This window comes from Schistosoma haematobium, chromosome 3, assembly GCF_000699445.3.
Source record: "Schistosoma haematobium chromosome 3, whole genome shotgun sequence".
Lineage (NCBI taxonomy): Eukaryota > Metazoa > Platyhelminthes > Trematoda > Strigeidida > Schistosomatidae > Schistosoma > Schistosoma haematobium.
The window spans coordinates 47,865,502-47,926,449 of NC_067198.1; the positions used below are offsets into that span (position 1 = coordinate 47,865,502).

A 60,948-nucleotide genomic window follows, 5' to 3' on the forward strand; every position below is an offset into this window, starting at 1 on the left:
TTTTCTTTTCCATACTGTATGTTTCATATATAACTGACGGGAACTTTTTATCACTGTACATATTTGTATGATACAGTGGACAGCTAGAATGCAGTTGGACGATCTAGACTTCGCAGATGATCTAGCTCTTCTATCGCACACGCAATAACAAATGCAGGAGAAGAAGACCAGTGTAGTAGTAGTCTCAGCAGCAGTAGGTCTCATTATACACAAAGGAAAAAGCAAGATTCTTCGTTACACCACAGCATACACCAATTCAATCACAATTGATGGAGAAGATTCGGAAGATATAAAAACCTTTACTTATATGGGCAGCATCATTGATGAACAGGGTGGATCTGATGCAAGTGTGAGAGCGCGGATCGGTAAAGCAAGAGCAACCTATCTACAATTAAAGAAGATCTGGAACTCAAAACAACTTTCAACCAACACCAAGGTCAGGATTTTCAATACAAATGTCAAGACAGTTCTACTGTATGTGGTGGAAACCTGGAGAACTGCGAAAGTCATCATCCAGAAAATACAGGTGTTTATTAACAATTGTCTACACAAAATACTTCGGATCCGTTGGCCGGATACTATTAGCAACAACGTACTGTGGGAGAGGACAAACCAGATCCCAGTGGAGGAAGAAATCAGGAAGAAGTGTTGGAAGTGGATAGGACACAAATTGAGGAAAGCACCCAACTGCGTGACAAGACAACCCCTCACATGGAATCCTTAAGCCAAAAGGAGAAGAAGAAGACCAAAGAACACATTACGCAGGGAAGTGGAGATAGACATGAGAAGAATGAACAACAATTGAATAGAACTAGAAAGGAAACCCCAGAACAGAGTAGGTTGTCGAATGCTGATCGGTGGCCTATGCTCCATTGGGAGTAACAAGCGTAAGTAAGTAAGTATGTAAGTAAGTAAGTAAGTAAGTAAGTAAGTAAGTAAGTAAGTAAGTAAGTAAGTAAGTAAGTAAGTAAGTAAGTAAGTAAGTAAGTAAGTAAGTAAGTAAGTAAGTAAGTAAGTAAGCTCAGATAAAACAAAACTCCGTCAAAATCATCCACCTGAGCCACAAATCTTCTCCACCACCTCAAAATCATATAAGCGTAATACGCTTCTTATTGTTCGAAAATGGGAGAATTTCGCCAAAAGGCAGGCTTCCACTCGAGAACAACTATATTTTCTCCATGAGTGTCTTCGCCAGCATGTTCTACCAACAAGTGTAAGATATAGACCTCCAATCAACTGCCCATTCGGATGGAGAATTGCCGAGCAAAGTGGAAGAAAAATGGTACACCTAATGATAACGGATGCACACTACAGGATCTGCAAATACCAACACGTCATAGAAGACCAAAAGATAAAGCTACAAAGGATGCTCACATCAGAACATTTGGAAATCGTGACAACAGCCATCGAGATATCATGCAAACGACATAGAGAACAAAGAAGAAACACCTTAAAGAAAAAACTAATCAAGATCTCAAAACCACCCATGGAAGAAAACACAAACAACTGCGTGATCAATCTGTCAAAACAACCACTGACAAATACAGAAGAACACCTGCTCCAAAAAGGATTAAACTACAATACAAGCGACGCCTCAAAACTACAGTTCTTCGCAGCACTAGAGTCATCACTCAAAACTTCCGGAATCAGTGAAGAAACACAACAGGAAATAAGGCAAACTATAGTACCGATAACTCAACAGGTGAAAGAAAACAACCAACTGACTCCACAAGAACAAAAGGCCTTGAAAGAACTCAGAAATAGAAAAGATATTATCATAATACCAGCGGACAAGGGACGCACCACAGTAATCATGGACAAAGAAGAATACATCAACAAAGCCGAAGAACTACTCGAAGATAAGAGCACATACAAACTGACGGACACAAATCCCGTCAAAAAATTAGACAATCAAATCTCAAAGACTTTAAACAAGCTAGTCAAAGCAGGAGAAATAACAAAACAAGACCAATGGAGAATGAAATCCAGTGGACCAGTACTCCCTCGATTCTACGGTAGACCCAAAATACACAAACCAAACATTCCACTACGTCCAATAGTAGCACTCCCCGGAACGCCAACATACAATTTGTCAAAAGAAATTTCACGAATACTGAGACATCTAGTAGATTCAGCCAAACACTCCATCAAATCCCCAACACAATTCCTGGACCAAATTAAGGATATTCAAATCAACAACGACGAACTCATGATATCCTTCGACGTAACAGCACTGTTCACCTCAATTGAACCACAGCTAGCAAAAGAAACTATATCCCTGCTACTCAACAACGACACAAATCTCACCAAATACACGACACTTCAAATTAAAAGTCTACTGGAACTCATCGATTTATGCCTAACAACATATTTTCAATTCAACAACAAAATCTACGAACAAACAAAAGGGACACCAATGGGATCACCAATATCAGGACTGATCGCAGAAGCAGTGATGCAAAGACTAGAAGCCACGATATTACCAGTGATCAAGCCAAAAGTTTGGATTCGCTACGTAGACGACACCTTTGTCATCGTCAAAAAGGATGAACTGGAAAACACATACAAACTGATCAACAACGTTTTCAACGACATCAAGTTTACAATGGAACAGGAGTCAAACAACCAACTAGCATTCTTGGATATATTGATCACTAGAACCGATACAGGAAAACTGGAAACTCAAGTATATAGGAAACCGACCCATACAGATCAAATCCTCAATTACAACAGCAACAACCCAAGAGCTCACAAAATCAACCGCGTACACACATTGTTCAAGAGGGCGAGGACACACTGCAGCACACTGGCAGCACGAAAAAATGAAGAGAAATACCTGAAGGACATATTTCAAAAGAACGGCTACCCAATCAACTTCATCAAAAAGCACCAACGGCACACAGCATCAGAACCCAAATCAAGCACAAAAATCAACAAAAGGATCACCCTACCGTACATACAAGGAATATCAGAAACCGCAACGAGACTGCTGAAAACCTTCGGGATAGGTGTGGCACACAAACCAACAAAATCATTACAATCAATCCTATGCAAACCAAAAGATGAAATAACAAAGGAAAACAAATCAAACATCATCTACAAAATAAATTGTACCAACTGCGACAAACACTACATCGGACAAAGCGGACGCCCCCTCCACCTACGCCTACATGAACATCAATTGGCAGTCAAACGCCATGATATCTCTTCACTTATATCAATACACGTGGATAACTACGGACATTCATTCGATTGGGAAAATGTAGAAATCTTAGACAGAGGAAACTCTAAAAACACCAGAGAATTTTTAGAAGCTTGGCACTCAGGTCAATCAGCAATCAACAAACATATTGAAATCAATCCAATTTATCAACCAATCAGGAAAATCATGCATAAATATAGGAACAAAAATCGAACCAATGGGAGACATAACCAAAACAAAGAAGTAAACAATGATAAATTTAAGGTCAACAAGAACCAATCAACATCGAGGTGCACAGAACAAGCTGTGAAACACATATGGAGAAATTCGAACACTTCACTTCTATCTGAAGTTTGTGCTGATGATGTCGTTCAGAAGAACGATGAAAGCTCCACGACCAAACCATCCAGCTCAGAGAACAAAACTCCACCAAAATCATCCACCTGAGCTACAAATCTTCTCCACCATCTCGATAACGGGAAAAGCTAAACATTGAGAATACAGTACGAAAAAAACCGAATCCAAGAGTATGTATGAAAGAATACAGAAACTCATCATGTAGGAAAAGATAAAAAGTGGATACGTCTGTGTCACTGTGATTGATTCTGAATGCAGTGAAATAACTTAAAGAATAAGGTAAAATGTAACTGTTAACCCCACAATGTATAAACGAATTATATAGTGGAATCTTATTTAAAAGATGATTTATTGCTCATTTTCCCATCACGAGATGGGTTTTTTTGTTTCATGCACTATGTTTGATGAATAAGCTGCTATAAAAATTACTTATCCAGAAGTATGACTGATCATGTTATGCAGAACAAAATGCTCCCGTAAACAAACAAAACTTCACAAGTCCTCTTTTCTTAGTACGTCAAACTGTATCTGCCAATTTACAAGTAAGTCTCCAAGGATATACACTGAAAGAACAGAGAGGAGATTACACGTTCACACCTCCGAGTATGTTCCAATGAAAGACTGAAACGGGAAGAATACTATTTACAGAAAATGAATAACACATTGCTAACAAATGAATGGTAATCAAGGGACCTATTTAAAATAAGAAGTAAAATTAACGTCTTTAGTGAATATCAGTATGATTTTTTGTCTTCAGTTGTTTACGAAATTGAGAGGACAAAAAGCGAATATTCAACGATTTATCCGGGTCATTAGATACAGAGGACCCACCTAGGGTTGTTGGAAAACTGTGATTATAAACCAATGGTGTACATAGGCTCCAGGATCCTGATGGAACAAATGTCGTATGAACCAATGGTTGGTCACCGGCTACCATGGGACTGCATCTCCTTACGATGCTCCACTGCTTTGTGGATTAGAACCTTAGGTCAAAGAATTCTGGTGTGGCCCCCTAAGAAAACCACCTGTTTTGGCTTGAGTACCTCGTCAGTATCCCAGTCCTTACACAAGTCGAATGATTTCTGTGGTACATATCTATTTGACGCCTCCTTGTACCAATGTTTATATGTTTAAATAATTAAATAAATCTTAAGTCTTAGACCACATTAAAGAGATAATGTAACTGATGAACGTTAAGTGTATTTGTCTTATAACGGGAATGATAGGTGTGCCACACGATTTTTTGTATACAAAGCTCAGATCAACTGAGCTTGATGCCAATGGACTCTTGAAAATGGAGCAAAAGTGATGTTTGCTGCACATACATCCACTTTTTGTTCACCACCCATTAAATATTTAATAATCGCACATGTGAAAACTTAATTTCTTCTCAGTCACAAAATAAGGGGATTACTACTCATTTTTTTAACACTCATTTGTAATTCATTGTCTTTTTATTATCACTTACAACTTTACCCTCTTCTTCCCCATTTTCATGATTTCATCTTCAATGTATAAATACGAAACAATTTTAACTGTTATGTTAAGTATATTGTTCCCTCTTGTCGTTTGCAATTGATGATAAGTCTTGGAATATAATTAACTCATTCCATTCTGCAAATAGTATTCTTCTCGCTTTATTTAGATTTTAATGTTTGAATTGATGAGTTAGATCACCATTGAAAACCTGGAAGCACTAGACGGCCATTTCGTCCTAGTATGGGACTCCTCAGCAGCTCATATCCACGATCCCGCCTTGCGATATTCGAAGCCAGGACCTATCAATCTTGCACGCGTGCGCCTAACGTCTAGACCACTGAGTCGGTAGCCAGTGGTGTCAAAGTCTAACTTCAATCGATTCATGATCTTAGGGTCGTGGATACGCACTGCTGAGGAGTCCCATACTGGAACGAAACGGTCATCCGGTGCTTCCAGGTCTTCAATGGTGGTCTAGCTTACATAGACTCATGAATTCAACCACTAAAATTTTTACAGTCTCCACAGACCATCACTCTGATTATTTAAATTGATCAAGGGATCAGGATGTATGAAAGAGACTGATATATTTATCCTTACCTTGTTATGTTCTTAATTTTTATCAATATCACGTGCTGTTAATATTATAATTTCAATAGTTGGGATCACTAGTCAATTGAAGCTAGACAACCAAGGAAAACCTGGAAGCGCTGGACGGGGCTTGAACCCAGAACTTATCAGTCTTGCGCCAGGTGCTTAACCTCTAGACCACAGAGCCGGTATCCAACGGTGTTAATGTCTAACTTCAACTAATCCACGAAATTGAGCGACACATCCACCATTGTCATCAGTGAGTTACTACCTCACAACTGACCTGTTTGAACACAATAGGACGAAACGGCCGTCCAGTGCTTCCAGGTTTTCCATGGTGGTCTAGCTTCAATTGACTCATGATCTCAACTATTGAAATTATTACAATGTCCACAAAACCCCTTCTAATATTATAATTATCATCATTTTATTACTATTTATTTTTTGTGTACTAAAACCATCCTTTCATTCTTTTCTTTTCTTTAACTCACTCAGTTATCTATACCTAAATAAACTCTTCAAATCGTATATGATTATTACATAACTCATCACCACCTTATTGTTTCGTGTCTTCTATGTCAATATGCAAGTGATCTAAAACATATTTAAACCTCTCAAATCATTTACAATTATCACACTTACTTACTTGCTTACGCCTGTTACTCCCAATGGAGCATAGGCCGCTGACCAGCATTCTCCAACCCAATTATCACACTATTCATCTAATAAGTCTCCAAATTCTATCATATCTCAATGCTATACTCTAATACGAATACGGTTGTAAGCAGTTGATGAGAAACCATGAAATATGATGAATTCATATCATTGTCTGAAATGTTTTTGATTTCTAGCAATATGCAAATTTATAAAAAGGAACCAGTTGTATAGAATAAGCTTCACTCTACGTAACATCAATATTTTTTTAGCGAATCATTTGTCTTTCTTAAGTTAAACAGTTCCACTAATCAGTTTTGACTGTTAGTGGTATACAATAGGCATTTTTCTGTTTGGTAAAGAGCTCATTAGTTCAAAACATTAGGAATCATATGCCTTAAATCATTTCTAACACACCTTAAAATAGATTTTTTCGGGTTATATGAAACGGCTACTACACTATATACCATGTAATAATGTCTAAATTTCACTAATCACGGTTGTTTAGTGACATATGTGAACTATAAACATTCTGAGTATTACCGAATTTACTTATATGAAACATTAACTTATGGATTAAATTCACTTGGTATTGCTTTACTTGTATCTTCCCATTGTTATTTAGGACTGCAATTGATCAGTCTCATGTTGGCATATGTGCATCCTGTGTGGATTGCCTCGATATAGCCTTAAGTCATAAGCTTTTTAAGCAAAGATGGATAGTGGCTAGAAGTGGAATCCAGCTTAACGCGCGTTTCGTCCGATTCGACTCCTGGAGTGAACATCAACTCTGAGATGCAGGTAAATCCAGCTGGCAAGTCCCAAATAGGACGAAAAGCGCGTCCTGCATTCCACTACTAGCTACTATCCATCTTTGATTAATTTATGGATTAGTTTTATTCAATGAATAAATTCATCGTTTCAACAAATTGATTTCTAAGCTTTACTTAATTGTGTATACTAATTAATTGGTCTATCCTAGAAACAATCTATTTGTCTGAAAAAAACACACCAATACATTCGAAATGTGAGTAAAAAAAACACGTTGATTCAAGGGAGTCTAATGAAACGTGGAGAAATTTATTTATTTAGTATGGTAAGATAGATAAAAAGAATAACCAACTATATTAGTATAAATATTTCGTTGTCATAAATTCAGTGATCAACTATGGTGTTGCGACCACACTGGTTGATGAAACCTATACAGGATCTTCTGGAATGCAGTCCATGTTTTCAAGGCTAATAAACCCACCGCATGGATGTGATTTTGTGAGGAATCGCGGCCTCTCAGGTCTTTATGTGTATCTCTATATAGTAAGAAGAGCAAGTAAAGGATTTTTGAAGTTTTTATTTATCCTGGTTAGGTTTAGTCTACATATATACTAGGTAACACAAGGACTTTCATCTGAGTATTTCTGGGTGAACATAGAGGTATACCTATCCTGTGAGCAAATATACGTTACATGCACACCAGTAACATACAGATTTTATCTTATGCATCCCATAACCTACATATAGGTATATTCACCCATTTGGAAAGGTAGATATTCACCACTTCTTTAGATTTATTTGCTACACCAGACTGTCTCCTACACATTACATGTATATCATTCAGATCATAGCTGCCGACCCAGTAGTTCCTTACAGACGCATAAACATAAGCGTTCTTTCGGGGGAGGTTGTTCGTTGCCACTTCCTGGTATTCGCTGCAATATCTTTTTATTATGTATTTGACCTGGTAGATTAGGCTGCTGATTTTATTAGACATAGGGTGAAATAAAATCAGTAGATTGGTCATAGATTCATCACAAACACTTTTTACAATTGAAATTGATAATATACTGTTCACTACTACATTTATGTTGACCATAACAGTGAATAGATAAACTATGTGGCCTAATCCCTAATAGTATCGTTACTCAATAAAATAAAGAAATGATAGGATGGTTGATCAGATGATTGAGAGAAAAAAACTTTGTTCCAAAACTTCTTGTTCAGTGTCTCTATTCAGTAAACATAAAACACATGTAAGTCTATTGGCTTAGACTAAGCCTCGCATCGCAACCAAAATAAAAAATAAGTCAGATTATTTTAAATGATTAAAGAAAACAAGTTTAGCTACTACTTAGTAGTCAACTAGCATGTTTCAGTGTACTAAATTATGTTAATTTATTCTAATCCTGTTGATGTTCAAAATCCCGACCGTTGTTGCTACCTTGATGTGGTGGTTGGGCTTACCCATCGTGATGAGCCAATCGAGCTATACTGGATGGAACAACTGTTCCTCAACGTCCTACTATGTCAGACAGGTCGGTTGAAGAACAGTAAAACTAAAAGCAACAAACCCAATGTCCGAAGACGAAGTCGTACTGCTTAATGTAGAGAGGTGTGACAGCAGTAAGGTGTCTCCTTCAGGCATCCAGCAATGCTGCCTTCCCACAAGGAGAGGTGGGGTTAGAAAAGGTCGACCCTGAAAATGCACACCTCGCCTTATCCCACGGATATCCGTCTCCGGCGGTAAGGTTTCAACAAAAATTACCCATTAAAAGGTCGTGTGTGACCGACCTCAAGCAGTTGTCCTTTGGGCACTGCGGTCACACTCTCGGGTCACTAAGACCACCTCTAATGCAATTTCCTTTTCAGGTACCTCCAGAACAACCCTTCCACGTTGTGGGCAACCGGGAAGTGAAAACCGCCCTCATACCTCTATACCTCTACCTCTGATGCCCAAAATGTGAATAACTTTGAGATGACTCCTAGATGGGAATGGAACTTATTTTTATCTCCTAGATATCTAAAGGGATTTCTAAAAACTAGTCACCCAAGTTGAGATATCATTCTGGGAATGAAAAGTCTAGAACTTGATATAATAGGCATCCATCAGTCAAAAATTTTCAAAAACAACAAACACTAATCAAACGTGGCTCCCAATGCATATTATTAAACTCAAGGGACAGTATTTAGAAAATCGTTTGTTAAATTCATGAGTTAACTGTGAATTTTATGTTAAGATGGTAAACACAAATTTATTGAAAACTTTACAAATTATTTTCAATAAAGATAAGTAAGTATATTGATAAGCCTTTATTGAAGTTAGAAATGTGAGGTATGAGATTCCAACTCAGTAGTCTGAAGATTAAAAGCTCACTATGGAGACCTGAAGGTTGTGGGTGAAGTGAATGAGCACAACTCAGGAGTCATATACTAGAACGAAAAATCCAATCAGTGCTTCCTAAATTTCAATGATTATTTAACAAAATCTAATTCGCAGTATAGTAAGCGACAAAGTTGGTAAACAATAATTTTGCTGTTGGCTTGTGAGATAGAATGTCTTCTTCTGTAGGTGCGATTCATGGTTCGGAAATGGCTTAGCTAATTATATTGAATAATTCATCTTACTGTTGAAACAGTCAATATAAAACCCAAATTTTTACTTTGTTATATATAGCGGGCTTGAAATGTACTGAGAAATGTTATTCTTTGCTGAATAGCAATTAATCAGGTTTTGTCTTTTGAACAGCCGAATTTTAAGGATGTTAGAATCTGTAAGGAGTAAGTAAGAGTAACAAAGCTCGCGACGACAATCCAGTTATTTCTGTCATTATGAAACTCATACAGTGTGCGAAATATATGTACTAGTATGTTACATTATTACAAAGACATGTCTCGATCAAAGAGAACATCATGTAAAATATAGGACTCAAATGGCTGAGATCACGGTCAAGGCCGCTATAAGGTTAGACCACTGAACGACCTTTATTGTTATTATCGTTAGTTGATGCCTTCCAATGCCTCAAGTCCAAAAACCGGTTTCAATCACTAGTTATAATACTTAAACATATATTTCTGAATCGATAGCGTTTTAAGTTAGTTAACACAAAACACAGTGGAGGAGTGTTTTACATACACTTCATGACTTCATTCTATGACACAAAGAACTAGTAATTACATATATATACACATTCATTAACATGAATTAAGGAAAAAACGAATCGTCGAATATCTCGTAAACAGTTGTCCCTCTGTATTTTTTCTGCATTGTTTGAGTGGGCATAAAAGACATAAAATTGTAGTGAGAGCTAAAGTTATTACGATTCATTGATTTACGTAATCAATATCATACAGAACAATGTCGTTGGGCATTGACAAGTTAAGAATATATTTTTTATAACTGATTAATACCGTTCATTATTTAAATAACTCAACCTGTAGCTGTTCTAGGGTTACGGCCGGTCACAAGACCGGGTGAAGAAGGAGGGTTAGGCGTGGATTCGGCAACCCCATCCCATAGAAAAAAACCTTGCTAAAAAACATTAACCAAAATAAACAAATTAAACCATTTAAACTCTGTCCCCCAGGTTGAAGGAAGATTTATGACTCCTTGTGGTGAAAGTCGATATTCTTCGGCAGTCACGAAACCAATGCTCCTTCTAACAGCCAGAACAACAATTAATATAAGTACATAGAAACGAGCATGGGGAAGGATTTTCAAATCTATATGTATTCAACAAAATGGTTTTAGGTGGCACAATATTCTCACACAAAGCTACATGGATCTCACCGGACCACATGACAGAGAACCAGATTGATCATATTTGTATCACTAAAAAAATTCAGAAGGTCAGTGAAAGACGTGAGAACCAGGAGAGTAGCTGACATAGCTTCGGATCACCATTTGGTGGTGGTGAAGATGAAACTAACGCTAGAGAACCACTGGACAACTGGGGAAATAGTATTACGAAGGTTCATTGCAGCTTCCCTTCGAGATACTATCAAACCCAGCAAATCCAAGATAACTCTCAACAACAGGTCCCAAGCCTTACGAGATCTACTGGAAGAAGAAACCACTATGGGTGACGACTGGAATGGGGTCAAAGATGCAATAACTTCAAAGTTTCAGGAGGTTCCGGGTCGCAACAAGCATCATAATAAGCAATGGATCTCTGTGGAGACCCTGGAAAAGATTCAAGAAATGAAGAGAAAGAAGACAGTAATTAACAGCAGTCAAACAAGAACAGAGAAAGTCAAGGCCCAAGCTGAATATATAGGAGCAAACAAGCAAGTAAAGAAGAGCGTTAGAGTCGACCATCAGAAATATGTGAATGACCTAGCAACGATGTTGGAAAAAGCTGCAAGAGAAGGAAATATGAGACGGCTATATGACACAACGAAGAAACTGGTATGAAAATATATTAAACCAGCGAGACCAGTCAAGGACAAAGAAGAAAAGCCAATCACTGAAACTCAAGAATAGAGAAACAGATGGGTGGAACACTGAGGAACTGTTGAATAGACCAGCCCCTTTAAGTCCGCCGGATATCGAAGCAGCGGACATAAACCTTCCTCTAAATGTCACTCCACCAACGATCGAAGAAGATAGGATGGCCTTCAGCCAAATAAAGTGTGAGAAAGCAACATAACCTGACAATATATATAATAGCCAATGCACTATGGTTAGACATAGAAGTAGCTGCAGACATGCTCTACATTCTATTCACTAAAATTTTAGAGGAGGAACAAGTACCACCGGCAGACTGGAAAGAAAGATACCCTATCAAGATACCAAAGAAAGAAGATCTGAACAAATGTGTGAACCACAGAAGCATCACACTACCGTCAGTACTATGAAAGGTTTTGAACAGAGTGTTGCTGAACCAGATGAAAGATTCAGTAGACGCCCAAATTCGAGTTCAACAGAACAGATAACGTAAGGATCAACAGTGTAGATAGGGGAACTTCATAGAAACTTCTTCGACACCACGATGTACCTGAGAAGATCAATAGCTTACGTAATTCATACAACGGACTACACTGCAAAGTCGTGCACGGAGAACAGTTGATAGATGCGATCCAAGTGGTGACTGGAGTCAGACAAGACTGCTTACTCTCTTACTTCCTCGACTGGAATTTGAAAACCTCGACATCTGAATGAAAGCATGGAATACAATGGACAGCTCGGAATCAGCTAGAAGATTTGGACTTCGTAGATAACCTGGTTCTTCTATCCCATAGACATGAACGAATGCAGATGAGGACAACTAGTGTAGTAACAGTCTCTGCATCAGTAGGCCTCAACATACACAAGGGTAAATCAACATCAACAACATGGAGAACACCAACCCAATCACACTTTATAGAGAAACTCTGAAAGAAGTAGAATCTCTCATGTACCTGGAAAGCATCATCGATGAACAACGAGGATCGGATGCAAACGTAAACGCAAGCATTGAAAAAGGAATGAAAGCATTCCTAAAGTTGAAGGATATATAGAACTCAAAACGACTGTCAACCAACATCAAGTTAGAATCTTCAATACGAACGTCAAGACAGTCCTACTGTACGGTGCTGAAACTTGGAAAATTACCACAACCATCATTATAAAGGTACAAGTATTTATAAACAATTGTCTACTTAAGATACTGAATGTCGATTGACCGGATACCATCAACGAAAGCCCACTGCGGGAGAGAACAAGCCAGCTTCCAGTAGAGGAGGAAATCATGAAAAGATGTTGGAACTGGATAGGACATACATAGAAGAAATCATCAAACTGTATCATGAAGCAAGCGCCAACTTGGAATGCTGATGGGAAACGGAAAATTGGAAGGCCAAAGAACACACTACGTCGGGGATTGGAAGCAGACATGAAAAGGTTGAAGAGCAATTGGAAACAACTAGAAAGGAGAATACATGATAGAATCCGTTGTTGATTACCAGTCGGTGGCCTATTCATTAGAAGGGTTAACAGGAGTAAGTAAGTAATAGCACATAACTTAACCTGATAGTAATGACGAAGTAACTAAATCCAAACCTCTTATAAGTAAATCTAACATTGTTAGATTTCACCAATTAACCGACCGACCACCAAACCAATATGAATCAAGAATTACTAGACAGCTCTCTTGTTTCAAAATAAGACTCTTTAATAAAACGTGTCCATAACCTAATCAGAGACTGAATCTAAGATCCTGAGATCATACGGCATATGCTTTACCCTCAGATCATCGAGTTAGCATCCAACAAAGTAAACAGAAAGTGTCTGTTGAGTGTTACATGACTTTCAATGATTCTCTCACTAAAGTCAATCTGATTGATATAAAATTCAATCTAAATATTATATAAGAACTTTAAACATTATTAACGTTGATTAGATGACCTATTGTATATTCAGTCCACCAGCGGACAATGTCCTTGTTTATAATCAATAATTTTGATATTTGATTTCCTTGGAAAATAAAACGCCTAAATCAGATTGCCAAGGGGGGCAGGGGAGAGGAAACATTATTCCTTTTTAAATCTAAATGTATTTCATAATTGGCATAATGTTTTTTATTGTATGGGTATCTATATATTATAGAAATGACCCCTTTTTTTAATACCTAAAACTGTGTACAATTTAATCAATATTGTAACTATTCAATAAACAATTAGTAGTCATGTGGTGTTACATGAATATGTATTATTTTCTCTCCTTTTTTCTTTTTAGAGGATTGACAATAGATTTACAATGAACAATCAATGTAAGAAGAATAAAATTGAGTCCACTTTATAATTGAATGAGAACATATATGGGAACAATCAAATGTAATTAAAAACAAAAGTATAAAATAAAGATGGATAGTGGCTAGCAGTGGAATCCAGGACGCGCGTTTCGTCCTGTTTGGGACTCGTCAGCATCAATGGGAAGATTCAAGTAAAACAATACCAAATGAATTAAACCTCACCTCATTGCACAAGTAAGCGGCTATCAGAACTCAGTAGATAAGTGGATAACGCGATGGCGTTTGAAGTGAATGATACTGAGTTCGAGTCCCACAGTGAACATCAACTCTGAGATGCAGGTACATCCAGCTGACGAGTCCCAAATAGGACTAAACACGCATCCTGGATTCCACTGCTAGACACTATCCATCTTTGCTTATAATGCTTGTAAATTAAGGCAATATCTAGGCATATGCACAGTATGCACATATGCCAATAAGAGACTGATCAACTTCAGTCCAAAAAAATCAATGGAAAGATACAAGTAAAACAATACCAAAAATATAAAACATCTTGGTAACATCTGAGAATCATAGAGAAAATAATTCATTTGCAAAATGTCAACAAATCATCGCAGATTTCATTGTTCTTTCATTTTCATACTAATCATTATTTGTTCTTGTTCTCTTTTCGTTGATCTTCTTAATCTTCTGTCACTAGGTATTTCATTTTCAATTGATGTTACATACTACTTATATCTGTCGATATCAGTAGTACACACTACAAAATTTCTATTTCAAAGAACATCTGGTATACAATTTTTCCCTCACAAACAATATATGAAAAGACATAGCATATAAATTACAATAAGGTTACTACCAGCTTTATTCTGAATACTGGTGTCCCATTATGAATTTATGTCTGAATTCGTGTACACTTAATTCAAAAGTTATGATCACTACTAGTGATTATTTTTACGATAAGAATTTTGCGGGTACTGTTAAATCTGAGGATAGCTTACATTGTGGATTAACTTTAATTACGTACTCAACAGTGTAGATCTATTATCGTTCTGAGGGTGGAGCCCAGAATCTTTAAGCCTCGTTCTTAATGTTTTACCAACCGATAACTGAAACTATGTATACTGATCGAAATTTCTAAATTCAGTCAATTTAACGTCGTTTTCGGTGTCATACGTGGTACAGTTCATACAGCTGAATGTCAGTGATTATAGCTTCTCGCTAAAGTTCGAAAGTTCTTCTTATAGTTAGTCCGTAACAAAAGCTGTTAGTGAGAACCACAATGTATTCCCACACTAAAGTGAAACAGTTGAAATATACCTGATACTGATCGTTCAATTTCTCTTTAGTGATTGATACTATAGTTTGACGTATTTCTTGTTAAGATTCTTTGTATTGTCTTGATGTCTTTGGTGATAGTTCGATTGATGTAAAGAATCCTATTTATGATTAGTTTCTGGTGGTGTAGTCTAGCCCTTATTTTCTTCTGGATAATGGTTGTCTTGATATATTTATTAAGTAATGATCTACTGATTCTTTAGTTTATAGTTTTGGGAATTTGATTAGCTTTTCTTTAAGAACATTTCTATATTCCATCATGTACTGTCTAGTTGTGGTATTCAATGTTGATAGCTGTTCTACGCTGAGTAACTTCTTCAATTTTGTTTTTTCTATGTCGATGGCAAGTTGGCATTTCTATGTTTGATGTTTAGTGTCTGTGATTGCTGATTTCACGTTTCATTTTTCAAACTGTCAAGGTAATTTCCTCCCCATTGGGCATTTGATCGTTGTTTCGTATCTAGTGTGGTTTCGTTGAAAGTGCTGACAAAGATACATGTGGAGAAACGACAATTGTTTTCTAATGGAAGTCTCTCGTTTGAGGTAATTTTCCCATTTTTAAACAAAGAGAAGTGTGTTACAGTCATAATACTAGAGAAGTAGCAGAAAACAGAATCCCATTCATGAATACGTTAAAAAATAGAGCAAATACAGGAAAACCGATAACACAAGTATGCTAGACGCTAAACCATATGGATCAAATATTAAACTAAAACACTAACAACCCAATTGCACACAAGAATAGTTGTGATACATACACTATTCGAAATAGTTAAACACACTGCAGAACTCTCACCATGAAAAAAAATGAAAGAAACCCATCTTCTGTTTGTCTTCTGTAAAAATGGCTACTCTAGGAAGCTCATCAAAAGTGTTTGGTGATTCAAGCCATCATATCGAAATCAATCTCAAAAACTAGGCAAAGGACAATTCTTTCATGTATGAGAGATATCTCAGTAATTATTAAGATTTTAAAATACTTTGAAATCAGTATCGCTCATTAACGAACAACGTCACTCTATTCTGTTTTATGTAAATCAAAGACATAATGCTGAAGAAAGACATATCCAGAATCATCTACAAAACAACCTGTACTAACTGCGGCAAACACTACAGTAGAAAAAGTGGATGCACTTCCTACTTACTCATGGACGAAAACTAACTCTTTGTGAAACGACACTGATAACAGTTCATATAGAAAACTACGGACATTAATTCTGTTGAAAGAACGTTGAAATTCTGGAGCATGAAGATTCTGAGAATCCCGGAAAACTTCCGAAAAAATGGGATGTAGACCAAGCATCTATTATTAGACTCTGATTTAAACCTAATCTACCAACGCATTTGGTAAAGATCAAGATCTGTTGACTAAAGGTCAACTTGAACACAAAGATATCTGATAACGATGAAACCTATGGGGGTTAACCAATCACAATCAGGGACTTTAGGATAAACCGATATGAGACTTGTGAAATAGGTAGAAAGATTACTTTTTCATGAAGCAAGCACCGATGATATTGTCCAAAAGGACAATCCAAGCTACACAATTAAATTATCTAGCTCAACTATATAGGAACTTAAACAGAATATGCTATTGTGAACAGTAAAGCGTTGTTAAATTAACTCGTCCGTTACAAAATTCTGTGTATGCACAATATGTAACGAGGCATTTGGAAGAAAACACTTCAATGGTGACAAACTAGAAATATTTGTGTATGAAATCGTATTTGAATTAGTATGACCTCACTGTAATATTGATTTGTTATGACTTCATGTCCGGCTTTTTACCACGTTATTTATCCACCAATCAAAATACGACTTATACAATCTTAGCACTGTGCCAAACCAATGAAGTTCGAGCGGTATGAGCAGCCTAGCGTCCTTATTGGTCCTATGTCCGCTTAGCCCATCCGCTTGAGTCCAGAACACAATGCCAGTTTCTGCAATATGAATCGAATCGAATCGTTTATTTCAGACATACTCGGTTTATATATCAATCAGACAGACCACAACGTACCATTAAGTAGAAAATAACATTTGTACACAATAAAGCCAAAAAGTGGCTGTGAATGTGGGAGGCAGTAGTCAATAAACTGAACATAGCTTAAGAACCGTAAATCGTACAATAATAAATTATAGGTCAAAATAAAGCTTATAATAAGAGGAATATAAATATACACAATCTAATTATTGAATAATTACACCATAAGAATATAAAGATAATATTAGTCCATTAATAGGTCTCAGAAGTTACTCGTGATTTAATCTTCGCTCGGATATAACATTGATTAGTTAAAGATAATCCACTTACTAAAAATTGAGTGATGTAATTTATCTACTACATAATTCTTAAAAGAACTCCATTTAATACTCATGTAAATTATTTGAATTTCAGTATTCATTTTCTATACCTCATGACAAGCACAATCAACCAACATAACCAATGAGTCATGATTTACTGGTGTATATATTTTCACTTTCAATTAAACTACAATTAAACAGCTAGCTATTCAGTATTCTTTGATTACTGAATATTCTCATATCTGATGATGAAAAGATATTCAATCTGAACCCTCTCCTAGCAAGCTTAATAATCTTTTATGTTTTGCTATTAAAACTTATTCTTATTCACGTTAGTAATTGAGATAAAATAATGAAAATTCACAATTCTACTTATATTCATTTCAGTATTCTAGTTCAAATGCCCCCAAATGCCCTGGTATGGTCGAGAGTGGGGTGGGCCCGCCCTCCCTTCGAAATGCTCTCACATGGCCACGCGTATGCAGCCTCTGCCAGGGAAGTCATACTCGCTGCCTTCTCGTGGTGAGGGTGTTGTTTACGAAAATGAGAGGACGAAAAGCGAATTTCCGACTCTCTAATCGGATCCCAAACCAATGGTGCACATGGGCTCCAGTATCATGAAGGAACAAATGGCGTATGAATCAATCGTTGGACACCGGATACCATGGGACTGCATCCCCTCACGATGCTCTACTGCCTTGTGGGCCAGACCCTTAGGTCGAAGGCTCCGGGTATGACCCCTTAAGGAAACCACCTGCTCCGGTCTGGGCACCCGGACAGTATCACAGCCTGAACACAAATCGAATGATTTATGTGGCGCATATCTATTTGGTGCCTCATTGTACCAATATTTATGTGTATAAATAAAATAAAATAAAATGAATAAATTCTAGTTCAAATAAGTGAAACTAATCACCTATACATAAGATGAACTAATTTCAATTAAGTTATTGAAGTGAAAAGCTTTTTATAAAATATAACTCATATTGTAATATGTACTACTTATATGGACAGATATAAGTAGTTTATATCCGGAATTGAAAATAGAATTCTCACAGATAAAAGAGGAAAATGATGAGAAAAGAAGGGAAAACGAAAAGCAATGAAAATAAGAACAGATATAAGAGGATGATGAAGTTTGTAAAGGATAGCTTAATGTATTGGAATCCAGTATGTACGTTTCGTCCTATTTGGGATTCATCAGCTGGATATACCTGCATCTCAGAGTTGATGTTCACTCTGGGACTCGAAATCAGTACCATTCGCTTCAAACGCCATCGCGTTGTCCACTTGGCTATAGATACTGATCAATTACAGTCCTAAACATCAATGGGAAGATTCGAACAAACAATACTAAGTGAATTTATACTGACGATCTTTTAAAATAAATAATATAGTTGTATTCATGTTATAAGCAACTAAGAAAAGGAAATGAAACAAGTGGACGCATATTTTGATGTTCAATGGAACAAATATTGTATTTCTGTTTATTTTGGACTAGTTTAATCATGAATCACTGTATTTTGATGAAGTTTTGTTCTCTGAGTTGGATGATTTGGTCGTGTAGCTTTCATCGTTCTTCTGAACGACCTCATCAGCACAAACTTCAGCTTGTTTTGTAAACCAATCAACATCGAGTTGTACAGGACAAGCTGTGAACCACATGTGGAGAAATTCGAACATTTCACTTCTATCTGAAGTTTGTTCTGATGATGTCATTCAGAATAAAGGTGAAATCTCCATGACCAAACCATCCAGCTCAGAGAACAAAAAATCTATCCAAATCATCCACCTGAGCTACAGATCTTCCCCACCATCTCATGAATCACTGTATTATCTGTTTATAGTTTCATTAATATTCAGTTTATAATATCCAATATAAATGAGTTTAACTAAGGTTATGATTGTCGTCCAATGATAGTTAATTCTAAATAAATTCAAAACTCTTGTGATGATAACTAGAATTAAGGTTATCTGTCAATTATGTTATGATTCATTCGACACTGTCTGTTCATCTAGTGTGTAAATGTAGTGTATCAGGTAATTTTTCAAATAACTCCGTTTGATAGAAAAAGCTTCATATATATTAAAGTCATCTAAAGACCAACTTCAAAAGCTTGGGTCAGGCGTTTGTCAGAACAAAATACTGAAAGGTACCAAAAATTGCTGCTAATATCTAAGGCGCTCTGGTGATAAATCTTAAGATAACTAATTTAGCTGCTAAAAACAACGTCAACTTGAAATGGTTTGACAAATAACACAGTTTTCGAACATTGAAACATCGACAGCTGATGAAACTTCCGAAACAGATAGAAAAAGGAAAAGGTAAAGACAAACTATATGTAATGCAGCCTAAAAGACGATGAAATTCACAAATCTTTCCGTCAAATCGACTCAAATTACGAAGTGTAAAACATATGATTGGTCGCCATATATGTGATTGTCCAACCGTAAGATAACATTTAAGGATAAAAATATCACCTACTTATTAGTAGTTTACATATATATGAAAGTATTTTCAGGGAGATCGAACAGAAATAGAAATTATTTTTATGGCGTAGGAAGTTTTAGCCTAATAATGAGTGAATATTCATAGTGAGGGGCGAATTATCAGCCAATATATATGATAACGCTAATATTGATGTGAAATGATCTAATAACAAAGAGTTGTTTCTCTGATATAGGTCGTTTAATCACTAGGCTTTCGATGTGGTTTTCGACATCATCAGCATTTAATTCATGTAAACGTGAGTTTCTCAATCACACCTCAATCATAATGTCAGATCAATATGACTTCTGTATTTACAAGATGCAGTCTCCGTAGTATGTCCTTACAAACCCGTTTACAGTTATGATCGATTGAGGTTTGAGTATTTGGTCGACAATCCTCTACATCTCTGGAGAATTCTAAAATAATGTCATTCAATGGATTTTTATTTTTGTTTCCGTATCTTGTCCCGTAATCAACGACTTATTATTTCTTCCCTGATGCTCAAACGCCGATTGATTTTCTACTAGTCCCAGCATAAAATCGTGGGTTCATACTACTGAGGAAGCTGATCAGTGGTGGCTAAATTTATTTATAATCTATGTTAAAGATTACTTAGGTATTGTATAAATCTTTACATGAGTACTTCAATATTCTCTAAGTATTCATTCTTGTTACTTTAACATCACTTTATATGTATGTTAAGACAAAGTACTTATAAGTATTGTATTCACATCCATAAAGCATGGTAATATGCTGTTTGGTTGAGATCATGGACTGAGTGATGTTAGATCACCATTGAGAAACTGAAAGCACTGGACGGCCTGTTCGTCATAGTATCAGACTGCTCAGCAGTGTGCATCCACCATCCCGCCCTCGGGATTTGAACCCAAGGACTTCAGTCTCGCGCGCGAATGCCTAATCTACAGACCACTGAGCCGTCATCCAACGGTGTTAATGTCTAACCCCAACGAATCCGACACGGATTAACTCCACTAGTTGCGGCTTCTAGTAATAAGTAACAAACATTTCGGTGATACTTTAAGTAATCTCGGTATTATTCTTTTTTTCACCAACACTTCAGAGTGAACAAAAATACACAAATCATTTTCAAAGTTCATATTTTTCGAATGTTTATTTGATTGATGCAATGGTTCGACAGAAATTTCCTTTAAACTGATAAAATTCTCAGTACCTGAAATATACAAAACAAGACAGTTAACAGTGGAATAGACTAAGGTTAGTTTTTCAATCATTAATGATGATGAAAATAAACAAAATTGACTTTTTGACAATTTGTTACCTGTTGTAGACATGAACTATTCAAAATAAATTGATCTCGTATTAATGGGGATAATTTTTACTATAGGTGGATACTTTAATTGTTATTTTAACAGTTGCATTCACAAGTCAATCTAATCTAGACCACTATTGAAAAACTGGAAGTATTGGATGGGCGTTTTGTCCCAGTATGGAGCTCCTCAGCAATGAGCATCCACGATGTTATACGAAAATGACGATGAAAGCTTAAAAACTGTCTCAGAAAACTTAACATCACCAAAACTGTAGTTTTGTACTATCGCCTATGTCATATAGTTGATTTAGAATTAACTAAAAATTCATATAAAGAAGTGACAGGTTCAAATAATATTTTTTATTCATCATCCAGAAAATACAGGTGTTTATTAACAGTTGTCTATGCAAAATACTTCAGATCCATTGGCCGGACACTTTTAGCAACAACCAACTGTGGGAGAGAACAAACCAGATCCCAGTGGAGGAAGAAATCAGGAAGAAATGCTGGAAGTGGATAGGACACACATTGAGGAAAGCACCCAACTGCGTCACAAGACAAGCCCCAACATGGAATCCTCAATGCCAAAGGAGAAGAGGAAGACCAAAGAAGACATTACGCCGAGAAATGGAGATAGACATGAGAAAAATGAACAAGAATTGGATGGAACTAGAAAAGAACGCCCAGGACAGAGTGGGTTGGAGAATGCTGGTCAGCGGCCTATGCTCCATTGGGAGTAACAGGCGTAAGTAAGTAAGTAAGTAAGTAAGTAAGTAACCTTCAGTTGGCAAATACATGAAAACTACGGAGTATTTATGGGACTTGTCGGGAGTGTAAACCTACAACTTTGCTAGGCATTGTACCAAAGACCTCCAGGTTTTGCGACAAGAAGTTAACTTTTAAACTACTGAGTTGCAATTCAATGGAATCATCATTTCGCAAAATGACTATGACCTGAAGATTTCGGTTTCAGTTCTTGAGTGAATTGTTGGTGTACACTGCTGAGTAGTTCCATGCTATACAGTAACAACCATTTACTTTTCCCTGTTTCTTTTTTATTTAACCCCAACTAATGTCAATTTATGACTAAATCTCCCTATGAATCAAGTAAACTTTCACTAAACCTTTCAAGCGAAAATGATGCTAGATGTTAAAATATGTTATATTATGTAAGTATACTGATTGGACTGCACATATTTCAATTGTTTATGGGCTTCCACTAAAGATTTCGAGATCAGCGGAGTGTTTTCTATGTAACACCATAACCGTCTAGTGGTTTACTTAGGATTTGTAGAAATACATTGTTTGCCCTTTCTAAATAAAACGCAGTAACCTAATCATTTATACACTAATATAAGGTCACAAGTTCAAATTCGTTTAATACCAGTATTCAGAAATCTGTAGTGGTGGGTCATTTCAGTTTATTTGGTGAAGATATCACAACTACAAATTACGTATTTCAAGGTCTTAATGACCAATTTTTCTCTACAATCGATTGATCAGTAAATAGTGAGCAATGGTATGTTTATTAAATCATTCAGCTACTGATAGAATCTGATCAATCAATTTTTGATGAGATAACGAGTCTAAGTGACTTGTTATCGCGTTCAATACGTTTATTTAAGGAAATTTCTAAATTACAAGCGGATAAGAATTTTCGTCTAAATTCAATCGAATAGTTTCATATTCTAAGCAAAGATCAGTTGCGGATAGCAGTGGAATCCAGTTTGACGCGTGTTTCGTCCTGTTCAAGACTCGTCAGCTGGATGTATCTGTATCTCAGAATTGATGTTCACTCTGAGATTCGAACTCAGTGCTGTTCGCTTCAAACGTCATCTCGTTATCCACTTAGCTACTGTGTTTTTATATCGACCTACTTCTGAAATGAGGTGAAGTTTTTAAATTCATTTGGTACTGTTTACTTGAAGTCATATAAAGAAGTGACTCTTTAGAAGTTTGGTTCATCTTAATACAGTTATGATCATTATTTGACAAGAGTTGAAAGTCATTAGAAATCAGGTAGCTTTGGATAGTTGATCAGTTCTATAGTTAAAAATAATCATATTAACTATATATCACTTGGTAATATAAGACCAGTTATAACTTTAAATATCATCAATGAGTGAATTAGTTTTTAACTTTCATTTTCTAAATTATAGATTACCATTCAATGTACTGAAATAGAATTTGTCACCAGGTAAATATTGATGAACACTGAAGAAACATAAAATCTAGGCTGTAACATCTGAAATTGTATGATTCATGTTATATAAATAGAGAAATCTTTGAAATATTGATGTATAGATTTGTTATATCATATTTATAAAGTCTAAAATAGAAACATAAAGCTTATTCATGTAGTGAACGAGAACACATGTGAAGACAATGAAATGTATTTGAATACAAAATTATAGAAAATCTTAGTAAAATTTGAGAATCATACAGTAAATACTTCATTTGTAAAATATCAGTTGCCCTCAAATGTTCTGGAACGGCCGAAAGTGGAGAGAGACAGCTCTCCCTATCGAAGTGATCCCACATGGCTATGTGCATACAATCACTACCAGGGAAGTCCAACTCACTACCTTCTCGCGGCCGCACTATTGTTTACGAGACTGAGAGTACGAAAAGTGAATGTCCAACGATTAAACCAGGCTGGTGGATACGGAGGATCTACTTATGGAAGTTGGAAAACCCTGACTTTAAAGCACTGGTGTACATGGGCTCCAGGATCCTATGGGAACTAATGGCGTATGAACTACCATCGAACTGATTTCCTGACGTTGCTCCAATGCCTTGTGGATTAAACCTTTAGGTCAAAGGCTTCAAATGTGGCTCTTTAAAAAACCACCTGTTTCGGTTTGTGCACCCGGAAAGCATTCCAATCCTCACACAAATCGGATGATTTCTGTGGCACATATCCATTTGGCGCCTCTTTGTACCAATGTCTATATACTTAAATAAATAAAATATCTGTCAGTCGTCCCCTACTTTGCTGTTCCTTCCTTTCTTAACTCATCATTCTCTGTTCTCGTTCTCTTTTCTTTGATCTTCTTAACCTTCTGCCTCCAGATATTTCATTTTCGATTGATGATATATACTACTTATATCTATCGATATCAGTAGTATACACTATATTAGTATTCATAAATTTTCTATAATTCCTTAAAGACATAATTATCAATAATCTTATATTATGTAACATTTATTAGAAAATTTAAAATAATCCTTTAATGTTTGTAGAGCCTAGAATGAATGAATTCCATCACAAGATTTCTATAAATGTTACCTGTTTCTTCTTCTTCTTCTTCTTCTTCAAAATTATCCATCTATGCCCTTTAGGTATATCAAAATTAATATTCAAATCTTCACATTTAAAACTACCGTTTAATCACTTGAAGAAGAAGAGAAAAAAGTGAGACTCTAAGATGTTTTATTATTAAGATAAACATTTCCATCTGGTTAGTTTATGATAGAAAGAACTTTAATCTTTTCCTTCAGGCAGATTGTTTAATCTGAATAAATTTTTTTTCAAATAAAAGAAAGTAACTGTAGAGTAAAATGGTCACTTTAAATGAAATCTGTTATAGTCATTCTCATTACCATCGGATATTATCTGGAGAGGGGTGAACATTCAACAATCCTGCAGTACTGTATAAACGTTTCAACTTAATTTAGGACCTAAGATCTCTTTTCACAGACCAAAATCAATAAACTTTAGGTTTTTAAAGTGAATTCATTGTAATTATACCATTGTGTTACCTAGTCACAATGAAACCTAAAGGTGAGACTATAATTTATGAACGACCTTTAAACGATGCCAGACTGACCTTGAGAGTGTCCACCTAATAACTAGGACTAAATAAGGGTTATAAACCTGTGTGAGGAATGAGAATTATGATTTACAGTTGATGATTAAAGTTAGAAATTAGATTTAAGTATTTTCATCACGGACTGACATCAACTATAATGCCAAAACTCTATTTGTTCAAATGGATGAATGGATTTCGCGCCATAATCCGAGACTTGTTATCTTGTACACCTAATTGGTTCGTCTATAAATTATAGTTTCATCGACCTGAATTTCCTGAGTTTACCCAATGGTCAAGATGAGTTACTATACATATGAATAATTTTCAAGGAAAAATGATAGACCTTACAAAAATAAATTAATAATTTATATATACTGAAAATAATAATTACAGAATTCAAGCCAGTTTGACAGGATCATGATCCATTTGATATAAATAGTAACATTAGATATACAGAACAAACATATGATAGAAGAAAGTTTTAAGTATACTAGTTCAGTAGTTGTTTAGGTAGTACATGTATTACAGCGATTCAATGCATCAGCCGGAAACTTTTAATTCTTCTTAAATGGACAACCTGTTGTTATGAACGGAGTAACTAAGGTCATTTCGTGTGCCAGATCGAATTAATGATAATTATCTACAACTAGAGAAATTAAAACGAAAACAGAGAGCACGGAAGCAACAAAGCAGTAATTACCGAAATATGTCAATCCGGTCTACCAAAATGTATGTGTCATGTGATATACTGTTGATGTTATTCAAATTAGTTAAACTTGCTGGAGAATGTGTTAACATAAAGTGACAGCAAGTAGGTGGTTTTACTTAGGAAATGCACTAATAAAAATGGCTAAACATCTAAAGTTCCTATAATCTCACTTGTGGAATGAGATACACTTACAGGTGCTAGAACATTCAGTGCATTTTCAGAGGAGCAGTATGCATCGATGCAGCGAACAAATAATGAGAGTGATTTTATCGTGCGGATAGATTGTGGTAGGTTATTCCAGAGTCTAGAAAATTTACAGGTGAAGTAATTCATATAAAGAGATGATTTAGAATGAGTTTGTTTCACTAGTGCCAAGGAATTACGGATGTAATAATGAGAGGTTTCTGCATATTGAATCGCGTGATCGGATGTAAACGATAGTTTATGAAGTAGTTTGAAGAAAAAGATAAGATTTAGTTTGAGTCTCCTCCTCCATAAAGGGTCTAGCCCAAGTTTATTACATCTAGAATTATAAGTTAAGGTACAATCAGTTCCAAGAATACGAAGTGTAAATCGTCTCTGTACTGATTCCAGCCTTAATTTATTCTTTATGAGTGCACTGTTAAGAACAAACGTGCAGTATTCCAGAAGAGGTCGAGCACAAACTTTGTACATTAGAATACGTGACTCAGTGTTGTAAAGATTTCGAGTTATGTAACCTATTAGACGTTGAGACTTAGAGGTCTGTTTTAATATATGTTCTGTAAACGACAAGTCTTGGGAATATCTAAGTCCTAAGTCTACTACTGTATGTAACCTAGATAACGCTTCTCCATTTATGGTAATATCTAGGTTGAGTGATGTATTGCCGAAGCATATCCATCCACATTTAGCCGTATTAAGCTCCAGTTTCCATTTTAAGCACCACAGTGCTACCCTGTTAAGCTCCTTGCTAATACAATTTTGCATATTTTTCAGCTCATGTGGAGAAAATGAATATAATACTTTAAGATCATCTGCATATAGAAGGGGCTTACCGACACAAAAACTTTCACAAATATCATTGATAAACACTAAAAATAGCAAAGGGCCTAAGACACTACCTTGCATTACACCACTTCCAACAGCGACAGCGTTAGACAATAAAGAGTTAACTTTAACTATTTGATGTCAATTGCTGAGAAAGGAATCAAACCAAGCTAGCAAAGGATTTTGAACCACATAAGATGCAGGTTTACCTATAAGAAATTGGTGGCTAACCATGTCAAAGGCTTTAGCAATGTCCAGATATAGCACTAAGACTAGATTTCCTTGACTACGTAGAGAATAGACTAAATTAAAGAAGTCAAAATGACATGTCGTGCAAATTTCATGTAAAGAATGAAATGAATGCAAAAGAGTTGAGTAAAACAAAAGAATCTTTAATATTTTGCAAACATACTTATAATATTTAAGTGTTTACACATGAAGATCATAGAACCAAACTGGGACATGTTCCCGTATCCGAGTTGAAAGCGAGAGCTGGCGAAGGCTAATGTACCTTGCTCCACAAGAGCAGGTGAAATGGTAGATGAAAATGGAGGCGACCAGACGCAGAAGCTTATCTTTTATAAATAGAGAAGTTCCTACTAGTGAAGGTTATTCGCAGTTTTTCCGCATTAGCTATTCTTTCAATCGATGTCGTTAGACGATTTTTGATTACGTCAGATGTTCAATGCCCTTTAAATCCCAAACTTATATAGAGGATTTTCTTTGGAACGGAACAACTAGACTTCCGGTTGCAACTACTTCTATTCATATTTTTCCCTACGAAACGGTCTGGGTGGCTATTTTTCGTCAGTTTTTTCTGAGGAACTCGAGTTCTTCGTCAATGCAATCCGTACTGCATATCCGATGTATTCGGTGACATAAAGAGTGCGTGAGATTTATCTTTCTACTTAAAAGAACCCAGCTATAGAAGTTGGTTAGCTAGCCATTCCATGTTTGTTTTCTAAAGATGGATATTTTTAAGGAACCATTACACCTTCTCATCAGACGTACATTGAGGAAACAGATTAATTGGTCTAGCTCACTTTCTAACGTGAAGTCTATTGAAGGGTGACATGAGTTGAAGGTGTGTAAGATATCCTCTAGTTCAATATTATCGTCACAAACGAAAAATGTGTCATCCATGTATCTTACGTATAGGTGAAATCGATTGATAATTGAACTGAATTAGTCGTTTTTTTAATTTTGCCATATAACTTCATGAAGAAAAACAATATGAAATACCAGCACATATTGAAGATCATTGGTATAGTTTGTAGATAAGTTATGGTCTGACTTGTTTCTATCGAGCCAGATTTGCAGATTATTCCATGAGATCAATTTTTGTTGACATTTAGTCATTGAATAGTACTATTTGATGAATGAATACTTCTTGCTTTTCAAACTAAATTTTCGTAATTCATGTCATTTGTAAAACCTAGTGATTTGATATAACGTGATTGTAGAAAGTTGGTGACATGTCCTAGACATAAGTTCACTTTAAGTTGTCACTTACAAGCATGAAACATCTACAATCTAAATGAGATTTTATGCATCCTTGTGAAATACAATCTCTTTCATTATACTATTCAGGCTACAACTAACCTTATGTAGAACCGTGATATATATATATATTCGTTGACTGTTTTTGACATAGCTGCTTTATAATACACGTGAATATAACTAACCAAAACTGATGAATAATGTCATATTATTTTCATTTATTTAGGTAACAACATTTAACAGACTATAGTATCCTCAATAATCAAGTTGCTAAAACCATTGTAATGGTCTAAATGTATCCTAGTCATAATAAAATTTATGAAAATTGTGAACTAGGTACCATGCATTTCTCCAGTGTTTTCTAGTTCTCGCTACTTCACACCTAATAACAGATTTTCTTGTAAAACAACTTCCAAAAGAAAAAAACATTCTCGACTACCTACAGGCAGATTCAAAGCATCTTTACAGGATGCACATAAATCAGCATCGATTGATCAATTACTACCTTTAACATCAATGAAAAATATAAACCGTCACAAATATCTTCTAAACCTGTTGTATAAGTTAGTAACTGTCCAAATTTAATCAATAAAACGTTAACAATCTTCGTGATAACTACTAAATCTCATTATAAATAACAGTACTGGTATGCGAATGCATCAAACTGACTAGTTATCGTAGATTCCACTCACAGTCACACTGTAAAATATCCCAATATGTTCACTTGGTGTTGTTTTGCTTGTATCTTCCCATTGTTATTTAGCACTACAATTGATCAGTCTCTTGTTAATATATGTGTATCCTATGCGAATTGCTTCGATATTGGTTGAAGTCATATGGTTTATAAGCCAAGATGAATAGCTGATGAGTCCCAAATAGGATTGATGAAATGCACATCAAACTGAATTCCACTAATCTAACCACTATTTATTTTTTTACTTATCCCAATATTTCCCTTACATATTCAACTTTCATTTATTCCTTACTTGATCAATAGTTCTGAAGTGGAAAAAAAGATCTATAATTTGTAACATTTAGCAACTGTCATAATGTTAATAATAATAATTCCCTATCGCCAATCAAATTAAATTAAGCTAATTGTTATGTTTATTATGAAATTTGTTAGAGTAGGCAATCAAAGAGAGTAGGGAAATAATTTTTTCTCCCTCTTTCTAATATTTTCTATTCTAAACCAATATTTTATAAATGCGTTTACAGCTTTGTTTGTTCTTTCTAACTCACAATCTATTTGAGCATACAGGAGGAGGATGAGAAAATGTGTTTTTTTTGGTTTTGTTTTAGGAATTCAATGGAGGAGGTGGAGGAGGATGTTTCCATAGAATTGGATCATTTCATTGTTTGTATGTTGATTTGTTTAAATGTCCTATGGATGAAGATTGTTTAATTGTGAAAATATTCAAGAGTTTATAATAGAGGAATATAAACAAATAGAAAACAAACAACATCACCAAGATACAACAGAATATGGTATCGTTTTGGGGGGAGCGGGGAGGGGGACGGAAGAGATGAAACTATACAAATTAAACATAATTAGTGTAATCCTATTATGTAATAGTTACTCACTGGTGTAATGAAATACCACCAACAACAAAAAAACAGTTTCTAATTACTAACATGATATCTATATATGAATAATCATGGTGATACCAAATATTGATGTTATGGAATCTAGTAATAGTAATTCAACACTTTGTTCACAAATTAATCAACCGACAAATGGACAAATTGAATTAAACTATCATTATCATCATCATAATCTTAATGATCATGTTGATATTAACCATGAAATTACTAACAATAACATTTATACCCATTTAGGATTGACATTATCTAATCCATTGATTAATCAATCATTACAATATCAAACAACATCTATTGGGAACTTAACAAATAATTCAGTTCAATCATTGATAAATGAAAGTAATCATGATAGAAATTTGGGAATTACAAATGATCTAATAAGATTGACAAATGTAACAACGGGTGATTTATATTGTTCCGATATATCATGTGAACATGTCACATTGACATCAAGTTATGTTCCATTGAATAATGAAACAATCAATTCGAAATTATGTTCAACAAACATACAACATCCAAGTCAGAGTTATGCTTATTCATATAAGACTAATAATAATAGTAATAACTCAATAATGGGACTGTCAAATCATAGATGGTTTACAGGTTTAAATAATGAAGAGAATGATAAACCATTCAAAGAAGATGTAAAAGAACCAATATGCATTTATACTGAAGCAACAAGTGCTAGTACAACAATGATAACTAACACAAATGAAACTTCATTCATTCCATTATTTGATCCAATTGTATGGAATCCAACAAATTGGAAACAATTTGCAACAATAGCACAACATTCATATCATGATACAATGAATGATCCACTTCTATATAATCAAATGACTGGAATTCATAATAATTTTACGAATAAAACTAATCTGATTAACGTTTATCCTATTGATCAAATGACAAATGATCTATCCACTTCTTTGACAAGATCCAATTTATCTACATTGACTTCATCAAGTTTTACTGATCCAACTGTGTTGAATACTCAATTATCAAGTTATTTAACAAAAAATTCTAAAACTTTAAATCAGTGTCATACTAGTAGTTGTTGTAATAGTAGTATTAGTAACAATAATAATAATAGTGGAAGTAGATTACCATTACTACCATCATTATTAACTGACTGTTCAAGTTCTTCAACTTCCATGACAACAATCAATTCGGAACCAACATTTAAATATCATTCAAATGATTACGATCAAAATACTTCATCTGATATTAGATTAACACAATTCTATAATAATTGTAATGTAAATAATACATTTCGAAAATTCTATCCTGAACAAAAGATATATAGTACTAATAGTAGTAATAATAGTGTTGATGGTTCCAACTCTATAGTCTACAATATGAATCATAATCATAATCAAATGGGTTTTATAAAAACTAACTTTCATCAACAATTCAATGTTTCCAAGACAATAAATTCAACGTTTAATCATTCACAAGAAGAATCTAATATTCATAGAGAAATCGATAAACTTGGAGGTAATTTCATTGAACTGAATAGTTAATATTTGTATTTTTTCAACATATTGTGTTGTTTGAAGAATTAGTTTACTTACTTACGCGTGTTACTCCTCGTGGAGAAGTATAGGCCACCTACTAGCACTCTTCATTCAACTCTGTTCTAGGCAATCCTTTTTTGTTCTTTCCAATTGTTATTCATTCTATAATGTTCTTTGAACTTCCTATTTTTCGCTTCCCTTCAGGATTTTAAGTTAAGATAAACTATTTACAAATCTTAGCTTTAGAGCTTGTATCTGACTGTCTTCAAGCATATAGCATTTAAAAGAAAATGAGGCTATACTGTTGATCATATTGCAATGTGATCGAATAGTAGTTATTCTACACCAAGGGCTAGATAAGCATAAAATTAATAACGACTCAATAAATAATCAATGTTACAATCTGAATTCTTCAACTCTATATGTATATGTCGGTTAAGCTCAGTTGTTCATTGAAGTGAAGGTAAATATGATCTACACGTTCTCTTTGTCAAATATTTATCTAAACAAATCACAATAAGCTTCTTTATTCTTTCTGTAGGAGTGTAATGTGAGTGATACTGTGTCATTTTGAGTATTGTTGCTTTCAACTAACTTAGTACAAAAGTATTGTCTATCCTTCATTGGGATCGTCTATAAACAATGAAATTTGTTAGCATTGGTAACTAATCAAATATACCCCCCGTTTCAATCACACATTTAATGGATATAGAAGCTTTAAATTTTGAGAGAGCTGTTTTATCATTCAGTTAGTAAACAAAAATTTAATGATTCTTATTTATTCAATCTTTTTTTCAATGCATGACTATTATCTCACATAACTGATAGAGCTGCTTTGTTATGTCCAACATTGACGACTTCATATGTTATAGATTAAACTTGAATTCCAATGTGTCTCTTTTGAATTGGATACTTAACGTATCGATTTTATTGAATAAACTGCTGTTATGATCTCTATAAACTTACTTTCGTATGATGGAAATATCTTCATTTTCTTCATAACTAGTAAAAGGTATAAATACAAGTACTAAGTGATTGAAGATCATTGATAATATACTTTGTTAGACCTAAATTTTAACCTTGATAGTATATTAAACAGCAAGATTTGTCTTTTAAAATCATGGATATTGATTTGTAAGTGAGATTCTCTAGCATTCAGTCCCCTTCTGTACGATATTTTCTAATAATCCATTAGTTTCTTTTCATTAATTAATCATAAGGAGTGTTAAATGTAATCAGTATGAAAGTTTAACATATACGAGATTAGTTATTTCATCAGTGGTCTAGAGGTTAAGCGTCCGCGCGCGGGACCGTTGAATCCTGATTTCGAATCCCGCGTGCAGAATCGTAGCTGTGCACTGCTGAGGAGTCGTATAATGGGACGAAACAGACGTCAAGTGCTTCCAGGTTTTCAATAGTGGTCTAGCTTTAATTGACTCAGAAATTCAACTATTCAATTAGATTATGTCTAATGTTTATAAAAGGTTGTGAATATTATTGTATTTTGAAGTTTAACAACATGTAATGAAAGTAGTTGTATAATTATTGAAAATTAGGAATTGTAGGTTAGATGCCTACCAATGACCTGATATGTAATGGAACTCTGGATTTTCATGAGTTTTAGTGAGGTATTCAACTTATCTATGAATTTTTCCGTAATCATTCATCAGAACTACTGGTAACTGTTATAATTTCTATATGGTAATCTCCACTGTAGAAATTCTTTTCAAAGTTAGTCGCAGGTAATAATGATATTACTATTATTATTATAGTAAGGATTTATGTGAATTGTTCAATTCGAGCCACTTTTTCATGATGAATGGATAACATATAAGAACTTTCGTTTAAATTTAATCGAATAGTTTTACAGTATTTGGGCACCGATTTGATGTGAGACATTAAAGTGGAAGAATGTAATTGATAATTGATGAAATTTCTTTGAAGAAAGCTTGAACCAGATTGCCAGGTGAAACGTTGAATTTACTTCAAATTGATTTTACAAATATATTCTTCCGCTTTAATGTTTCATCTGAATAACGCCTAAACACCATGGTCCATTGGATAACTGTGATTAGATGGTGATTGGAGGTAGTCGACAGGAAACCTTGGACCCGGGTTTCGTGCTACTTGGTACTCGTCAGCAAGGTGTACCTGTAATCTTGAGGGAACTGGTGCTCCCTGGTGGATTCAATCTCGTGTCACCCAGCTTCACAATCAGAGACGTTCTGCTGAAACTTATATTGATAATTTAAATCGACTTATAAAATATTACTTGGGGTAGTTTCTGGTTAAAATTTTTAAAAATGGTCATAAAAAAAATTCGAAATTGAATAAGCTAATGTCATTTAATGTAAAGGAACTATGTCTAACAGTGAATTGTATAATTTAATATAGATCTGTTTATACAATGAGTAACTAGGATAATGTTTAACCATTCTCTAAAAAAAATATCGATTTTTCTAAATAATAGTCAATCCTGAACATTAATCAAGAGATTCAAGTAAACAGTACCAAATGAATTTGAAAACTTCACCTCATTTCAGAAGTAGGTCGATATAAAAACACAGTAGCTAAGTGGATAACGAGATGACGTTTGAAGCGAACAGCACTGAGTTCGAATCTCAGAGTGAACATCAATTCTGAGATACAGATACATCCAGCTGACGAGTCTTGAACAGGACGAAACACGCGTCAAACTGGATTCCACTGCTATCCGCAACTGATCTTTGCTTAGAATATGAAACTATTCGATTGAATTTAGACGAAAATTCTTATCCGCTTGTAATTTAGAAATTTCCTTAAATAAACAATAAACTGATAGTAAAAGCTGACTCTATTGAACAAGCTATTTTCTCACAAAGAATAAGAGTAAACAATATGGGTTAGATGATGTTAAATGCATCATTTGTAACTACTAACTTGTTACCATTAACTAAACATACTTTAAAGAAGATGTATTCAATGCATTTTGAAACTTCCCTAACCATGAAGGAAAACACTCACTAATAAGTCAGTCATGTTATTTTAATTGTAGAATTGGGATATTTTACTTCTTTTGTTATATCCCATCATGAGTATTTACTAGAGTTAATGGTCATCTTTTACATACAACATTAGTGAAAATCTTTCTTATTCTCATATATATAAAATGGGTTTGTAATGAAGTTATGGTGAGGCTATAATTTATGGACGAACTTTCAACAGCGCCAAAGTGATTTTATGAGTGTCTACCTACTTAATAAAGGTAAATGAAGGTTAGAAAGCAGTTTGAAGAATAAAGACAATGATTTACAGTTGATGGTAAGCATTACGAATTAAATTTAAGGTTTTTCATTACGAATTGACATCAACTAAAATACCAAAGTACTATTTAACCAAATGGATGAGTGAATTTCTCGTCAAGACCTGTTATCCTAAATCTGATTAGTTCGTTCATAAATTATACTCTCACCAAGTTATGTCTTTCACGACCAAGATCGATTTAACAATGAAGATGAATTCAAGATGAATTCTTTAGATGATTGTAGGTGTCATTACCAAGGTTTGATTTGATAATTTCGAATAAATTGAGCATTGGGTTGATTGTTATAAATAAAAATAATATATTTGTAATATTCCAATGAGTAGAAAATTGGATTTTTCTGACGTTTCGTGGCTTAGTGTAAGTCACTTCTTCAGAGAATAAATAACCAAATTAAATTAATCCAAGTTTAAATAGTATACAATGGAACAATGCAAGAATAATATTTGATCAATCAAAAACAGGTCTGAACAAGTTGATGTCATGTGTGTTACAAAACAACGAACACACTACGTAATACTTTAGTTCGCCTGAAAGAAAAAATCTCTTTCATGTCCACACAGAACTGCGTCTACAAATTAGGTTGTATCGATTGTGATGTCTATTATATTGGAGAGTCATCCCGCGAAATCGTGACTAGAGCCAAAGAACATATTAGGTACACAAAGAAACCTCCTAACAATCCGGTAGAATTGAACCAACTTCAAATTAAATCGGCAATAGCAGTTCATGCCATTTTCAACAACCACCAAATCGATTTTAAAAATATGAAAATATTACAAAAAGGCTTTTCCAACTACAAAGAAAGGAGGGTAGCTGAGGCGTTCCATATAATGCTTAATCCTACTTCTCTCAATAGAAAAGAAGGCCTTACCATACATCCTACTTGGACCATCTATCCTAACCATTCAGTCTGATCGTATTTACAATTTCACACTTTCATATTACAAATTTAAACTCTATCCTTTCTTACCATAAAGGTCACACAAGTTTTCATTCTTAAACAATGCACATATACATACACACACAAATTTACATACTTATCACTTATGAATCACCTTGACAGAAATAACATGACATCAACTTGTTCAGACCTGTTTTTGATTGATCCAATATTATTCTTGCATTGTTCCATTGTACTATTTAAACTTGGATTAATTTTAATTTGGTTATTTATTCTCTGAAGAAGTGACTTACACTAAGCCACGAAACGTCAGAAAAATCCAATTTTCTACTCATTGGAATATTACAAATATATTATTTTTATTTATCTTTAGATGATTGTACCATGAAAGGCTATACATACTACTAACAATTTATTGGTTGAATAACATCTACAATCCTAATATAGTCAATCATATATAACTTGCAAAAAAGGAAAGATAACATTTCAATATAAACTTGTTACTTATATATTATCATTTGTGCTTATAAAATCATTAATGAAGAATTTTCTGTTTCGATAGGTATTTCGTTGTTTTGTAATAAGTGTCTGAAGCTTTACTGATTTATTAGTTCTAGTCATATATTAAACACTTGGATCCATTATATATTGAATTCTGTACTGTATTCTAAAAATCAAGGATTGTTACATCATCGGTAATGGTTATTTATGCCCTAAAAGAAAAACAGTGGAGGTTTACTCAAAGTTTCTAGAGTAACCAATGAGAACGATTTCTGGTAAATTTAAATAATTTCACTCATTGAAATCATGAGTCAATTGAGGGTAGACCACCACGGAAAACCTGGAAGCACTAGACTGCCGTTTCGTCCTAGAATTGGTCTTGTTGGTTAAGCGCCTGGCTCGAGACTGATAGGTCTTGGGTTCGGATCTCGCGGGGTGCAGGATCGTGGGTTCGCACTGCTGAGTAGTCCCATACTAGGACGGATTGGCCGTCCAGTGTTTCCAGGTGTTCCATGGTAATTTAGCTTCAATTGGTTCATGATTTCAATCTGTGAAAATTTCTAAAATCTCCACAAAACCCCTTCTGAAAATTTAAATAATGACCAGGTGCTTTTCTTTTAAACCCCGTATTAAAATATGGATTATTATACAATCTGGAAGCACAGAATTAATAAGTCGCATAAACTGAATTAATTTCTTATAACAAGTTTTTCGAGCAGTACACTTATATGTTTTCTTAAGGTAAATTACATGTATAAAACATGATGATTATGTGTGCCGTTATGAAATCTGATAAAGTCAACTATCCCTAGAAAGTTTTTACTACCTTTATTATTATGATGATTAGCTTTATTCAGTATTATATGTGTGATACAATACAAAATTCTCAGCACAATGTATTCCAGCAAGTTTCCATTTCTTACTTCTTGGTCGACCCTGACAATAAATATTAAGTAATCGCTAGTTAGAAGTTAGCAATCTAGTCAATCGACATCTAAATAATATACATTCTTTTCAATGTATGCCGCTAGCAACCATGATACCTCTGATTGGGCCTTTTTGTAATGTGTACAACAAAAAGTTGTACACATTTCAGAAACGTATCTGAATAAGTTATGTGATTAATAGTTATTCAAATCATAATTATCATAACAGTATCTTAATCAAATATGAATGAAACAGATAGGGACGTGGATCATTTATATAAAAAAGTAGTGAATACTTCAAATTTGAAACAAACTGAGATTCATTAGATAACAATGAAGTTTATAATTTGCTAAAGACAATATCTATTCCTATAATCATAATGCATATGAAACTTAAATTCGATTAAAAAGTAACTATACAGCTAGCATGTAATCTAAATATAGAAACTCAGTTGTTACACGATGGCTTTATTTATTTGTCATTATATATATAAGCAATGATAGATAGTGGTTAGCACTAGAATCCAGTTTGACTCGCATTTCGACCTATTTGGAATTGATCAGCTGGATGTATCTCCATCTCCGAGTTATTGTTCACTCTAGGATTTGAACCCATTACCATTCACTTTATATGTCATCGCACATATATCAATAACAAATAGATCAGTTACGGTCTTAAACCTCAATCGGAAGATTCGATCAAACAATACTAAATAGAATTAGTGATATTGTTTAAAAGATTAAAAGATTACACTAAAACATAAACATTCATGTATGAATTCGCAAAAAAAAGTGGATCAATTAATCAGAATAAACGAATGAAAACTTACTTTTATTTTAGCAAATCATGAATACATCTATTCAACATGTTAAATGTATGGAAAGTCAATCAATGAAGAACATCTTACATTGTGTTGAGTAAAAGTAAATCTGTTGTGTAGTTTTTTTTTTGTTGCCTCATATATGAAATGGCACAGTTGCTAAGTGAATAAGTGAATTGGTATTTCTTTATTATGACGATGAGTACACTAATTCCTTACTTATATATATGTGTACAAATTAACTTACCCGGTATGTTTCTTTTTTCTTCTTCTTTTTATTGTTGCACTAATGTAATTTACTTTATTATTATTATTATTTCATAGAACCTGTCAATTTATTTTTTAAATCTTATTAAGCTGATGATCAGATTATATTGTCTTTGGAGTCTACTTAATTGGATCCTCTCTCTCTCTCTCTCACTCACTCACTCACTCACCCACACACACACACACGTTAGGGATTTCTCCCTAATTAGAAATATGCATAAATAAATACGTTAAATTAATAAAAACACCGAATGATCTAAATAGTTCATAGAGAAGTGATATTGAATAGCCCCAACAATAAAGCAACATGGCGTTACTAAGATTAATTGATTTAATATATTAAAATTAAAAAAAAAGTCATTCAATAAAAACAAACAAAAAAACCAACAAATACATAAGATTTATCAAAGGGGTGGAGGGAGGAGGCGATGGTAGGACAGGGTGATGGCGAAAGAAAATTTTTGTATTTTTTTGAAATAAGTTTAAAAAAAAAAGGTCTTTGATACTTTTACATTAATGAAAATAAATTGAATTAAGTAAAATTAAGTTATAGGCCAAAAGGAATACAGAAAAAAAGAAGAGAAATATAAAACTAAGGCTTTAAATCATTCATTGATATAACTTGATTTACTGAAAGGGGAGGGGTTGAGGGTGGTCGCAGATATTTATATAATAAGTGGTAAAGATATTGTCCATCTCTATTTCACTTTATTATTGTTGTCATGAGAGGCTAATACATTAAAATTGTATAACTTGATATATATATATATATATATATATATATATATATATATATATATTGAAACAATTAATTTGATCAGTAGTAATGGAGTTAGATTCTGTATAGTAGGAGGCTAATGCATCTCTAATGAACGTTATATTTATTGTAACATGTTTCAGTAATTTAATGAATTCTAATGTTGAGTTGGGTTGGATTCTATGAGCTGAGAAATTTAATTACAAATCTGGGTTTTTTTGTCATTGTTGTTTTAGGCAACATAATCTACCAGTAGATAGTTTAAATGGAATATCCATTTAGAAACTAAGGGAAAAGTAATACCATTTTTTTAGATTAGATTTTGATTAATAACTTTACATTAGAAACATTTTTGGTGAAGTTTCATTCTCTAAACAAAATGGTTGAATTCTAAAGTTTCATTTGATGATTTTGTCTAGAAGGACGATGAAAGATTTCAAATTAAACCACTTAGAATTAAGGTATAAAACTCCATAAAAATCATTCAGTTGAGCTACAAATCTTTTGTATGTTTAATCATAAGCGAAAAATAGAGTTTATTTATTACTTATTTATGTATTATACTATCAAGTCTTCGGTACTGTTGTGGCGCGTACTACTTATATTGATATAAGTAGTATATAACGCGAGTCAGGAATGTAATGTCTGGGGAAGAAGATGGGGAAGATCAAGAAAGGAAGAGCGGGAATAGAAAGCAATTAGTATGGAAATGCAAAAACAATGAAGTCCAAGACAATTATTGAACATTTTGCAAATTATGCATTATAGTATGGTTCTTCTATTTTACCAAGTAACTGTAATTTTTTTCTAAATATAATCCGATTGTCCCCACCCGTGTTCTGTTCACTACAGTGTTACCATCTAGGAAGTTTACATAATTTATAGCTGATTGGTAATATCTATGATAGCGGTACTAGGTGACGTATATTTTCATTTAGCTAACAACATTAGAATATACATAACATTTAGCAATGGAGGTTAATTAGATAACACCGTAAGTCTGGCAATTCAACCTAAATGCAAGAGGAATATTTATGATGGTTCATGACATTACATTTTAACTTTTTTTCAAAAAAATCTTGGATTATAAAACCGTGCTAAGGAAATAGATTCTTGATATAATTGTTTTATATTCCCATTCAAACTGTTTACTATCTATTAACTAATTGATAATGAATTTACTATAGTGGGACCAACTTCGAGAATTCATTACATCAAACTACACTACTTCTACCTGGAGATTGTGCTAATGATGTGGTTCAGAAGAACGATGAAAGCTCCACGACTAAATCATCCAGTTCAGAAAACAAAACTCCACCACCTTCATGGTTTCAAAAGTTTCTATTTTTATTTCATCAGACAAATAGTTACAGAAAACAGATTACAAATCAGAAGTAAATAAATTATGTTGATTATGTAACCCAGAAACGTCTATTACATAACATCAAGTAATTTCATTGGTTTCTCAAAATACTTACACTTTTTATGGTTACTTATCAAAAGTTGAAGTTATTATATGTTTTTTGTTTTTGTTATCAAACAGTCATGATAAGTGTTTATCTTGGGTTTATAAACTGGAGTTCTAAGAAATAGTTGAATAGTGTTTCATTATATATTCACAATTTATTTATAAACTTTTGCCAACAAGGGACTGATCAATTGCAGTCCTAAATAACAATCGGAAGATACAAGTAAAACAACACCAAGTGAATTTAAACTTCATCACATTGCACAACGAGGTCGCTATCAGAACACAGTAGCTAAGTGAATAACGCGATGGCGTTTGAAGACAATGGCACTAGGTTCGAGTCCTAGAGTGAACATTAATTCTGACGTGTAGTTACATCCAGGTGACGACTCTTGAATAGAATGAAACACGCATCAAACTGGATTCCACTGTTACTCACTATCTATCTTTGCTTATATACTTCTGGATAAATGTTTCATTGTACAAAGAATTCATCAATGAAAGCAAATAAACTCAAAAATATTCTGATTGAGATCATGAACCGATTGACGTTAGACCATCATTGAAAACCTGGAAGCGCTGGACGGCCATTTCGTCCTATTGTGGGACTCCTTAGCAGTGAGCATCCACGATCCTGCTCGCAGGATTCGAGCCCAGAGCCTTCAGTCTCGCGCGCGAACGCTTAAACTCCTGGACCACTGAGCCGGCACCCAATGGTGTTAATGTCTAACCTCAATCAAAAACTTAACAATCTCCATAACCCCTAAACTGATCAAAAATATTGATTGAGATCATGAACCGATTGACGTTAGACTACCATTGAAAACCTGGAAGCACTGAACCAATGACCAGTGGAGCTAATCCGTGTCGGATAGAGACAGGTATCTACCTCAGTCACACAATTTTATGGATTGGTTGAGGTTAGAATTGTTATGTTTTCCTAATTTTTTTTTATCAGAAAATTCATATTTCTCATTTTAAACTGACTGCAAAATAAGCATAAACATAATAATTATTATGTCAATTAAAAAATTAGATCTTATGACTTCTTCATCTTTCTCTAGTTAACTTTCTAATCATTATTACAATGTAATAAATAAGAGAGAGATATAGAGCAAACAAAATATGTCTGAAATTTGAGATGATCATTAGTAAATTATCTCACGGGAACAATTATGGAATAAGAAATATTGTCTAAATGATACAAACAAAATTGGCATCAATCGCTTTCATGAACTAGTTTCTCTTCTGTATTTTCTATATTCAGGAGGATTTACTTATATACATACATACATACATACATATATATACAAAAAGTCACACATACATACATCAACTCCCCTTTTGTAATCTGCTACTTATCAGCAAACAAATATTCATTGCCATTTTCCATCTGTCCTCTATAGTTTGGTTGACTGAACAAAACAAACCCCGATTGCAACTAATTAATAGTAATAATAATTTTTGTTATACTAAACAGTATCCAATACTTTACTAAATAAAAAAACTATGAAACAATCAGTAAATTAGAATTTCACAATGGATTAATTTTTTGTTGTTGTTTAAAATAAGTAAAATGAAGTGAATATTATTGGGAAGAGTGAAAGTGAAAGGTAGACTGATTTCTCCCCTCCACTTCCTTCCCCTCCCCCACTTTCTCAATGAACAATATATAAAAATGCATGAACAACTAAATTTATCTCACTAATTAACTAATTAAATTAATTTTCCACCCCACCCCACCTCACCCCTCTCTCCCTAAAATTATTACTAACTGAATTGAATAATAAAATATTCTATTTATTGATTTGTACTGGGAATATTTTCATTCATTCTCTAGTTTAATTCCATTGACTAGATACAAATATTGTTAGTTGATATAGAGATAGAAAGGAATTGATTTAGACAGGAAGAAATATATTTTGGTTATAAAGAACTAACCCATTTATTCTTCAATAATTCAATTATTTTTTCTTAAAGTTTCCTTTTATGTATCAATAAGATTAATATGTATTTTTGGTTGATATAAGATTGTTTATTATGAAGTTGAAAATTATTTCTTACCTAAGAATTTATGCTGTTTTCTTAATTTGGCTCATAAACATAATTATTTGTTTCACTGATTGAAATCATGAGTCAATTGAAACTAGACCACCATGAAAAACCTGGAAGCACTGGACAGCTGTTTCGTCTTAGTATGGGACTCCTCAACAGTGCGCATCCACGATCCCACACCCCGCGAGATTCGAACCAAGTACCTATCAGTTTTGCGCCAGGCGCTTAACCAACTAAACCACTGAGCTGGCATCCAATGGTGTTATTGTTTAACTTCAACCAATTCATGAAGTTGTGCCACCGTACACACCTGAAGCGAGACTGATAGGTCCTTGGTTCGGATCTCGCCGGGGCAGGATCATGGATGCGCACTGCTGAGGAGTCCCATACTAGGACGAAATGGCTGTCCAGTTCTTCCAGGTTTTCCATGAAGGTCTAGCTTCGATTGACTCATGATTTCAATCAGTGAAAATTTCTAAAATCTCAACAAAACCCCTTCTGATAATTATTTATGTCTATTATCCCTCATGAAAGAGCATACGTCGCTGACCAGGATCCTCCAACTAAATTTCACATGGACTCTTCTTCCTAAATGGTATTCATTCGTTTGATACTTGTCTCTAATTCTTAGTTCAACATGTTCTTTCTTCTTCTTCTTTTTTCGTTCGTCTTTATGAATCCAAGTTCAGATTTTTCTCGTGATGCAGTTTGATGATTTCCGTAATGTATGTCTTATCCATATTTAGTGTTTTATTTCCTAATTTACTCTTTAGTTGTTAGTTGATTTGTTTCCTGTCATATTAGGTTGTAGCTGATGATATCCACTGAACTGATTTGACGTATCCTGAGTAGACAATTGTTAATGAATACCAATTTACATGGCATTGGGATATTAATGGAATGAAATTTAACTATTTATGATAAGATATTGAGATGGGCGATACAACTAAAACAAAGAAGTAAACAATGACAGTATTAATCGAATACCTAAAATAAAATTGAACATGAATGAATATCGTACATAAGATTTTAATTAATCTTATAATATCGGTTCAGTTGTTTTATAGCCTTAGAAACTGAGGTCTAATTATCAAAATCGATTCTTACTCCGTTACTACTTAAACTATAAAGAAAGAACATAGTATAAAGCGAAGTGAAGATCCGATCATTCTTCTTTGATAAGTTTAGAACTATTAATTTATTTAAACACATAAACATTGGTGCAAGGAGGCGCCAAATATATATGCGTCACATAAATCATTCGATTTATATGAGGTGCCCAAACTGAAACAGGTTTTTTTAGAGGGCCACACCTGGAGCCTTTTACCTAAAGGTCTGATCCACAAGGCAGTGGAGCAACGTTAGGAGATGCAGTCTCGTGGTAGCCGATGATCAACGATAGGTTCATAAGCCATTTGTTCCTTCAGGATACTGGAGCCCATGTACACCATTGGTTTGAAGTCAAAGTTTTCCAACTCCCCTAGGTGGACTCTCCGTTTCCACCAACCCAGTTAAAGCGTTGGATATTCGCTTTTCGTCCTCTCAATTTCGTAAACAACACCCCCATCACTAGAGGGCAGTGAGTAGGACTTCCCTGTCACTGGTTGTATGCACTTGACCGTGTGAGAGCATTTCGGGATGCAGAGCTGCCTCTCCCCACTCTTTACCGTACCAAAGCACTTGGAGACTAGAATTTGACAGTCACTTACCTATCCTTGGTTTACTGTTGTTCTGAAAATCTTATAGCTTTCATAAATCAATCAATTTAATTGTTTATTTTCTGTTTAACAAAACTCATCTTTTAATAAGGGAAAGTTAGCGATCTTGTGATCTTGAATAGACCTTATTTTGTTTGTTTAGTCTTAAGTGTTTTCATAAGATTTGAGTGGTTCTATGAATATGATTAAAGCTTGTTGAATATATAAGTTAGAAGGTTGAATAACACTGAACATAACTATATTATATACATATTATGAAGTAAATACTAGTCAATTTATATTGATACATCTTCGTGAACTCAATTATTTAAATGTGTCCTGTTCTCTTTATAGTTTAGACGTAAAAATTTATTTAATAATCGAATTTATGAGTCAATTGAAGCTGGACCACCATGGAAAACCTGGAAGCATTGGAAGACCGTTTCATCCTAGTATGGGACTCCTTAGCAATGAGCATCCACGTCCCGCCCCTCTCGCGACATTCAAACTCAGGACCTATCAGTCGAATGCTTCCACGTTTTCCATGTTGTTCTAACTTCAATTGGCTCATGAATTCAATTAGTAAAAATTTATCCGAAAATCTCGATTTATCTACGAGTTTTTTCGTGTTTATATGCATTCATTTGAATTCGAGTAAAACTAACATGATCACTAATTACATCACTGTAGAGATTTTTTTAAGCATTCTAATTATTATAATACAAGTATCATCTTAAACGTGACTTTAATCAATGCTGATCCTTGTAAGACATGGTTCAGAGTTCTCCTCATAGTTTCTCTTGATAATCAAAGATTTTTTTGAAAACGAATGACGAAACTAATGACAAGTTTCATAGAAACTATTTAATTGATAAAATCTCTATTAATTTGGATCCATTTGATAAATTGAAGTTTTCATAATATGAGAACTTCAATCATCTGCAAGATCTATTATTGTTGGCTGTAATCAATATTATCTATTTAAGGTAAAATATAGAATTCTCAGCTGAAATTATTTCAACAAGTTTCCTTCTTTTTTTTTCTTGATCGACCCTGACGATAACATGTTGACTGGTCGTCAGTTAGATGTTAGCAGTCCAGTCAATCAACATCTGAATAATGAACATCAGTCAGTCAGTAACAACGTAGAACTTCGTACGTACGTATATCAGTTCGAGTTGCCACACCACATTAGCACAGAGATGCAGTGGTCGATTCAAATCCCGTAGTGGTAGAGGTAATAAGAGTATAAGCAGTAATCGCGAAGATTAGTGTTTGGAGATGTTACTTAAAGAGTATAATACAGTGAAATAAATTTGGGAAGAGAAAAAAAAGAGACAAGGAGGAATAAGGAGATCAAAATTTGGGAGAACACAAAGAGTGTATGCACCTGCGCCATTGCAAACGATTTTGAGCCATGTCATTCAGGGTCTCTAACCATATGTTGCTATCATCTCGCGGTCCCCAACCAGGTAGTATACACCTAACAACATGACTCAGTCTACTTGTCAGTGACTTCATGAACTTGTGCCATGTTTTGGTCTGGCCGCAACTACAATGTTTATGATTGGACTCTTTTGTAACTTGTACAACGAGATATCGTAAACTTTTCACAAAGACATCTGAATAGTTTATACAACCAATAGGCATAATGATGTATTAAAATTAAATAAAGAAACTTGTTGAAATATCAAGATGGCAGGGTTAGGTAACCCAGATATTCCAGAAGGCCGTTGTTTACTTTACATGGAATCACTTCACTAACATAAAAATCTAATGGTTCTTTAACATCATTTACACTTTTGTTGAAATTGAAGTCTTGTTCATTTTCAGACTAATAATTTCAATAGTTGAGATCATGAGTCAATCTAAGTTAGACCATCAAGGAAAACCAGGAAGCACTGGACAGCCGTTTCGTCCTATTGTGGGAATCCTCGGCAGTGCACATCCATGATCCTGTCTCGCGAGATTCCAACCCAGGACCTATCAGTCTCACGCCAGGCGCTTAACTTCTTGATCACTGAGCTAGCCGTCACCCAACGGTGTTAATGTCTAAATTTAACTAATCCACGAAATTGAGAGACACATCCATGATTGTCATTAATGAGTTACTATCTCATAACTGACCCAGTTGAACTCCACTGGTCACTTCTTCTCACTAGAACTCCAGGATATATCTTTTGAAGCCATTCACTAGTGAGCATATATGTATCATTATTATAAGAGAATATTCTATAAAGGGAAATATATGCATGCTAAGAAGTCCTTTTGAAAATGGTCTAGTTTCTCTTTTCTTATCTCTTTTTTTAATTAGCAAAATAAAACAATTAAAGAATAGAAAGATTTAGAATGAATGTAACACATTTATCTTAGATTCTTTCTTATCAAAATGGAATTTATTCCATCTTCTTTAATCAAAAAAATGTATCTTTTTTTCTTGTGTTTTCTTTTTCCAATTTATCATTGTGATTTCTGTTTTCTTCTTCTTCTTCCTCCTCTTCAACAACAACAACACCAACAGTAACGACACCAAAAACAAAACAAAAACACAGCAAAAAAAAGATAAAGGAAAACACCATCAATAACATGATTGTTATCAATTCATCATTATTATTATTATTATTCTATAAAAGGAATTGGTGTATCTAACATTCCCTATTTACATGATTATTATTAACCTTTTAGATAATGTTGATTATAAGAGAAAGCAGTATTCAGTCGTATAACACTTTGAATAAAGAAACATTTTACATTGTATCATAACAATGATAAAGAAAAGTGTTATTCGGTTTGAAGACAATTGAGGTGTCTATGAGTATAGAAATGTTTCAGTTATTTTGTACATAATGAATGTACCTCTTATTATGACTTACATGGATTTGTTTAGAAGGAAGAACAATTTCGGGAATATGCTGAATTCCACTTGGAAATTATACGACAGATGTTTTACTATAGAAGATCTAAAGTATAATGTAACTAAATCAATGTGTGAGTGGTAATCATTAAAGGAGGGGGGAGGGAGGGAGAGAGGGGAGACAGAAGTTTCCATTGCCTTTATATATAAATGTCCGCCTTTAAGATTTAACAGGTATAACCGAATAATAATACAATTATTAATAAAACTGTGTTTTGATTAAATCTTTGCTATTAGTTAAGATAAGCATAGTTGTCAAACATCGCACATTTACACATAGAATGTTCAATGGAATATATAAGAATAGAAACTTCATTTAAAGATGATAGTTGGTTTAGTGTGAAGCGAAGGGGTGTCAATTAATTTACCAGAATATTATAAACAGATGGTATTATGACATTCATTCATTCTTTTCATCTGCAAATAAATGAAAAGTGATTTACTTTTATTAACTATTCACTTATTTACGAATAGGAAGTTTATGACATAATAAACAAAGAAGAAGTTAGCCATATTAACCGATTATTAAACAAGGTATAGTGTATAATTGATCAATATAGTTGTCAATATTGACAGGTTACTATTTTAAACAATTAAGTAAAATAAAACACAATCATGACTATAAATTCACTTGATAGTGTTTGTTTGAATCTTCTCATTGATGTTTACCACTGTAATTGATCAGTGTCTTATTAGAATATATGTATACTGTGCAGACGGCCTCCATATTGCCTTGAGTCACAAGTATTATAACTAAAGACGGATGATGGCTAGCAGTGAAATCCAGTACACGTGTTTCTTCCTATTTCGGACTTGTCAACTGAATGTACCTACATCTCAGAGTTAATGTTCACTCTGGGACTCAGATCCAGTATCATTCACATCAAACTTCATCGCGTTATCCACTTAGCTACTGAGCCCTGATAGCCAATCATCACTATATTATAGGGTATAAATATATCAGACCGTTCATACACTTACTAGATCATTCGAATAAAAAAGCTGTTCATACTGATATGTATCCTTAAACTTATATAGAATAGTTGACTGACAAACATAAATGGTTAGCTGTATAATTTTATAATATATTCTCTAGTACATTTTGTTTCATTTTAGTGAATAACACTGATTTAAAATGGAAAATTTTCGAGAAAAAATACTATACCTATTCATTAATGATGATGTAAGATCCACTCTGATATCCTGTTTCATCACTCGTGTTTCTAAGTTTTATCAGTAATTCCGTAACGTAATTCCTAAGGTGAACTAATCGTGTAAAGTGAATGAATACCAGTCTTCGGAGGTCAGTAATAGTTGAAAGACTTCTTAGCACTCACTACGTTGCATTGTTAACAGCATCATGTATAATGTACATGGTGTAACTAAAGGTACAAACTATTATGCTCTAGCTACAGCTTTGAATTATGAATCACATAGTATCAATTATCTTGAGAAAGACCTTTAAAATGCTTGGAAAAAGAAGGTTTTTACATGTATCATATATTCTTAGTCTATGTCTTATTAACCGGTGGATTGAAATGGCGAATATATTTTAATGATGATAACCAATGTAGTCCAGTACTATTGATATGCTTGAATGCCATTACGAGTTCAACTTGCTCGGTAAACGGAACGAAGGTCAAAGATATAATGACACAATAGGTTATTCTAATCCGTTCACCCCGGCCCTGATAACTAGATCAAGAAGTCTTGATGAGGCGTAGAGAATGTAATTTGCAGGCACCGAGAAAATGCGAGGTCATTAAGCACATAATTCAAGTTTATTTATACAATGCTAGAAACGCCCTTGGTAGAGCCACAAAATAGCGTACTAAAAAATCCGTCAACCAATGATAGCCAAGTATTTCCAAATGGGAAGCTGTAGGTCAATTAAGCGTCTCTTGGCGCGAAAACATAAAATTCAAATTTTCCGGATAAAATTACAAACTCAGGACCTTTTCCAAGTGAGTTCTGGGGATCTAACATCTTCAACAACTATAGTATTTCATTTATCAAATTCCTCATTTCCATTTATATAATATTAGTATACTTTAGACATTAATATCATACAATTCATGTTATATCTTTCTAGATCATTGTCAATACAAAACCTATCCAGATGAATTTCCATCTTCTTCACCATCTTCTGATAATGGATCAATAATGAATCGTGATCTTTCAAAATCTTCAACATTGTTTACATTGAATCAACCATCTAATAATAATAATCATACTCAATCATATTATAATACAACAATAATAAATCCAACTGAATCAAGCCTATATCATGATGAATCAGTTTTAAATCATTGTCATGATGATAGTTTCAATAATAAAGTCAACAGCTTACATAATAATGATAATAATGACAATACTACTATTACTACTACTATTAATACTACTAATAATCGTCCAACAATCAATTCTATTATTACAAGTCCAATATTATCAAATTTTTCTAATTCATCATCATCATGTTTAAGTCTGACAAATTTACATGAAAAACGTAAACAACGTAGAATTCGTACAACATTTACTAGTTTACAATTGAAAGAACTTGAGAAAGCATTTCAAGAGACACATTATCCTGATATTTATACTAGAGAAGATTTAGCATTAAGAATTGATCTTACTGAAGCTAGAGTTCAGGTAAAAATTGTACTTCTCGAATATATATACATTGTTATTCAGTAGTTATTCAGTAGTAAAGTGGAATAAACTATCATTTTTAACAGTAGCCACTGGACGGCCGTCTCATCCTAGTATGGGACTCCTCAGCAGTGCACATTCATGATCTCCTCTCTGATTATAATCATCATATGTCCACTAGTGACTGGCTTCGAAAGGTTTTTTTTTAGTTATAGTGAGAAGCAGTGACCATTGGATTTAAACTGGGTTAGTTATGAGATAGTAACTCACTGAAGAAAATGGTGGATGTGTCACTCAATTTCGTGGATTAGTTGAATTTAGACATTAACACCGTTGGATGGCGGCCAGCTCAGTGGTCAAGAGGTTAAGCGCCTGGAGCGAAACTGATAGGTCATGGGTTGGAAGTTTGCGAGGCGGGATCATAGATGCGCACTGCTGAGTATTCTCACAGTGGGACGAAACGGCCGTCCAGTGCTTCTCGGTTTTCCTTGATGGTCTAACTTAGATTGAATCATGAATTCAAAGTTAACATTACTACAATCACCACAAAGCCCCTCCTTGAAATGAATATAATCATATATTTAGTATTGTGGAATTAGTATTTTGTGAACTGTTGAATTTAGCTAATGTATGGAGCTACTCTATATCTGGCTTTGATTAGACGAATATTTAGAGATTATTGTTTATTATGAGAGCAAATTGAGGTAATAGGAAAATGCAGTGTTGTCTGTTTCGGAAGTAAAACTATCACGATGGGTAGCATTGCAGTGGGTTTTTTTACTTTCACATTTAACCACTAATTTTGCAATAACAATGAATATCTTGTCCTTATAAAGTTGGCTATTACAACAAACTAACTATCATTAAATAGTAATATAGTGAACGAGAACACAAGTGGGGAACAGTGAGCCCCTAAATGCCCTGGTACGGCAGAGAGTGGGGAGAGTCCGCTCTCCATCTTCAAATGCTCTTACATGGCCACGCGTATATAGCCTCTGCCAGGGAAGTCCTACTCACTGCCTTCTCGCACCATGGGTGTTGTTTACGAAATTGAGAGCACGTAAAGCGAATGTCCGGCGCTTTACCCGGGTTCGTGGAAACGAAGAGTCCATTTAGGGGAGTTGGAAAACCCTGATTCCAAACCACTGGTGCACATGGGCTCCAGTATCCTGAAGCAACAAATCTTGTATGAACCAATCGTTGGTCACCGGCTACCATGGGAATGAATCTCCTTACGATGCTCCACTGCCTTGTGGATCAGACCTGTAAGTCGAAGGCTCCGGATGTGGCCCCCTAAGAAGACCACCTGCTTCGGTTTGGGTACCCGGGCAGTATCACAGCCCCCACACATATCGAATGAGATTTGTGCGGCGCATATGTATTTGGTGCCTCTTTGTACCAATATCTATGTGTTCAAATAATAGATAATGATAATACAAGTAGGGAAAATCAAATGTATTTGAATACAAAATTACAGAACATCTTGGTAAAATGTGATAACCATACAGTAAATACTTCATTTGCGAAATGTCAATCAGTCGTCTCAGATTTCGCTGTCCCTTCATTTCCACACTGATCATTCACTGTACTCGTTCTCTCTTTCTTCGATCTTCTTAACCTTCTGTTGCTAGGTATTTCACTTTCGATTGATGATACATCGGTAGCACACACCACCATAAGAATAAACAAAAACGGTACAAATCATTTGTTTAAAATAATTCTTAGTGAAAAGAAACCATTAACATATTGTCTTAATTAAGAATCACCATGTACTACAATTATTATAGTTGAATCTTTACACTTCTCTTTATTGAAGAAAACATCTAAAAGCTTGAAACATATAGTAAGTTAGAATAGAATGGAAATTTGTTCGTTACTTATATTCGAGTTTATTATTTCGAATGAAAGATATCTGATCTATAGGACTCAATTTGACTTCAAGTTAACCAGACCAACTTTGTTAATTCTGACTAATTATTGACCAACCTATTCTTCACATACTGAAATATTCATTTCAATTATATGAATAGTCCACCTTTTCAAACCATGATAAATGTTTCTTCATAGAAGGTATACTTTTCAACTATTTAATGAAAATGAATCGATGAAATTAGAGTTCCGAGTTACATGGAAAGTTTGACAATTGAAATATTGTTGTTTATATTCTAAGTAAAGATGGATAGTGGTTAGCAATGGAATCCAGGATGCATGTTTCGTCCTAGTATCCATCTTTGCATAGAATGCTTGTGAATTAAGGCAATATGAAGGCGATATGCACAGGATGCACATATGCCAATAAGAGATTGATCAGTTGGATTCATAAGCAACTATGAGACGATCCAAATAAGCATTACCAAGTGAAATGTTGTTTATAGTTATTTCATTATGGTTTAGTGGAAAAGTTCTTTCTTCATAATTCGATAGATACTTTCTTGATAAAGGTGTAATAAATCTGAATTTGAGAATGAATTTATCAAAGTGAAGTACTTGTTTCCATTCTGAAATGACTTTATATTAATAATAAGAGATATTAATCAACATATGCTCACAACTGACTGGCTTCAAGAGGTATTTCCTGGAGTTCTAGTGAGAAGCAGTGACCAGTGGAGTTCAAATGGGTCAGTTGTGAGGTAGTAACTCACTGATGACAATCGTGGATGCGTCGCTCAATTTCGTTGACTGGTTGAATTTAGACATTAACACCGTTGGATGCCGGCTCAGTGGTTTAGTTGGTTAGGCTCCTGGCGAGAAACTGATAGGTCGTGGGTTCGAACCTCCCAAGGCAGAGGCGTGGTTGCGCATTGCTGGGGAGTCCCACTATAGGACAAAACGGCCGTCCAGCGCCTCGAGGTTTTCCATGGTCGTCTAGCTTCAATTGACTCATGATCTCAACTGTTTAAATAAGGGAACTACTAAAACAATGTCATCGCAATTCTTTCTCGTTCTTCGTTGATTTGGCTGCGGTGCTTAAAATCTGACCATGTACTTTACTTATATTATTAACTTGTAAAGCAGATTATTATACATATGTAATTCTGTAATTTTGAGAGAAATGATGCCAACTGACGGATTTGATCCCTTGTCACCCACTGATCAATCAATTGTGAGAACGTCCCAGTCCTACAGGAGGTCAGTCGAGGCCTGGATAACTCAGTGATGATGTCTTTGACTGTGAAGCTGGGTGATACGGGATCGAACCTGTCACAGAGCACCAGGCCTCTCAATATTACAGGAACAGCATGCTGACGAGTGTCAAATAGCACGAAACCTAGGTCCAGGGTTTCATGTTAACTACATCCAACCACCATCTTATCTCAACATAGTGCACGCAATGTCCAGTTACATAGACTAGTGGCCACACTGCGATTTGATCAATAGGATTCGATCTACACTAAGAAGCACCTGACATGCATGGAATTGATCAACACACAGTTATAGATCAATTGTGAAGACATATGTAATCCATTTTGAAGTAAATTGTACCACTTTATGTAGTAACTAAATTGAAAACAGTTTTTTTTGTAGTCTTTGAATTATTTATTTCCATTTTTTTCACCTTCAAGGTTTGGTTTCAAAATCGACGTGCAAAATTTCGTAAAACTGAACGTGTTATTCAACCAGATACTACAACAATCACATCATCATCATCACCATCAACAACAACAATAAATATAAACAATATTGAACATACTAATCCATCCTTATCATCAACTATTCAACATACATCAACGGATCATTCAATGTATAATACAAAATTACATTCAACTACTTCATTAGATCATCAAGAAAAACTTCACAAAGTAATTGATCCTTATAATACAATTGATAAACATGAAACAATCAATACTGATGATGTAATGATGAATAGAAATAAAGAAATGGATTATCTACCCCTATCATCCACATCACCATTATCCTATAATTCACAAGATGAATTAAATTATACTAAAGAAATGTATGAAACATTTAAAAAATCGGAACAAATTCAATTCACAAATGAATTTTATCCATCATCATTTAAAGATTCCCTATTTTCAGTAATACAAAAATCAAGCTCAATAATACCAAATCAATCATATAGAGATTGGTCAACTACTTATTCATTGAAAGATAATGATTCTATAAATAGTAATATCGTTAATAATAATAATACTACTACTAATAATAATAATAGTAATATACATCCTTTATATAAACTTACACAAACATGTAGACAAGTAGATAGACTATTAGTTGGTGGAACATATGATACAACATCAAATACATTACATAAGAAAATGTCAGATAAACAACAAAAGTTTATGAATAAAAAAAAATAAAGAAAAAAATTGTTAGTGACTTGTTTCTATGAGAAAATGAAAATCTTTTTTTGGTGGTGGTGGTGATGGTGGTGATGGAGGGGGCGGGGTGAAATTAATACAATTTCTTTCATTTATTAATATCCATTCATGATTAATTATATTTTGTTCATATTCAACATACATAAACTGGTCATTCCTTAATTATTCTTATTAATTTTCTTGTTATTTCAATAAAATGTTAATCACTATGATGGTTAAACAACTAACACATGAATGCTAATTACTAATAAATTCATTATACATTATGAGTTTTTTTTATTGACTATTCATTATTATATCATAACTATTAATTTTAATGGTTGAGATCATGAATCAATTGAAGCTAGATCATCATGGTAAACCTGCAAACACTGGCCGACCGGTTCGTCCCACTGTGAGAATCCTCAGCAGTGCACATTCACGATTTCACCTCGCAAGATTCCAATCCAGGACCTATCAATCTCGCGCGCGAACGCTTAACCCCTTGAACACTGAGATGGCCTCCATCCAACGGTGTTAATGTCTAAATTCAACTAATCCACGAAATTGAGTGACACATCCACGATCTTCTTCAGTTAGTTACTATCTCATTACTGATCCAGTTGAACTCCACTGGTCACTGCTTCTCACTATAAGTCCAATAAATAACTCTTGGAGACAGTCATTAGTGAGTATATGTTGAATAGTATCAGAAGTCCCACAACAGGACGAAACGGCCATCCAGTGCTTCCAGCTTTTCCATGGTGGTTCAGTGTAATTTGACTCATTATCTCAACTATTAAATTACTATAATATCCAAGAAACCCATTCTGATCATAAATATTAATTAGAGAATGGTGTAATGAACGGGAACACAAATTGGGAAAATCAGTTGTTCTTTGGTAAAATGTGTAAACCATCTGTTCAATACTGCATTTAAAATTATTCATCAATTGTTTCGAGCTTCGTCACTCCTTCATTATCACAATAATTAGTCACTGTTCCCGTTCTCTTCGATTCGATCTCTCTAATCTTCTGCTGTCAGGTAATCAACTTCAGTTTTGGTTTATATACTACTCATATCGACATAAGTAGTATAAACCACATGGTACTACAATAGAATATTAAAAATTAAAACTGAAAGTTTCATCGGTAAATTTCTTTACAAAACTTGATAATTAAATGCTGTTAAGCATTCCAGGCGAAGAAAATTCTGCTCATTAGATTAAATCGAATCCATTAAACTACATAAGACAGTATAATTTTTTACTGTGTGTTTTTGAGTGGTTGGAGTCATTTTGGAATAAACCAGTTGTCTGAAAATGAAGATAGTTGCAATTTATCCGTAAGACATTTATAAGATCTTTGGAGAATTGATGTTCTTTGTGAGGTTGAAAGCCTTATCACTGTGTCTCAATAAAAGTCCTTACCATTGTATCAGACAAAATGAAATTCTTATGAGTTCATCGTGACCTTCATAATCTAGAAGTAAAATTGCCATCCAAACTGTAGGAAATTATCTGAAGTCTTTATAACTGCTTTATATTATTCGATCAATCCTACGGAGGCACAACAATAATTAGGAGGAAAGATAATCAAAGAGTAAACCAAATGGAAAGAGAAAATGAATACATTTCACTACATTTGTATTGGTATTTTGAGCAGTTGAGGATAAAGTGAGTATATCAGGTGTGTTGGGTAATTTATTTTACGCCAACCCAACATTTATTAGCCATAAGGCCTAGTGAATGCCTTTTCCATGAATCGTGTTTGTGTAACTCTGCAGTATGATTTTCATGTATTTTTTTTCATTTCTAAACGTCAACTGATATGGGTGCAATAAGGAGTGGTTATTTTAATTAATAATAATTATCTTTGATGGTTTTATTATGATCATTGATCGATCAATTTTAGACCACTATTGAAAACCTAGAAGTGCTGAAACGCCGCTTTGTGCTAGTACTGGATTCCTCAGCAATGTGAATCCACGCGGAATTCAAACCCAGGACCGTCGATTTCCTGTGAACATAGCCTCTAGACTACTAAGGCGACGTCCAACAGTGTTAATATCTAGCTTCAAACAAAAGGTAGGCCCTTGTGAGCATCCAAACAAATATTCATCTTTACATAATACATCATGTGAATGGATGCTAGTTAATTTGATTATCTTCAACGAAGCATACTTGTTGCAAGTTATGCTAAGAAGAAATTAATGGATAATTTCCTACATTATGTCCGGATATTTAGTCAATTTAAAAAAGGAAACATGAATAGCAAATTAGCAGACTAGTATTCGACAAACTAAACTGATTTTATCATTATTTCATTTTATCTGGCGTTACTATGGTACAGACATCTTTTCTGGAGTCTTAGAATTCATCCCGCTATCATTTAACTCATCGACATAAACTAAAAGGTATATCAAGGTATCATTAAAATCTTGACATTCAAAAAGTTATCAAAACTGATTTATCATGATGTTGTGAAGCTGGGAGCAGATGTTTATATTTACTTAGAAAATACTACCATGAAAGTAGGTGACGTGATATTGAAATTCACCGGTGGAGTCATTTTCCTAAAGACTATAAAACCAACTTTCTAGAAAGTCCTTTAAACCGCATAATATAAAGTTTCTTTTCTAAACAGATCCTTTAACCGATTTCGTGTTGAAATTGATTATGGTGTTCATTTGATTGTTTAATAGATGTTACTGTGCTAAGTGAATTTCTTATTCTACACACAAGGATAAGTCTTGATGTTTTACTGCATAGTAGACTTCAGTACATGTACATTGGTATAGATCTCCTTTCGTAATGTCTTGCATAAACACATAACTTGTAAAAGTAAATTTTTAAACAATGAAATTAATCACATAGATGTGATTATAGTCTTTGAACATTCTTATTAGGAAGGAATCATTTACTTGCATACGACGTCAAGAATCACTTAAAGAATCCTTCATGTGATAAATATTAATAGCATCAATTCTCTTATGATTACAGGTACACCATGCTGACGAGTGCCAAATATCACGAAACTTAGGTGCAGGGTTTCCTGTTAACTACATCCAACCACCATCTTATTTCAACATATTGAACGCAATATCGAGTCACCTAGGCTAGTGGCCACATTTTAACATGGTCGATAGGACTCGATCTACACTAAGAAGGACCTTACATACATGACATTGATCACAACCCAGTGATCAACCAATTGTAAATAAAAATATCCAAATAAACACTCTATGTATGTAACTATTCACACTATCATATTATCATAAACTTCCACTAAATGTTTATATTGAGTTCATTTGAGTAATATTTAGTAAAAGCAGCTATACTGGAATGTTCTATACTACGTTTTTATTAAGAGACAAAAAAGGTCTAGATGGTAGGTAAACGTTCTATTGTAGTTTTCAATTACAGTAAAATGATTTAAACACCGTATTGATCTTCAAAACCATAAAGTATCATTCAACATCAAATAAGTACAAAGCTCATCATGAATATTGTATATGCCTACTAACCAGAAACATTGTATTCATCATCACTTAACAAAAGAACTTGTAGTGTCAGTTGCCATGTCAAGCCCACATAACTTATTCTGGCTTCCGAACAAGCCACTTATTTTAATGACTAATAAACTGAATTTATCTTGAAGTCACCTTTGATGGATGATTCAAGTAAGCGACTAGTTATATTTCCTATTTCGACAATCCATAGACCTTTCTTAATCATCATGTCTTCAAACCTATCTGTATGGATTGTTATGAAAGATAAGGTGTTAGTACTTTTGATAACTGACTATTTTTCATATTATTTCATTATTTACACGATGTGTATCAATCTTTTTAAGTCTGCAAGAACTGTATCCTCCACTTATTGTTGTTAAGAATCTCAAGTGACCAGTTTCTTTAGGCAAATGTGGATCCTGATCAGATTATCTCTACATTAGTTTATGGTCACAAGTTATAGTAATTCTGGAATGCAAATTCAAGTACCATGCATTTACATTTAATTTATGGGTTAAAAGCAGGACGAAAAGGACATCATGTACTCCACCGACCACCGATCCTCAATGTTACTGAGTCTTGAGTGTTTCCTCCGTTAAATATAAATTCTGTAATATTCTGTCCAACCAGTACACTGTGTAGCCAAATTGTCTTCGCCTTTGTAAGCTATGGTACTGTTTCTAGGACAACCGAAGTAAAACATTTAGTGGATGTTGGTACGTATTAATCCTCAATGATTTAGTGAACAGGAATTTACATTCTGATTCGTAACATAGTAGTAGTATTAAATTTTTAACTTCTCATCCAAAATTCTGCCCACTATCTCCGTACTCCCGAATTCATCATAGAGTTTCATCTTTCAGCAACTTTCTTATTTTTGTTGATACAAGTGCAACTAATTACCATATATATATAATTGTCTGAAAAACTGCGTTGAATAAACTCTGATAAACGAAATTTGTGTACGTAGAACAATCACAATCTTCTTTAAATTTCACAGTTAATTTGTAGCTACTTATTTATGCTTTAAGTAGTTACATGGAATTCGTTAATTTTTTAGGAGTCTGGAAAGATATTTCAACAAAAAATCCGATAAACATCTCAGTTACATTTATAATTTAAACATGTAGTCTTATGAGTATTTATTTCGATAAACTGATTGTAGGTGAGATTAGAACTTTATGTCTTTTAAAACAATGTTAACGAACTAAGATTTTTTTCTCCTGTTTTCGGTACTATGAATAAACTACTTTAATAAAGATGAATTTTAAGATTTTTATCACATTTAATCAAACGGATGAGGAGAAGAAGAAGAAGAAGAGGAAGAAGAAGAAAAAACACTACAGAGTGAGCTGAACATCAAAGAAAAAGTTTTGTAATGATAAAATAGTGTTTTTCATTTTAATGTAAATGTTACAATTTATGTTCTTCATAACTATCTGATTACATCACTTGTATTATTATTATTATTAGTAGTAGTATTAATTGAATTCGTAAACCGTTCTTAAATACTGTGAGGTTATTGATGTCAAATGGATAAAAGTCAGGTTTATAAAAGAGAGACCATCATTATTTGAATGTGTCTAAATTATTTGAACTGCTGGTTAACTTGAAATCCTACTTTATACATTGAAAATCTAAGTAGAAATTAACTGGATTATGTGGAATACGCTTTAATATAAAACCAACACTGATTCAATCAAGTCACTGAACCAAGTGATGAAGTTGCATTTCAAAATATCATGAGAGTCGATAAGAGTGAAGTTTTATGGAAAATGTTTAGAAATGGATTGCTTTCCCTTTTAATTCTTCCACCTTCACAGGTGAATCTTCTTCGAATGACTAAATCTCATACTGGATCATCCAATAAGTATATTTCATCTATGAAATATGAAATTTTCCCATTCAGCTATTTAATTTATAACTTATACATTATCTGCCAAATTAAATTAAGAAAATTCATCCAAGATCTACAACATAACACATCCGAATGCTAGGGTTGGAAGAGTCCGCTTTCCTTCTAGAAATGCATTCACAAAGCTATGCGTATATAACTACTGTCAGGAAAGTCCTATTTACTGCCCTCTCGTGGTGGGGGTTTCATCTACGAAATCAAGAGGATGAAAAGCGAATATCCGACGCTTTAACCGCCTTAGTGGATATGGAGGACCCACCTAGATAAGTTTAAAAACCCTGATTCCAAACAAATGGCGCACATGGACTCCAAGATCCTGAAGGGACAAATGGCATATGAACCTTTTGTTGGTCACCGACTGTCATGGGGCTTCATCTCTCAGCGTTGTTTTAATACCTTGTGGATTAGACCTCTAGGTCAAAGACTCGGGGGGTGTCCCTTAAGAAAGTAGCCTGCCTCGGTATGGACGCCCGAACAGTATTTCAGCCCTCACCCAAATCGAACTTTTGAAGAAAGACCTCAAAACAATTTGAAAGCTAAAAATATCATGACTGCCTTTTGTATATAGTCTCATTAAATTGAATAAATCCAACATCCTGTTAAGACACAATATCTATGGTGAACTTATCATATCATAAGTTGGTTCAGTGGTTAGCCAAATTATTAGAACCAAAATGAGTTCAGAAAACTATTACCACTTTTCACGAATGAGGTTCATTTCTAAATCAACAATCAACTATGCAAACAAACCGATAGAGTGGCCATGGGACCATCGTTAGGGTCTGTCTTGGCAGATATCTTCATGGCTAACCTAGAACAAACGAAACTAAAACACAAAATCCAGAACACAACATACTACTGCAGATATTTTGGTAATACGTTCATTATCTATGATGATATGGACCAAGCTTCTTGGTTGCTTAGTCACTTTAACAACCTTTATTAATCTTAACTTTTAACCTTTTCCAACCCTGCCCTAACCTTCCGTGTTTGTTATTATTTCGTCTTCTAACTCCGACTGCAGCTCTTCTAGGGCCACTACTGGTCCAAAGCACTCACAAAGGAAGAGGGCTGAGCATAGGGTTCACCAACACTACCCCATGGAAAATAACCTTGCTAGAAAATGTTAACCGGAATAAACAAATTAAAGCATTTAAATGCTGACCGAGATTCTTCGAAAGTCACTAGACCGATACCCATCCTAATAACCACAGCAACAATTAATACAGGTAAACAGAATGTACGGACAATGTGAGACACCGGGAATACTAACCAAAAAGCTTCGGAAATGAAGCACTACAACTTATCGGTTCTCGGAATCAGTGAAACCCATTGGACCCAATCTGGACAGAAAAGGATAGATTCGTGAGAGATGCTGATCTACTCCCTGTTACGAAGAGGAAAATGCTTCTCATACCTAGGGAGTTGCCCTGATGCTGTCCACAGAAGCACGTAAAGCACTTACAAGATTGAAATCTCATGGACCCAAAATCATCAAAACCAGAATCTTTAATACGAATGTCAAGACAGTTAATTCTATTGTATGGAACTGAAATTTGTAGAACTACCACAAC

The 60,948-nt window shown here is 34.2% G+C and overlaps 2 protein-coding genes across 2 annotated transcripts; one reads left to right on the top strand and one right to left on the bottom strand.

Annotated features, from left to right (window-relative positions):
- Positions 1-25,865: 25,865 nt before the first annotated feature.
- Positions 25,866-26,834, bottom strand: MS3_00005934 (uncharacterized protein; the record flags this gene model as incomplete). The annotated part of the gene is made up of 1 exon (XM_012939360.3): positions 25,866-26,834. The coding sequence occupies one exon, from the start codon at positions 26,832-26,834 to the stop codon at positions 25,866-25,868; it is 969 nt and encodes a 322-aa protein (XP_012794814.3).
- Positions 26,835-29,911: 3,077 nt separating this feature from the next.
- SMOX3 (Homeobox protein SMOX-3) lies at positions 29,912-54,202 on the top strand (the record flags this gene model as incomplete). Its single annotated transcript, XM_051214025.1, has 3 exons — positions 29,912-31,349; positions 49,073-49,629; positions 53,193-54,202. The coding sequence occupies 3 exons, from the start codon at positions 29,912-29,914 to the stop codon at positions 53,946-53,948; spliced, it is 2,751 nt and encodes a 916-aa protein (XP_051070053.1). The 3' UTR covers positions 53,949-54,202.
- Between the last annotated feature and the right edge of the window lie 6,746 nt (positions 54,203-60,948).